At 47.9% G+C, this 59,283-nt stretch overlaps 3 protein-coding genes across 6 annotated transcripts; 2 read left to right on the forward strand and 1 right to left on the reverse strand.

Annotated features, from left to right (window-relative positions):
* Window positions 1-1,047: 1,047 nt before the first annotated feature.
* On the forward strand, window positions 1,048-28,889 carry LOC125699953 (ubiquitin carboxyl-terminal hydrolase 12-like). 3 transcript variants are annotated; one of them, XM_048960034.1, is made up of 9 exons: window positions 1,048-1,213; window positions 11,025-11,105; window positions 15,648-15,861; window positions 16,815-17,041; window positions 18,068-18,144; window positions 19,009-19,092; window positions 19,743-19,940; window positions 21,792-21,870; window positions 26,570-28,889. In XM_048960034.1, the coding sequence occupies exons 1-9, from the start codon at window positions 1,166-1,168 to the stop codon at window positions 26,669-26,671; spliced, it is 1,110 nt and encodes a 369-aa protein (XP_048815991.1). In that variant the 5' UTR covers window positions 1,048-1,165; the 3' UTR covers window positions 26,672-28,889. The 3 variants fall into 3 exon arrangements, with proteins under 3 accessions (XP_048815991.1, XP_048815989.1, XP_048815990.1); XM_048960032.1 differs by having other exon boundaries at window positions 1,079-1,213; window positions 15,788-15,861; XM_048960033.1 differs by lacking the exon at window positions 1,048-1,213 and adding an exon at window positions 2,024-2,205 and having other exon boundaries at window positions 15,788-15,861.
* Window positions 28,890-34,324: 5,435 nt separating this feature from the next.
* Window positions 34,325-36,371, forward strand: LOC125699951 (G-protein coupled receptor 12-like). Its single transcript, XM_048960027.1, has 2 exons — window positions 34,325-34,710; window positions 35,064-36,371. The coding sequence occupies exon 2, from the start codon at window positions 35,066-35,068 to the stop codon at window positions 36,116-36,118; it is 1,053 nt and encodes a 350-aa protein (XP_048815984.1). The 5' UTR covers window positions 34,325-34,710; window positions 35,064-35,065; the 3' UTR covers window positions 36,119-36,371.
* Window positions 36,372-39,519: 3,148 nt separating this feature from the next.
* Window positions 39,520-57,328, reverse strand: LOC125699950 (wiskott-Aldrich syndrome protein family member 3-like). 2 transcript variants are annotated; one of them, XM_048960024.1, is made up of 9 exons: window positions 57,232-57,328; window positions 52,556-52,713; window positions 51,458-51,592; window positions 51,206-51,359; window positions 50,294-50,411; window positions 50,011-50,186; window positions 49,360-49,617; window positions 48,884-49,275; window positions 39,520-47,290 (listed from the first exon to the last, which is right to left on the reverse strand). In XM_048960024.1, exons 2-9 carry the CDS (start codon window positions 52,686-52,688, stop codon window positions 47,133-47,135), a joined length of 1,524 nt encoding a protein of 507 aa, XP_048815981.1. In that variant the 5' UTR covers window positions 52,689-52,713; window positions 57,232-57,328; the 3' UTR covers window positions 39,520-47,132. The 2 variants fall into 2 exon arrangements, with proteins under 2 accessions (XP_048815981.1, XP_048815983.1); XM_048960026.1 differs by lacking the exon at window positions 57,232-57,328 and having other exon boundaries at window positions 50,071-50,186; window positions 52,556-57,085.
* Between the last annotated feature and the right edge of the window lie 1,955 nt (window positions 57,329-59,283).

Raw genomic sequence — 59,283 nt, forward strand, 5'->3', positions numbered from 1 at the left:
TTGCAGTGCGTTCATGGAAACCCTGTAAGTGACATGTGTCGTTTTTCACTTCTAGTGTATTTTTAAGGATTTTTTTTAGGTTGTGGAATACTCTCTCTTGGGATCCTGTAGCAGATGACGTGGGAAGCACAGTGTGTATAAGAGAACATAGCTGCAGGCAAGCAACTCAAATAGAATGGAAACATCTTGGCCTCATAACAAAATGTGCTTTGGAAACTGAACCATCCCTTCCACAAAGGTTTTCCCACAAGGTCAGGGCTGAAGTGAGGGGCAGCGTATGGAAACAGTCCTGCTCACGGGGTGCTTCTTGTGCAACACAGCTGAGGGCTTCCCTGCTCACCACCAGCACTGTTCAACAGCACTTCATTATAGGGAACCCAAAATATCAGTCAGGTTTCTTCCAGGTTCAATACAGAGACAACAAGCACTTCCACCCATCTGTGGGATGCTTTTTCTGATGCATGTTTGCTTTTGGCACGCAGTGTGTAAAGTGTTACATGGCAGCTGGACAGCATTCTTCACTCCTTTCCCTCTGGGTGTACAATAGATACTGTTATCACAGTGCTGTGCTCTGAAAGGCTCCTTTTTGTGTTTGTGCTGCGAGGAGGACACGTGGTGAGAGCAGAAACAATGCCTGACTCCTTCATCACACTGGACAGCTCTGTAAAAGCCACACTTGAATCACAGGAACATTAAGGTTGGGAAAGACCTCCAAGATCATCCAGTTCAGTTGTCTGCCTACCACTGATATTGCCCACTAACCATGTCCCCAAGTACCACATCTCCACGGTTCTTGCACATCTCCAGTCACAGTGACTCCAGCACCTCCCTGGGTGCCAGCACCTCACCGCTCTGTCGTAAAATAAATGTTTCCTAATATCCAGCGTGAACCAGATCCTTCACAGCCCCGCCACTGCGGGCACGGCGCGCCCCGATAGGCCTGCGATGCCTGCAGCCCGCCCAGCTCCCGCGGTGCACCGGAACGAGAGGAGCCGCAGTGCGCGGTGCAGCCCGGCCCCCTTTGGGCTGCGCACCGGCGGTGCTCGGCCCCATTTGGCGGCTGCGCCACCCCGGCCCGGCTGGCGCTGTCAGTCGGGCGGCTGCGTCCCAACATGGCGGCGGCGGCTCTCGGGCCGGCGGCGGGGCGCGGGGCCGCGGCGGGCGGATGGACGTACTGATGACGGTCCGGAGACTCGCCTCCATCTGTACCATGGTGAGCGGCGCGGCGGGGCCGGCCGGCGGCCTGCGGGGGTTGTGGGAGCAGCCTCCGTCCTGATGGAGGCTTTGGCGGGGAAAGGGCCCGAGGCCGAGCGCGCCGCGGGGCGAGGAGGCCTAGATCGCGGCCCGGTGTCGGGGAGAGCGTGTCGGCAGGTGGGCGGCTGCGCTCCTAGCGAGAGAAGCTGAGGGGAGTGAGTGTGAGCTCTCAGCTCCGGCTGAGTTCGCAGTGTTTCTTGCGATAAGTAGCTCAATTTAAGGTTGTTGTGCTGGTTAATGGGAGCGCCCTATCGTTCTGCCGAAACGCACGTAGCAGGGTAACGTTCGTATTGCTGATGAAAACCCTGCGAGAGGGAGACTCGTAATTGCATGATTATGCAGAATTTTTAATGAGGTTTCATTGCTGCATTAGCAGAGGCCAGCGAGGGGTTCGTTTGGCGGCAGGCAGGCTGAGTCATAGCACAGAGCCACCTCTTGTTGGTGATACGCTGCCTGGGGAGCTTAATCAGAGGGAGGTTAATCACTGTAAGTAAGGGTGAATGGTTCAAATTCAGCACAGGACCGGGCTGAGGGCACACAGCTGTAGGATCTTTGGGTTTTACAGTCCCATGCCTCTGTTTCTCCAGGCAGTCAAACTTGAGTTTAACATCTCATGTGATAATGGTAGTGAAGCAGGTCCTGGGCTGCAGCGTCGCAAAGGCTCTGATTCAGCAGTTTGCAAAGAGTGACCTCAGAGCTGTGCAAAGGCCATAGGGCTTCTCTCTTTCTTTTAGAATCATAGGATCAGTAAGTCCAGTCTACAATCACCAAGTCCAGCTCAAGATCCCCACATGCCCACTGTCCATGCCCCTCAGTGCCACATCTTCATGGTTCCTGAACATCTCCGGAGATGGTGATGCTGACCCACAGCTTTGATTAACTTGAGAATGAAGTGAACTGAACACTGTTCAAAGCCCAGTGTTTGGGGAACCACAGTAATACTTCACACAGGTGAAATTAAGGGCATGGGAGGTGGCTGGCTGGATCATGTCTTCGTGTGAAGCTCTGTCCCCCAGAGGCAGGCGTTGACTCAGTCCCATGCAGTATTTGGGATGTGTTTGTGGGATCAGCTGACTGAGCCTTAGGTTAAGATGATGACCATAAAGCAATGCATTTCCTATGAGTGCAGAGCTAAACCTGGATATAATCATTCCAGAATTTGTGATTTGTTTGTAGAGACTTTGACTATACATATTCATTTTTTACCTCATCTCTCTTTCATTTTGGTTGGGTGCTAGATGAAAGCAAAGCAGATACTTGTAGCTTATCAAGGTCCGTTTTGAAGTACTGTTTTTTTTTTTTCTTCTTCTAAAGAAGGTGTTTAACAGTAACATATTAATCCTATTGCAACTCTGGGGAAGCAGCTCCTTTTGTTTCGCCTGCAGAAGTTTCATTTCTGTATAGGAAGCCTTGAACAGAGCTACTGATGCTACGTACTCTCCTTTCTCCTGCAGAGAAATCTACTTCCAACGTTTTGATTGAACCATTTCATCAAATGTTGCAAATGTTTCTAGCATAAGTGCTGTAGGTGCATGCACAGTCTTGGTTGAACTTACTGGCCGTCTCACCATACCTTTTCTTCAGCTAGCACGTGAAATATGAGGTTCTGGGTGCTATATTTTAGAAGAGAACCTCTTTATTTCCATATACTTCAGTTAAAGTCCAGTAAGAAATGCTGTTTGCCTTGTTGTGATGTGAATATAAAAGTCGAAGCTGTCTTTACAAAACCATTTAATTACTTGACAAAGCCCTTCTGGGAAACTGCTTCCTTCAGGATTATGCTGATATGTACAGTACTTTACATGTGTTTAATAACGTACACAGCTTTTTCCAGCAGTCCTACTTGCCTGCCCTTCATTCTGCAGAGCTAAAGCATGGCTTTAGGACATTCTCAGACCCCTTTGTTCTGCAGTCTCCTTAAAACTTAAATTGAATGCCTGAACTCATTACCATACAGTAATGTAGTTACAGCTTTAATTAGATCCCCCTCCCTAAAATAACTTCCAGGTTTTGTAGTGTGGATCATCTCTCTGGCGCCACCTGATTGTTGCATTTCCTGCGTATGAGCACAGTCCCTCTTTCAGCGCTCGCATGACGTTTGCATGGCAGCTATGGCATTGTGAGGATTGGAAAGCCATAGGAAAACAGATGTTAACTTGAATATGGTTCTTTGCTTGGTTAAGATATGACACCACATGGCAAGACACATCTGTAGCCAGGAGCTACCAACTGGAGCTCTGATTCTCTGTGTCGTCCCTTTGGCTTAATTTTGTTTCTTAGCACTTGTCTTTATCATGGACACTAGGAGTTTTCATTGTCTTTTTGCAAGTGATTGGTAGATAAACTGGGAGAAAGCACTGTTGAGGCTTTTTTTCCCCTTACATTCTCACCTTTTGCTTCCTGGAAAATGCAAAGCTCTTATTTCACAGGTATATTTAAGCTGGTGTATCTGTAGTCTAGTAGCATATGTGCAGTCATGGACAGATGCAAATCCTCTCCGGACTAACAGAGGAAAGAGGGCTGGTTTCCTATGGTCTGACTGTGTCACCTGATATGGGATAGGCTGCTGTGCCCCAGGGGCTGTGACAGTCAGCACACAGCTGAGCTTTGAGCTTTGAGTCAGGGGTCAGGTTGTGTTGTTGTATTGACAAAACCTGGTTGTTGTTTTTAGGCTAGTTAAGTAAGCCAGAACACTAGCATGAAGCAAAGCATGAGGCATGGATCTGATCTGTTCCTCCTTACCTCAGACTTCTCACAAAATTAAACTGTTAACAAAAGTATTGGTGTTTCCTGGTAAGTTAATTAAGGATGCTTCCCCTCAATTCACATCTAATTGTTTGCTGAACCAGTAAGACATGCCTGATGAGGAGCTCAAACCCTGTTTACAAATTGGTGGTAGTCCTATTCTGCTTCTCTGAATCAGGACAGCATGGATATGATTATTAACTTCAGTGTTAGAGATGACTGAATCACTTTAAGTTATGCATTTCCATTTGCCATCTGAATAATTATATTATTCAGCCCAAGCAGGGCTTTCATGTCACTGCTGTATAATGCTTACTGCAGTTTCACCCATATTTTTAGAAGTCTGTTTTAGCTTTATCAGAGAAAAAATATTTATGGCTGGGAAGTGGAAAGAAGGGAGGATAAAAGCAGAGCTAGCAAAGCAGACTTCTGATTCCAGCAGTGCTTCTTTATTGACTTGTTAAACAAAAGCTCGTATTTGCGCTCAGCGCTCAGCTTGAGAATGACCTGCTTTATTTTAGGGAAGACAGGATGCGTAACCTTTTGCACAGCAGTTAGTAGGTCGCTTCACGCAAGGTTCTCTGCCAGTGCTCTAGTTCAGTGCTGTGTACAGTGGGCAATCATGGATGTGGTGTCTGGATCCTGGACTTGCAGCCAGGTGGGCACGCAGCCTGTGTCTAACAGCACACCTGGGTTGCGTGCTGGCTTCCCTCAGTGACTTGTAAGGTGTTGTGCAGCAATCCTGAGCTACCACATATATGAGTTTTTCTGAAATGCCTGTTTTCATCTTGGATTGTTTATAAACATAAAGATATCGTGCCTTCACTGTCCATAGGAAATGAGAGAATATAATTCTTGCATCACTGAGTATTGAGGAAACTATGGGCAGAGTATTCCTTGGTGCTAGTTATTATAGTAGAGGACGTGTACTACAAGAGCTATTACAACTTGAAAAGGTGTAACTATCCTGGAAAAGATTCCAAAATAGCAGAGTGTCAGTAGATCAAGAAGCTCTTTATAGAATCTTCATTGTTTTGGTCTTTAACCAGAATTTGGAACAAATGCTTTTAAGACATGGACTACATCTGTGTTTATGTTTACACCAGTTAATATCATGTGCTTCCCTTCCTGTTAACAAGTAGGTGGTTTTCAGGGTTTGCTCTTACAGGTGCCAGTTCAGGAGATTGCTAGTCAGGTGCCCCATTACAAGGGGCTGTGCTGTAGATCATCACGTTTTGATTCTTGGGTTGTACTTTACCTTCTGAGGTCTTTTGCTAGAAATCTCTGAGAGGAGCCCTGTGGAGCTCTTTGCAGGCAGGTGTGTGGCTGTGAGCATTGAGTTGAGCTCGGACATGGTGGCTAAGAAGGGGGAAATGGATTGCTTGCAGTGCCACGTTACAGAAGTCAAGGCTCTAGGCTGTAGATTCTGTACTTCCTACCCTGAATCCAGCATCCTTTCCTTATGCTCTTTTAACTGGTACCTGCTTTATCTGTTTAAATGTAATGAGCATGAAATGACAGAATTTCACCAGTGTGTGACTTGCTGTACTTCAGTAAGTGAGGCACAGATCCTGTGGACCTTGCAAGGCCAGCTCCTGATGGAATAAATGTGTGGAAAACAATTCACAAAGCACTCTGATTTATTTAAAAACACTTTAATTAAAACTGGACATAAGGTTTGGAACACTTGGTAGCAGCAAGTTTGTTCTAAAACACAGCGTTTTGTAATTTTATGATGTTCTCCACAGCCCTGGCTGTAACCAGCATGCATGGTAAGCTTTGCCTCCTTCCTGCCCCCTCCAAAGCCTTTGCTGTGTGCACTGTGTGCAGACTGAGAACACTGTGTAGTCTTTCAGGGTGGAGTTTGGGGAAGTGACACTTGCACCTGCTCCTTTTGAGATTAGCAGTTTGCTTTGCCACACATTAGGGACCTCAGTAAGATTTGTGTTTTGTAGTGTGATCCAGGGTACTGAAATCTCCCCCTTCCCTTTTTTGCCTTTGCTGAAGAGAAATGCCTTTTGCAGGCAGCTGTGTGCTGTGCACCTGGTGGGACCCAGTAGGTTCCAGTCCAAAGGCTGAGTTAGCCTGCTGCAGAGCCCGAGCTGGTGCCCCACAGCAGGCTGCTCTGCCAGCTGCTCCGTGTACCTGTGAGAGTTCAGACGTGTAACCTATGCTGCAGTGCCTTAATTACTTCATCTGAGCCAAACGATACTAATTGCAGTGGGAAAGGGATGAAAGGTTTGTATAAAGAGCATGTAATGTTGGAATTAGGTTTTTTGCACTGAGCTGAAAAAAGTAGTAAGAAATTGGTATTAGAAGGCTGTATGTTCTATAGATAATAGGTAGCAGTGTTTTAAATCAGATGTTTTTCTCTGGCTCACTGAAAGCAATTAATCTTGTGAATCTCTTGTGCCTATCCACTTTATGTTTTTATGCTATTATTTTATTTGTTTTATAGCTCTTCTTCCCAAGCAGCCGGTACAGCAATGACCTGATTATTTTTGACAAGAGCTCTGAATAGCAGCAAGGACAGTGGCCCAGCACTGTGCTAATTTTGATGCTTTTCTTTACCAAAGTTGTGGCAGTGGCTGCTTTGTGCTCAGGAGCTGTGCAGCATGCCTGTCGGGATAGCACAGCACTGCTTTGGTAACCTGTACCATTACCTTCTGAGCTGCAGGAAGCACGTGCTTATGGGTGGAGGCATGAACCTTGTTAGTTCCGAATCAGAAGTTTGACCTGCCACATAGTTTGTTCTTCAGTAATAATTCATTTATTTGTAGCTGAGTTGTGCAGAGGATTTGACTGAATTTTAGTCTTAAAGAGATAAATAGATTCATAGTACTGAAAAGGAGAAAGCTGTAAGTTGAGGCACAAGCTGTGTGGGTGCTGGACATGTGGATTTCCTCCTCATGCTGACCACAGCTAATGTTCTGTGCTACTGTGTTTAATCACTGCCAGCTGTTGGGTGATGGCTGTGGAAGAGCTCCCAAGCTCCAGGCCTCCTTACCAGCTCTGCCTGACACCATTTGTGTCTGTGGCAGCAGAGGGATACAGGAATACAGGGGTCCATCAGGGTTTTTTCCCTTGCATACTGCATTCGACTGGAAATTCTTTGCATTCTTTGCTGAACAAAAAGCAATTTGCAGCTTCAAGCTGGGGGGACTAGATAGATCTCTGTTTTGTGGGGATATTCAGGTAGAACCAGAGCTGTGCTGTAGGATCTCTTCATTTCTGGTAACTTGCACAGCCAGCTATTCCAGGTAAGTGGTTTTGAAGCTGCTCTTTGCGTACCTCTTTTTTGTTGTACCAAATTCAGCAAAACCTCAGACAGCTTCTTTGTGTTCTTTGGGTAAGCACGAGTTCCACTCAATCCTATCGTCCCTGTACCTTCAGCATATCTAATGCTGGTGTGATGTCTTCATTGAGCTGCTATAAAAATTGAAGAAAACTTGAATGTTAACAACTCCCCACACTGTGATCCTAAAACTTGGTTGATGGGATTTTTTTGAATGAACGCTCTTTGTCCTCTCTGCTGGACATCACCAAACAGGGTTCTTGGAAAGCTCCCCCTTTCCTCCCCCCTTTTTTTTTTCTTTTAAGAACCATATGCATATGGATGTCCATATACAAAGTAGAAGTACTGCAGAAACGGGAAAGAATATTTTATTGTCTTCATGCTATGGGGGTTTCTTGGCCATTGTTAGCAGTACTTACTGTTCTGAGCTGCTAAAATGTGATAGCTCCGGGGGCCAGGCAGCTTTCCCTTCTGCTGTTTGACAGATAGTGCCAGAACTGTGCAAACCCACTGGGCTCAGCTTGTTCTGGATTCAGAATCAGTTCTGCTGGTGGTGATGAAAACAGAATAGGGGACACTTGGAGAAGTGCGGCATCATTTTAAGAAACAGTAATTTCTAGAAAACTACAGATCTTGATTACACGTTGCTGAAACTTCAGTTGTCACTTCTACCACCAATATGGAAGTGTTAAATTCCCACATTTCTGAGAGTCTATGAGCTTCAGTAAAGCAGTACTGCCACTTGAGTTAAGCTAGGGGGATGTTCTTCCTGTCAGATGGTTATCTGCTGCCTAAATTTGTGTTTTCCTGCTTACAGAGCTAGTGTGTACCTACAGCTTTATCGTCCCTTCCTGAGCCAGAGTGGCAGAGCAGTTCCTTCCTCCAGAGAGCATTTTGATGGCCTCCTGCACGTCTGGGGATGTAAACCAGGGGGTTTTATAGGAGGCAGTTATTTACCTTATGCTAGCAATGAGAAGTCAATTCTAATCTCATACATTAAACTTTACATTTAGCTGTATTCTGTTGTGCATTATTTGCTTAGCCTTTATATGCCAAGGAAATTTGATTGTTATCTGTTAGTGATTTCTTTGTTGACATTTTTATTGCTCCCACAATGTCTATCATAGCTTGGCAAAGCAGTATTGATTTTTCTATGGCTTAAATGCTTTAAAGGCTGTAAGATGCAGAACAGTTCCTCTGTGGCTGCCAGATGAATTGCATCTCTCTCGATTCTTCAAACAACCAAATGTGAAGCCTCACGCTTCAGATGCTTCCCCCTTTGGTTAGATTTCATTTCTAGATGAGAAATGGGTCTTTTTTATTTCCAAAGTTATGAAGCGTGTATTGTTTCTTATGAGCAGGTGTTTGTGTGATCTGTAGCAGAAGTATTATCCTGATGGAAAAATATTTTAGCGAGGGTGGGAAAATGTGTGTAACACCTTTCAGTTGAAAACAAAGCTGCTTATCTGGCTTCCTTACAGCAGGACATGGCTCATCAAGTCAAGCCACCAGTGGGTTCCCTTGCTATGTAGAAATACAATTGCAGAGACTGCAGGTTGTGAGCTGCTGCACTTTGACAGCACTTCTGCTGCCTTACTCACAGCTGTGCCGTGTGGCTCCATCCTGAAACATGAGCAAGCCCATTCACCTTGCCACTCTACAGTGCTTTTTTCTCCATATTTGTTGCCTTGTTGAGCGTAGTTCTCCTGGGAGTTCACTCCTATTCTACATCACAATTAGTTTGAGTCTTGTCTTGGTTTGCACGAGTTTGGTATGTAATATAAAATGCTCCTCAACAAGAGAGATCAGAAACATTGCAGCTGAATGCTTGGTTACCTTGGATTCTGTGGCTGATTAACTGAGGTATTTAACTATTAACAGTGGATAGCAAGTCTTAGGTTTTGTTTTACAAGTAGTTTGTTTTTTGGAGGGGGACACAGTGGAGGAAGAAAGGTAGGTGGGAGCAGGAGTGGGTGGAGAGAAACAAGTGAGAGGAGTTGCTTGATCTGGCACTGATGCCTCAAAATGCTTTTCTGTAATTGCTGCTTGCAAAGAGCCTTGCCGTAAATCTATCAGCACCTGTCTTTTTGTGGGGATTTACAGTACTTCAATTTGAGTCTTGTTTTTCTTCTTCACATGTGTGTGTGTGTGTGTGTGTGTGTGTGTGTGTGTGTAATTCCCTGTAAATCTGATGCAGGAGGTCTGACTGCAGTGTTTCCATTCCTCCTCTTAAACTGTATTGCTTCTTAGTTTCTTTGATTTTTATTTTTTCTTTAAACTTCCTAGTTCTGTCTGTATTGTCTTCCATGATCTCTACAGACTCTGCTTGCCTGATGCTTGTATTAATAGCAGAATGTTAGTTGAATTGATTGAAATACCAGTTTAAAAATGTTACTAGCTTCAGGGATTGCTATTTTCTGAGGAGTCTGTGTTTAATCTGTAGGACATCTTGCATGTGCAATAGAGTCTGCTGCTGGTTGCAGACAGTTATGGGTGGCATTCAGAGCAGAAGTCAAGAATCCAGTGTGCTTGGATTTCTCTACTCTATGATGGTAACTCCTCAGAGAGCTGTGCAGTGCAGCACAAGGCAGCAGAGGGCTATTGGGAGATGCTCAAGAAATGTTAGAGGATGGCATGGGGTGGTATGAGGAAGGCACCAAACCCCTAGTGGGAGCTCAGCTGGTGGACTAAAAACATGGGGAAATGGGATGAGATCCATCAACTGCTTTGAATTTGAAATGGACAACTTAAAATTCAAACCAGAATATTGGCATGCTTTAGTTCCTGTTCTGTGCAGTAACCAAGACCCTATATGGGTATGTCGTGGTGTTTTTTGGTCCTATACAAAACGGAAAGTTCTGTCCTCATTATACTGATGGAGACTCGAGGATATATCTGGAAATGCCCTATAAGCTCCAGCTTCCTTAATTGAAAGTGAGCCAATCCAAAGCACTGCCGAGTGAGCAGAGTTTGAGGAATGCCTTGTAAAATTCTTCCTTCCATTCCTTTCTCCCAGTTGTGCTCCACCTGTCTGTCCATAGTGCTTCCCAGAAAAGATGATTATAAGTTGGTAGTATTTCTAATGTAAATTGTAAGTGAATGTAAGGTTTATTTCAGAAAGAATTTTTGAGTAGTGATGCAAATAACCAACAGCACGCTTCGCTTCAAAAGCTGCAACAGCATAGAAAGATGTAATGAATTTCTTACAAGTGTTGAAAGCGCACTGAGATGCATCTAGAAAAGGGAATTTGGTGAAAAGTCCCTGTCTGAGTTATCCAGACACACTCATGGAATCTGTAGCCTGCATGTTTCCTGCCCTCTAGGTTTGGGGTTCTGTGTGTGTGTGTTACAAGTTTCTTTCTTTGTATCAGTGTGTATACTTGACTAAATGTAAATTGTCTTTCTAGGTCACTGAATAATCTGAAATCTTAAATGAGAACAATTTTTCTGCTGTTCATTTTCAATTAGAATCAAACACAGGAATCCCTTCTGTTAGATGAGGCAGTGCTCTGTGCAGTCCTGCCTGATGAAGCACAATTTCTAAGTGGAAGTGTGGTGCCTTTTACCATAAATAAGAGACATCACGTTGATTTTGTTTTTGAGAACATGGGAAAGTCAGGATATTATTTCTTGATGGAACAAGCTCATATTCCTAGCTTCATTGCTCCTGTGGTGGTAGTAATGAATTTGGGGAGATTTTTTCCCCCTCTAACATATTGTTTCTTTGCAGGGCGCCAATGCCTCAGCTTTGGAGAAAGAGATTGGTCCTGAACAGTTCCCTGTGAATGAGCATTACTTTGGCTTGGTCAATGTAAGTGTATATTCTATACTTTAAATGCTGTTTTTTTGGTGTTTGTTTGTTTGTTTGTTTTTAAATGCATATTGTAATCTTGGATTTAAAAGGATTCTCTATTAGACATAAGGAGAGACTGCACAGACCCCACATCTTGCAGTGTGAGTGTGCAGTGTTGATAACTAAGGTATGCATTTTTGCCTTACTAAAAATATTTATTTTCTGTGCTTATAAATATTGATTAGTGAGAGAATTCTTCCTATTTGGCTACATTTCTAACTATCAGGCTTCAGTATTTGGCTGGAAAGGACACTGAATAATGAAGTCTGCATGCTGTTTGTATTCTCTTGGTGTAGAGGAGCTACAATGTTACAGTGATACACACTGTAGCTCCATATGGGATCCTTGAGGTTTTTAAATGAGAATGTTACTTTCCTAAAAACACAGTGCTGTGTGGTGTTCAGGGAAACTCTTCTAAGGAAGTAATCAGAAGAGGAATGATAATAACCTGGCCAGTAATTTTACTAAATGTACAAATGCTCTTTTTTCTTTCTCTTTTGCTTGGCAGTCTGGAATGAGTCCTTCTAAAAAGCTTTGCTTTTGTATTGGTCAGCTGGCATTCATCTGACTTGGTTAGGATACGTTAGACTGTAAGGATTGTCTGCCTACATTAACTATGGGGATAACTGGTGTTGGTCTTTCTGGTACTTCCAGAGGAAAAAGACAGCTGTTGTGCCAACGTGTAGGAAGTTCTCTTGTATCACACATGATGTGAAAATGTGGTGTGGTGAAAACACAGCAAGTATGCTTGTGTTTACTGCTCATATAGGTACGTCTCATTGAAAGCTTCAGACGCACCAAGTAAGGTTATGAAGTGTAATTTGTTGCAGCTCATCAGAAACTCATTTAATTGACTTCTGTGTGGGCCTCTAGCAGTTTGGTCTCAGACAACAAGCCATCTAAGCACACTGAGTTATACTTCTTAAGTATGGTGTTAATGGCCATTCCAAAGCTTCTGAGGTTTGCACCATAATGAGAAAAATGGAAGGCATCTCCAATTGTAGCATAAATAGCAGTGTGATGAATAGTGTGAGGAGAGAAAACAGCATTCTAAAAATAACCAGAGTTATTATACCCACATTCATTCTCTTTTCACAAGGACAAAATATGACTAATACTGTTGTGCTTTATTTCTTGCAGCCAGTTTCTTGGGGATCATCGTTTTCATGCTGTTGTTTTGGAGAGCTTTTTCCTAAGCTATTTATAGTTCTTTTATGGCTTGAAATTAAATGCAGCCCTTCAACAAGTGCGGTTTCATAACATCGATATCAGTACTAGTAAATATGTAGTTGCATTGCAAATAGAATCAGATGCTGAATTTATAGACGATGAAGGCTTAAAGAAAAAAACTTGACCAGGTTTCTGTCTGGGTCAGTGAACAGATCCAGCTTGCCTGCAGTCAGGCAGATGCTACCACCACTGCAGTGTGTATGAGGAGAGGTCTGACTGCTGCTTCTGACACTGACAGCCCATTGAGATGCATTTTGTGTAGTGGTGAACTGGAGTGCGAGAGGGGTGGAACGACCTCCATTTTCATTTTTAAAAGCTTATTGTCTTAAAATGAGCCTTCAATTTTTTTGTTTTTGCACTGAAGGTGTAAAATTATGTATGTTCATATAATGTTAGGTAACGTAGACTCTAAATGCAGCCAATTTTAAGAAAAAAGTATTTAAGTATGACAAAAATATTAAAAAAGCAACTGTTGTACCTGCTTTTCGTTTGTGTTTTAGGTCATGTTAGACTTTTTCTTTCCACACAAACCACGTGTTTGATCTGTGCACGTAACTTGACTTCAGGAGTGGAAATGTTCAGCAGCCCACTGAGAGCTGCCATGCCAGCTTGGTCTGTGCCTTTCTGTGGAAGACAAATGGTTACAGCCCTCTTCTTTTTTTTTTTTTTTTTTCCTAAGCAAATCATGGACATGACTGGAAAGATATGACTACATCATTCTAAACACAGACCTATTTAAGTTAGAATTGTAACACTGCTGCACAATTCTGTAATCTATTCTAAAGCATAATTTATTTTTTGAAAGCTGTATTTAATACAGGGAAGGACAGATCAATAATTGAGTTGTTCAGAAGTTTTCCAACACTCTGAATCACTCAAAGGTGGAAGAATTTTGCTCTAGCACTTCAAAAATCAGAATTTCTGAAATAAAATGCATTGGATTTTCTTTTCATGAAGTACTTGGCTTCAGTGAAACCTAAAACACAAGCATACAGAATATACAGGATATTCAGGCTGGATAATAGGAAGAGTTTCTTCTTGGAAAGTGCTGCTGCACTGACACAGGCTGCCCGGGGGGGGGGTGTCACTGTCCCCAGAGGTGATCAAGCAAAGGGTCAGAGTGACACTGAGGGATGTGGTTAGTGGGCATGTGGGGATGGGCTGTTGGTTGGACTTGGTCATCTGAAGAAAAGTGCTTCCATGTTGTGTTGTTATGTAAAAGTGGTGGTAAACAAAGCAGGCTGAAATACTCTTTGCAAGGAGGTTTTTAAAACCTATAGCATACCGTTCAGTGAGTTTTTGCACCACACAGCTTTGGCTGCTGCAAAGCATTAGCGCCTTACTGTCAGGAATTTTTACAGCTGCTTGGATTGAATTTTATCTGTGTAACTCTTCCATGTAGTTTAATAGTTTTTCTCCATGGAGCTGCATCAAAGCAATACGTAAAACAACTTCATGCACTTTGGCAGTCCTGAAATTTCAGTAGCTATGTGCTTTGTGAACTTCTTGACCTAAGGTGCATCATGACCCAGTTATTAAGATAGACAATTTCTAATTTCTTCTGTCTCTTCATTTTCTGGAATTACTGTAGGCCAATTTATTACTGCTTGCAGATGAAGTATCCAGGTGAAGTAGTTAGTAAGACTTTTGGTAGCTCTCATGCCTGTTTTGTATTGTATCCAGATTTAATTTTGTTTTGGTTTAGTTCTTTTAGGTCACTCATTAAGGATTCTATGATTCTAATTCATGTTAGAGTTGAACCCGAGGTTTAAAGGCCATCAGTCCCAACTCCCCTGCAGTGAGCAGGGACACCTGCAGCTCCATCAGGTGCTCAGAGCTCAGTGCAGCCTGAACCATGGGTGTCTCCAGGGATGGGGCACCACCACCTCTCTGAGCAACCTGTGCCAGTGCCTCACCACCCTCACTGTTTGAACAACTTTTTCCTTATGTCCAGTCTAAATCTCCCCTCTTTTAGTTTGAAACCATTTCCCCTTGTCCTACCACAACAGACCCTGCTAAAGAGTCTGTCCCCTTCTTTTCCTGTTGCTCCCCTTTAGATACTGAAAAGAGATACTGAATTAGGGTCTATCCTACCTAATTCACATTTGTTCAGATTGTGTTTTTGTTTTCCTTCTGTCATTGAGAGTTTTAACTGCTGTTCTGTTGTTTGCAGATGGTATAAATTAATATTGATGTATGTATAATGATGGAACCTTGCGAGCAGGATGAATTAAAGCTGTTAGTTTTCTGTTTCATTCAGCAAACTTGTGATCATTTTGGTACATTGATTACACCAAATTCTGGTGGATAGTAATGGTTGTATTTATTCCATAGTTGACTTTGTATGCTTGTTTTTTTTAATCCAAATACTTTCCCCTTGAGCTGCAGAATCTCCCTGCCAGAATATCTGGAGACTGGCAAACATAAAATATTTGCTTCACTTTTATGAAGAGACAGCATTGTAAAATATAGTTGCAAAGAAATAACTCAAAAAATGCTGCATCTCTTCTAGATGATATGCTTCTGTCTCAGTGGTTGGAGCATTTCTCCTTGTTAAGCAATGTGGAACGCTGCCTCTGGAAGTCATTACTGCTGTCCTCCTTTCTCTAAAGTGACACAGCCTTACAGCCTTCAGATGTGGCAGATGTAAACCAGCTGCTCTTTGGATTTGCCTGCATCATGTACTTCTTGTAGTAGTTTATTGTGAACAGGAAATACTTAACATATACCTTAGCTAACTACCTCTGAACAGTAATCTGCGTATTATAAACCTGTGTTTGTGGCACAGGCAAATTGAAAATAGGAATGCATTGAGCTCTAGTTACCGTTGTGCAGTTCAGATGCAGCAATGCTGTCTTATCCTTTTTCCATTTGCTTTGTCCCTCTGTTCTGCTGTACCACTGGTACCTTTTCACATCAGTGAGAGAGGAATCTCCCCTATCCAGGACTGACAACATGTTGTCTCTGCAAGTGTTAATTTTGCAATGAGCCCACAATTGGCTTTTTTCAGTGCCTTCCTTTTATTAAAAAAATGTGTGCCTAGTATCACTGTGACTGTTTTCTTCTTCATTTTATTGCAGCTTCCAGTTGTAATGGAAGGGTGAGTCTCCCAGACGGTGTCTCTTAGTATTACCCCAATAAATGACCCCTGACAGACAACTTTTCCATTTTCAGTATGTGACATTCCTGTTGAGCAACCGTTCTCTTTTATTACCTCTTAACAGACCTAATATGAAAATGTTTGTTTTCCTTTTGTTCTGTTTTAACCAGTTCGGCAATACCTGCTACTGCAACTCAGTCTTGCAGGCACTTTATTTTTGTCGTCCATTTCGGGAAAAAGTTCTGGCATACAAAGTGCAGCCTCGAAAGAAGGAAAGCCTCCTGACATGCCTCTCTGATCTCTTCAACAGTATTGCTACCCAAAAGAAGAAGGTGGGAGTCATCCCACCCAAGAAATTTATTTCCCGATTGAGGAAAGAAAATGGTAAATGAATACATGAAGCCTTTATGTAGATTGAAGCATTGAATTGCTAAGTGTATAAAAATGTAAATACAGTTTCTTTTTTAAATGAGTCCAAACTGTCAGGTCCTAGCAGATTTCTGGAACGCTCGTGAACTCCAGTTTGTGGTATGAATTTCATCATCTCTGTAACACAGGAAGAGAGATTATATCAGAATTAGCTCTGTCATAAAAGGATTAACCTACATATCTTTGTTTCTGTACTTGCATAGACCAAGTGAAGAGGGTGTAGACGAGTCTCAGTACTCCACTTGTATACCTGATGGTGTCGTGGTCTGTAGATGCCTGTCACAAGTGGTTGCTTCAATTTGTAGAACAGCTAAACACACCTCACAGGGCTGGGCAGTCAGTCTGTGGGAGCTCTCAGCCTGCTGCCTTACTTTGGTGGTGGGATAAATTTGTTACAAGGAGAACTACTGATTATTTCCCAGTTCCAATTTGTGAGGGAAAATTCTGTATGTTGATTTATCATCTCTGAGCTTGAAAGGATAAAATTGTAAAGTATTTTTGCCCCTTAATGCTGGACTTAATGAACTAATGGCCCAAGGCAGCCCATCAGTATTTCTTTATTTTCTTCCCCATAGGAAAGCAAAAACAACAACATGACAAATAAACGTGGCTTTTATCTGTTCTAAGAAACACCCAAACTAAGTTTCTTTCCTGTTATTTTTCAGCTTATTTACCAGTTTCTTGCAACCTGGGGAATAGGTGTGGGTAACCTAACCTCCATTGCTAGGATAACAAAGTTCTCTAAAGTTCCTTAAAAACTTTTGGAAGTGTAACCTAAAGTAATTAGTGGGATCCTATAGTAAGGTAGAGAAGGATAGAGGGTACACACTGATCTCTAAAAGCATAGGAGTTTGATATTATGAAGTATCTGCATTGTTCTTCATTCTCCATGTTCTCTTCCTTTTCAGAATTGTTTGATAATTACATGCAGCAGGATGCACATGAATTCCTAAACTACCTACTTAACACTATTGCTGACTTGCTACAAGAAGAGAAAAAGCAGGAGAAGCAGAATGGCAAACTCCAGAATGGCAGCATTGAAAGTGAAGAAGGAGACAAGACTGATCTGACGTGGGTCCATGAAATCTTCCAAGGAACACTAACCAATGAAACCAGATGTCTTAACTGTGAGGCTGTACGTTTAAAACAAAACAAAATCTCCTACATTTTTCACAAGTTCTGGATCATTTTCCCTAATACTAAGCACGCTTTTTCATTTATTAGGATAGATGAAATTGCACTCTCTCTATTAGAATATGGGACATAGCCTATTTTATGCTGTATCACCTCTATGTTCAAACCAAAACTCGTTAAGGTATGTTTCTCAGAAAAAGCGTAGTGTTTTTTTATTCTTCCTCCCTGTTTTCATCAAGGCAGTCTGTACCTGGCTGATATGAACTGCTTTTTTGTCTTCACGTTATTTCTTGTGTCAGTGATTGATAGTTTATGTTGTGTTTTCACATGAGAATTGCTCACTATTCATTTAACTCTGGGATTAACTGAGTGTAATGGTTATGCTTCGTGGTGCTGGTCCATAGCCATTCTGTTTGAGAGTAAAAGAAGTGCCAGGAAGTCTGGAATGAGAAGAACCTCACCACCTTCGGAGCAGGAGTTTGTGCTTAGCAGTGAGCTGTATCTGATTTAGTATTTCAAAACAATGAGAACTCAAATGGGGAGAGGAAAAAAAAAAAAGAGAAGCAATTAAATTTGAAATGCCTTCTCTTGGCATTTTAAATCTAAAATTATGTCTGGACAGTGAATAGAAGTTCTGAATGGCATAAATATGATTTTCTCAAGTATCTTGAAGTGAAATGTGCCTGTGCCACAGATGGAAGGACGGTTTTCCTAACCACTAACGCTTCTTGGGATTTAATTGAAAATCCAGCTGACAGTTCCTGCATTTCCTATAAGTATTTACTGTTATACTCTGAAATGCTGAAGAAAGCTTTATCTCAGTACAAAGGGTGGAGTGTATGGTTAAAGCTTCCCCAGCTCTTCACTTTTAATTTACTTCAAGGGAGAGCCTGAGTATGTGTGTATGTATGTATTTTCTCAAATCAGAATGGTCTGTTTGCATTGAGGACACGGCATCATTACAGAAATGGTTATAAGAAGTCTGCAAGATTCTGAACTGTTATTAAATGTTTCTCTTTTTTTCAAGGTTAGTAGCAAAGATGAGGACTTTCTGGATCTATCGGTTGATGTGGAACAAAATACATCAATTACACACTGTCTGAGGTAAATGAATGGAAAAAGTAACCTGCTTTTGGTCAGAGGGAAAAGTGTGGTGTTATTGTTCTGATGTGCAACAGCTGAAGGCTTTCAGCTTGTGGTATTGCATCTTTATCCTTGGAACTACTGGTTTCTTAGTGGCTAGTGGTAGTAAAGGAGTGTACTGATGTCTTAGTGGTATGTAAGATTGGGTTTCACTTTCTTTTACAGGGATTTTAATTTGTTAAGTAATATGGTCAGAGTTTACAAAACTAAATGTGGTATGTTTGGATTCATAGAATGTTTTCATTTAATATTATTAGCATGTTTTAGTTGCCTGGTCCTATTTTTTGTGATCAGGTGTACTTTTTGCTGATAGCGGTTTCCTGCATGTAGTTGGCTGCCAAATCCATGGCTTATCAGCTGCTAGGATACAGCAAGTTGTGTATAGCAGCTGGCTTTTTAATAGCCAAAAAGGGGGGTTATAATTACTGGGAGCCAAAAGATAACCCACTTTTGCTAGTCAGTAGCTAACGACTATAGGCTTGGACATTTGATGTCTGCCACCAAATAGAATGTGGAGAGGCTGTTTCTGGAATCAGAACACAGCTGCCTTATTGCTGTTTATAACCTGTCTTGTTTGAGTCCTACCTGGAAAGTTAATACCTGAGACCATCCTTTCAGATCTTACCAGCTGAGCATTGGTACTACAACCAAATTCTGGGACAGATACACCTGAGATGTGTTTGGCAGATATGACTGATGTGAATAAGAAGAATTTTTTCCTTTGATTTGTGCTTGGTATTTCCGTATTATTAGTAGTAACTTTTAAATGGTTGCTCTGACTGAATGTCCCTGCCTATCTGATTTTTCTTTCACTTTTGTTTTCAGAGGGTTTAGTAATACTGAAACTCTGTGCAGTGAATATAAGTACTATTGTGAGCAGTGCCGCAGTAAACAGGAAGCACAGAAGAGGTAAGGTTAAAATATTCAGGCTCAAGTAAATGCTCTTTTAAAATGGGCAGCTGTTAGAAAATCTGCCCTGTGGAACTGATAAAAAGAAAGTGTAAGACTGTTTAACTGTGTTTGGTAGGGAAAGGAAAAAGGATGAGTGGAGAGATCTGGTAACTTTGTGGCAACCTTATCAGAGAGAAATGAAGAGATTAATTCTGTGTTCCTCCCAGAAGAGCTTGTATCTGGTATTTCCAGACATTTGTGTTTTCCCCAGTTAGCATTAATCAGCTCAAAGCCACTGAAAGCTATCCAGTCTGCCTCCGCCATGAATACCGTGTGCAAAAATCTTTTCACACTTCATGCTTGGTAGCAGCCAGAGCACCCAGATGGATTTATTCCATCCATTTCTTCTCACTGATATGCTGAAAAAAATGATATTTTCGACACTGACAGTTGTCCTGCATTCAGATGTCAGTTGTGTAGTTAATCTTTTGGAGGAAATGTTGCCTGTTCTCACCAGGATATATATTGAGAAAAGGAGCGTTTTTAAATCTTCGTCAACATTCTAGATGTATTTTAAGAGACCTTTTTGTTACTGAAACTTGTTTAGAATAAAGCTTTATTTTAGATGATCTGCTAATACCTTTGTTTAACTTATCTCTGTGGTTCAGAATGAGAGTGAAAAAGTTGCCCATGATTCTAGCTCTGCACTTAAAAAGGTTCAAATACATGGACCAGCTGCATCGATACACCAAACTCTCCTACCGTGTCGTCTTTCCCTTGGAGCTCCGGCTTTTCAACACGTCAGGAGATGCTACAAATCCTGACAGAATGTATGACCTTGTGGCTGTAGTTGTTCACTGTGGCAGGTATGTCATTTTGGTGCCTTCTGAACTTCAAATGTGTTGTCTTGACATTTAAAACGAGTCTGTCATCCATACGCCATTTTGTAATGGTATTGAAGCAGGTGAAGCAGTTGTCTGAAAGTATGTAGTTATTTACTAAGGGTGATTTATAGGTCATCTTTTACTTTTTTTTTTTCTTCACTGTTTTAAATTTTACTTTCAGAACATGTGCTCTGAACCTTGCTTAGTTATCAGCTCTCAGATATGCTGGCAATTCAGACAAACCACTTCTGTGAGCTTTAGGAAAGTAAAAGAAACAACAAGAATCCACCAGCTTTCCAGGGAAGCTAAAGTGAAATAACAAATACAGGAGAACACTTACTAACATAGCAGTAATGTACAGATCCCGTGTTGCTATTTGCAGGGCTGGAAGGTTTGTGTTTTTTAGAAGCTGGTGCCACCATGTGGAATCAACAGTGTACTGCTGATTTTTTTTTTTTTTTCTTTCTAATTTACTCCGTTCAATTTTTATAGTTGTGGTGTTTTCCTCCTTTTAACAACAGAACTTGGAAAATAATCACTTTTAGGAAAAACAGAGTCATGGAATTGAATAAATAAATGATTAACTTCTGAAAATGTGGGTTCTAAATAAGTTACTACAGCACACAAATGTTTAAAACATCTGTGAGGAGTAAAACAGTACAGATTTAGTACAGTGAAACTATAATTCTAGGGGATTTATCTTGTGGTAGAACTGTGCTTTTTAAAAAATATTTTAAGATCTCTTCCTGTTTCTCATATTCTATAGATTTTTAATTTCTGTGTCTATAATTACCAGTACTAATTAATAGTCATTTATTTATATTGCTAGAACATATTTAGATGGATGAAGTGAATTTGTTTTTTATCAAGCCTGTTGTTTTATGTTGGACTTTTAAGGTGCTCCATAACTCTTCGAGTTTTAATTCTCAAGGAGTTTACTGAAGGCTTAGGACACAATATATTTTTGAAATATTGGAGTTTTCACCACTTGTTTTAAATATTTGGCCTGTTGATTTGATTTTCATGTAATCACTCTAAACAAAAGTTCATTTCTGTGACAGGTATTGTGTTGAAGGTAAACCAGCAATTTTCTTTTGGCTGAAGCCAAAACTGCTTTATGTAGATCCTTAGCAAAAAGTAAAATTGGAAGAAAAAAAAAAAAGTATTTTTGTCTGCTGTGTCCTTGAGTTGTTCTTTCAGAGTTTGAGTTTAGATTGATGGCAGATTCTTACCCCAATCTGACAGGCTTTTAGGACAGTTCGTTTACTCTGTAGATGCTTCTCCCTTTGATTTAGGTCATTTTGTTGTCCCATTCCTTCAAGGTAAGCATTCAGGATATAGGAAATAGAATTGGATTGGGTGGGAAGCTGCCCTGGAAAGCTCTGAGTAGCAGTTGCAGGAAGCCCATCTGCAATCAGCCAGCTGCTAAGCCACACTAGGAAACCAAAAACATCTGTGTAAATTAAGCATTTCAGGCAAAGGCTTATAAGCACTTTTTGAGTGGTCAGAACACCCAGTGGTGGTGAATGTGACAAAACAGTGATCAAAAAAACTACCTTTTGGTTTTCTTTAAACATATCAATGGCTATCTGAAATATTTACAAAATTGTGTATTACAAATAAACTTCATTTGACAGGTGGCAAAGATGGAAATTTTAATTCAAGTAACTTGGGAAGATGTAGAGATTAGTGTTATGGGTACGAGTGGACAACACTGAAAGTTGGAAGATCCACCTGTGCCAGTAATAGCTGGGGTCATGTGGGCAAACAGCAAACCTGCCTTCATAGGCAGAGTGATGAGTGTTTGATCCTTCTCTTTTCTTTCTGTGGCAGTGGTCCAAATCGCGGCCATTATATCACCATTGTGAAGAGCCATGGCTTTTGGTTGCTGTTTGATGATGACATTGTAGAGGTAGGTATGCTTTTACATACTGAAAACAAGTGTAGACAGCATCATTCTTCAGCTCTGTGAAGGGCCTGTTTTTGTGTCTGGGATTAGCTTTTGTACCTGTGAAATGATTTCTGCAAAACCAGTGCACAGAGTAATTCTGGGCACTTCAGAAGTAAACTTCAGTGGTCTTGACCTTAGTGCTCATATTTTGGATTCTTACTCACTGCTAATTTGTTTTCCCATAGTTGCATTTAATTGCTGCATTTAATTACTATCACCTTTCTTTTCTGTAGACATTTCCCCCCAACAAACCTAAGTGTAGAAAGCATTAAGAAAATAGTTTTGGGGAGGCTGAAGTAAGGCCTGAGATGTTTGCACTGCTAGTGATAATGCTTAAAGTCTGATCAAGCAAGTTTTTCCTTATTTTTTTTATTAATATACCTGTTGAATATTCACATCTGTATGTTTCACCTGATATTAATTAAATATTGAATAGCAGAGGTACTGCCATAGAACTGCTTTGTGTAAAGACAGAAGTGTATTGTTTGCTTCTAAGATCTCATGCTCAGGGTTGAGGTGTGACGTTGTTTAGTCTTGGAACAGGTACAGCAAGATCCTTGTTTGGGCTGAAGTGATGATGGTGTACTTGTACTTTTTTTCTGTAGGTAGCTTCAAGCATCAGGGATGACTTACTTCCTGGTGATTTGTAAAGCTTTTATGACTATGAATAATTATCTCTCTTCTATTAGTATATTCTGTGGGTCATTTTATTCAGTCATGGCAGAAGTATGTACCTGTCAGCTCGTGTTAACTTTATTATTTTTAAATGCAAATATTCACTGTCTTTTTCATCCAGGTGATAAACTTGACATTTTAAAAGCAATGTAGAATAACTACCTAGTTATTTTATGTTTGTTTTCTATTAGTCACATCTATGCTGTATTTTAGCTATTAGGTCAGATCAGAATTTCTGTTACCCACAAACATCATTGGCACTTCCACAGATGTGCCAAACAGAGCTTTTAAGTGTATGCTGTCTGTTACTGGATAATAAGCTTGAGGAGCTGTCGCAAGCTAGAAGGTAGTTCTTTCTCCTGGAAAGATGTGGGTTTTTTGTGTGTGTGTTTTGCATGGTTGATTTTTCATAATCTTGATTAGGATTAGGAACGTGGCCCTGTAGCCCTCCACGTGTCCCAGCTGCAGAGCTGGGAGTTTGATTCCTGTTCCTGCTGGAAGGCTGTCCCTGGCTGCAGTTTAAGGTGCTGCTTGTTTTCTGTGATGCTGAGCATTTGCTTTTTGTTCCCATGGAGGGCGTGAAACATTGCATGTGAGTTTTAAATGCAGGCTGTTGGAGGTCATTGAAGCTTTTCTGTTGAGCAGTGCTGCTCCTTGACCTGCTTTGCAGAGTGTAGCACAGGCATTCCTACTGGGTTTGTCTCCCTTCATTATCCATCATGGCTGCTCCTACCTCCTACAAGTACAGTAAAGGTGAAGCTTACCCTGTGTGTATGAAGCACCTCTTTCCTTTTGTAGAAGCTTTCTACAGAGGACACCTAAATTTCTGGACATTTAGCAACCAAGAAGAATGAGGTGATGCAGACTGATGCTACAGGCTTCTGGAAGAAATAGCTGCAGTTTTGCTCATCTGTTCTTGCTCTCCCCAATTAGTCATCAGCTCTTGAGGATTAGTTCCTTACTAGGGCTGTAGGCTATTCACTGAAAAAGCAAAGTAAAGCTGGAACTACTTTTGTCAGTTCCATCTGCTGCCTAAAGAGATTTAAATATGTGCTCCAAGCTTGACCAAGTGCTGTTCTCAAGCTGCTTGTGATCGTCCTTACAGTGACACCATAGAAATGCATTATGCTGTATGACATTAAGAGGTGGTCGTCAGAAATGGAGTGGTGAAATGCCCCTAACGTTCGAATCCTGGAGGGGTTTCTGTTTTCAGAGCTCCCACAGGAGCCTCCTACTCTTCAGAGACTCTCGAAACATGAAAGCAGACTTTTTTTAAGCTTTGGAGACTTAACATTTTTAGTGAGCACTGGCTGCATAACAAGGCGGGTATTCGTCAGCAGGCGCCGGAAGATGAAGTCAAGGTTCTTTGTACCTGTGTGCAAATATTGCAACTGAAAGAGAAGGCAGGAGAGAGCCTTTTGCCCTTTAATCTGATTTAGATGATTTATTGCATTTCTGGTAAGTGAAAGGAATTAATAGCTCCGAAGGATCAATTGGAAGTAGTTTATTCTTATTACCCACCAAATGTCATAAGCGGTGAAGTCGCATTTATTTATCTGTTTGGGTTTAGTTGGAAGGCCAATTCAATTCAGTTGGAGGCAGATGAGAATCACAGATACTGCAGCATATGTGGAAGGAATGGCATGAAATTCAAGAGGCAGGTCAGCCCAAATGAAATCCTGCTCCAAGCAAAATGAATTGAGGAGCCTAAGTAAATGATCTCTGACAAGTTAGGTACGTTGTCATTGGGCGACTAAGTGATACATCACAGTGATGATATTTATTGGAAACAGTGGGAAAAGGGTCCATTCACGAGTTCTCCAAAATCAGAAAAGGACAAGAATGATTGTACATCTCCAAAATATTTGTTCAGAGACTTGCATGATTCACTTGAATGCTGTGAATGATATGCAAGGCAGATTTGGTCTGAGGAACTGAAAGAAGTGTCTGGAAATGAGCAAAGGCTATTGAAGCTGTGCTAATGGAGAAAAAAATGTCTTAAAGCCAGGTGAGGCTACAGAGCCCTTAAGGTAGTTGAGAAATCATCAACCAGCTGTTGCTGTAAAACTCCAACTGGGTAAAACCTTGCGGTCCCCAATGCACGTGGCCAACTAAGGATGAGAAGAAGAAAGTCTATATGATCCTCTTTAATTTCCACTGCTTTCTGTGAATAGTGGGATTATAAAAAGAAGTAGATTTTGTCGTGATAGACTAAAAATACCTGTGGGATGAATTAGTCTGTGTAAATTAATGGAGTTGCATTTAGAAGGAGTAGTAGTAGAAATAGATTTGATTGCATGACAAGCTGGTTGAAAATAGAGTATGTTTGAGTTGTCAGCTAAATATATCACAAGGACTGAAAAAATGTTCTTTTGCTTTTTTAAAAAATTAAAACGTATCGAGCAGTTTGCAGTAGGTATTATGCTGATAAACTGTGTGAAAATGCAAAAGTCCTGTGCTGGATTTCAGCTGCTCTGAAGTCCTCAAAGAGGAGATAAAACATTTTTTTTTCTTTTTCTTTTTTTTTTCCCCCAGCGAATATTTTTGTTCAACAAAACTATGCAAGGGAGAACTTTCTGCGCTCAGTCTTGCAGTTGATACATGCTCTGGAAACTTGCTATGTTTTTCTCATGCGCAATGCTTCAGAAAGGCTGGGAAAAGGATGACCTAAGCTTGTGGGTTTTTGGCAGTGCCATGTAAAGAAACCAACGCTTTTGTGTTTGCTGGTGGTGCAGAAGCCTGTTCAGTGAGCAGCATGGCAGTGCGCTGCCAAATAGATTGTGGGGCTGAGGAGGCTCCTGGGTGCAGTCATGGCGTGGTCCCTTTCTCGTAGGTAAACTAAGTGCAGGTTGGTCTCTGCTGCTCCCTTTCATGATCAAAGCAGACTTGTTCAACCCAGAGACTCGTACTCTGTCTGCTTCCTTGCTTCCCCAGTTTTAGTCCTCAAGGAATAAAGCTGGTTTCCTTGTTTGCTGGTTGGTTTTCTTTTGGTTTGTTTCTTCAAACATTTAGACTGTTCTCACCTTGCCTTCCACAAGTTCAGGCTACTGCAGCCTCTTGTCTTTGAATATGAAGTCCAAAAGCACTGAAACACAGTGGAGTGCTGAGCAACCCATACTGCTGGGGGTGTTTTATTTCAGTGCTTCAGTGTGCACTTGTTCTCCACTGCCTGCAGACCAAGTTTGGTAATATGAAGCCAGTCGTTCTCAGGAGCTGATTCAAGACAGTAGAAATTGCATCTTTGAAAGCCCTTTAAAATGACCCCCCCAGACCTCTAAAGTGTATCACAACTTTGTTTAAATGCAGGCCATTGAATTCTATGAACATAGCAAGTCAGTTATTTCTCCTGAGGCACAAGTCTTGTGATAGCATTGCAGTAGGCTTTGTAGCAGCAAACCCCAAGGAAGGAGAGCTCTCCTAAGACCAGAAAGCAGACGTGATCCACAGGTTTCATGGTGTAGTCAGCCAGCAGCACTTGCAGGACTTCTGCTGCACGTAAGAGAGTCACAAGAATTTAAAAATCTGCAATTGCTTTAGCAGAGTGTTAAGTCTGCTCATGAAGGGCCTTATGTACTCCCAGCTGCACAACGACTTTCTTTGCTGATCAGGGAATTGTTTGTTTTCATTTACGTTACAAGTCTATGGTGAGGAAGGGTAACTCCAGCCTAAATGAAAAGGCAAATAAAAAGTGTTGTGTAACCTTTAAGTATATGGTTTTGTTGTTCCCTTTCTTATAGTCCAGCTTAAGAGTGTATCACTTCAGGGGTTTCTTATCTCATGTTGATTTCCTTCTTTTCAGTCATTGGTAAGTAAGAAAAAGTTGTGTTGTATTCATTTTGTTGTATTCAATAATACAGAAATTCGTTGTATTCACACACTGTGGCTTTCCAGCATCACCCCAAAGAACTGGAAAATAATGCTTTGTGAAGAGGTACTTAAAGTGGCGTTTTGACTGAGACTAACTTTACCTCTCATTAACTTTCAGAAAATTGATGCTCAAGCAATTGAAGAGTTCTATGGGCTGACGTCAGACATCTCCAAGAACTCAGAATCTGGATATATCCTCTTCTACCAGTCAAGAGACTAAAACAAAAGATGTGTGTATAAATAAAAGGGATCAAGACATGTCAAAATGGAACACGTTTGTGACAGCAGAAGCAGTTCCTCATTGTTGCTGAAGGACCAGGACAGATCCAGCAGGGTGAACAGAGGTTTCTCTCTGCTGTTTCTCGGAGGATTAGTGCTGACTGCCATAACAAGAGCTTTTGCTCCAGTTTTCTTTCTGGGCTTTTTTTTATGTGCTATCTTCCAAAATCTGTGTTACCTCTACTTGAAACCTGGCTGCTTATTTGTTCGTGGACTGAAGAAGAGTTTTAAAAGTAGCACTGTAGAATTTTTACCATTTAACATTGGCCCGAGGCTACACCTTGGTTTCTATCATCGTCATTTTTCTGTATTTTAGCAGAATGATTTCAATATTCAGTGTCAGCTGAAGGCATATTTTAGGATATGCACAGCAGCTGGTTGCTGGATATTTTTGGTGACTCAGACTTGAGAAGCAGAACAAAGCTAAGACATATTGGAAATGTCAAGTTTGTAATTTAAAAAAAAAAAAAGAGCAAACAGACAAACTGACTGCAGCAGTGTAAATTCCCATCATGCATTATCTTGGTTTTAGGTAACACTAACACCACTGCTTCTTTTTATTTTATTTTTATTTTTACTGTTCTGTTTCTTCTTTGAAGGCATGGGACATTATCCACATTCAGCCCAATGTTGGTTTTTGTTTCTAAGCAGATCTTTTGACTCAGATCCACATTGCTGCACGTTTAGGGGAGCAGCAAATCAGTTACACTTTGAAGAATGTCTGGCGACCAGTTGCTGTAGAAAGCATTTCTTGGAATTACTGCATAAACCAAAAGTGCCCTCTTTTTGAAACAGGGATCTGTTCAACATTTCATTCAATACGTAGTAAACTGATGCAACTAGCATTTTGAATCTATGCTAATACTCTGAAATAGTGCTAATTGGGAAGGGTTAACCAAGGGAAACACTATTTACTAAACGAATCCAGTTGTTCTTAGTCTTCAAGACAATGAACGTGTAAGAAGGAGAACAAACCAACCAACCCAGACATTACCTTGCTAAGTGCTCCTCATCTGTTGGTAAGGTTTGTACCAAGCTGGGAATCATAACCCACCCCCACTCCCCCCAAAAAAAGCTTCTGATTGTCTTACCTCTATAGGCCTTGCTTAACAGGGGAAATTGTTAGTCTTCTGAAGACTGAAATTAAGTAATTATTCATGACATGTGTGTATATATATTATAATCTCAAGGATAACAAGAAAGAAAAGACTTATGGGAGTTTGTAAGAAATATCTGAAAATGAGAAGTAGTTTTATTTTTCAAAAGTCCTGTTACTGTGCCAAAGCTTATTGCAGCTGGCTCTGAGCTACCAGTGGAAATGGGTGTTTCTTCATCTTGGTAGATAACACAGGAGCTGTTGTCCGTGTGGCCGTTCCCTGCACCGCCGCTCTTTGTGTGTTCCACTGCTGTTGTTCCTGAGGACGTGTAACTTATGCAATTGTGTGGTTTGTACAGGATCTGAGATACGTACCAAAATCTTGTCCTCAGGAAAACGGCATCTCACAAACACTGTCTTGTGTCGGGTGCATGTTTTTGTTTCCCTTACTGTGACCAGAATCATACCATTAATTGTTAATTTCCCTTCCGAATGCAAATTACTCGTAACCGTTGTATTCCAGCTGAGTACAGGTTCCATTCTCATGGCACATCTCCTTCTTCAGAGGATAAGTGTGGACATCTTTTAAATTATTTTTTACTCTACAGAGTACATGTTCAGTAACAATGAACCTCCTTATCATCTTGTCCTGTTGTGTGAAAATTGTTCCTGGCTAAGAGTGCCGTCCCCTTCTTCTCACACGAGCTGTGAGTCCTCTCCTGGTGGCACTACCAGAAGCCTGTCATCAGTAAGTCTTGCAAAAAACAGTAAAAAAACAAAAACAGCACTGAGTTTAAAGTAATCTAAACAGTAAATACAAAAATCAGTGTAGTACACTAGACATGTATTTTGTATATCTGGTGGTACATTTTTACAAATACTTGATCGAGAGATAATATTGAAAGATATATACTATAGATTAAAAGCTGTTAAAAGTGCACTTTTGCTACAGATTTATAAGGAAACTAAAAGGAATTAAATTGGAAGAGAACAGTGTGATGTTACTTCTGTATAATAAATGACCCCACCTGTCTCCAATAAAGGTCATGTATGATCAAACACACATGACACAAATGCTTTTCCTTGAATTGCAACCCAAGGCAGAAACAAAAGTAATTGCTTAGTCACTCTCTCCTTAGCTTCTCTCTCTGCTGGCAGGCTGGCTTATCCTGGCCGCTGTGTTTTCATGCATGAAACCTCTGTGGAAGCAGTTTCAAGTAAGAGAAAGGAATAATTCAGCGTTTTAGGTTACAACTGCTGTGCTGGTAAACCAAAGAGAGGTTACCCAGAGCCGCCATCCTGCTGCTATTTCCTACTGTGTTTTTCATCACCTGTAGTAACTCTGCCGTTGCCTTTCCCTCTGATTTCCCTTTTCCTTCTCCGTCTTCCATCCCTTGCTATTGGACTCCATAAGACTTTGTTCCAGATCAGTCAGATAGTATTTGCAGCAGAGACATTTTCAAAGCAAAAATAGTACTGCATGCTCAGAGCTGCTCCGGTTCATCGCAGGACAGGTCTTTCTGTGTCATTCACTTCTACGTGGGGAAAACTTGATTAAAGGTTGCTGCTTTGAGTGGGAATTTGTGGCACTGAGAGTTCAGTAGAGGCAGGTGAGATTTGAAAGTGACACTGCTCAGCAAAAGCACACTTCAGGATTCTGTCTGGTCCTTGTCCTGCTGGGTCACACATTAGAAATAAATAAACAGGGCTATTTTTTTTACTCTTGTGAATGTGAGCTTGATTTCCAGTGACTTGAGAAAGCTTTGCCCAGAACTGGTTTTATTTGAGGATAGCCAGCCCAAACCTGAGAGTGATGTGAGTTTAGCTCTGAGCAGTAAAGGCAGGATTGATATTGGAGCGCTGGTTCTTGCCCATCACTGATGAATAGTTAGGTTTGTCCTCTGGCTGCAGGCCTCCCCCAGAACATCGCCTTGGAGTGCAGGCAGAACCATCCCATGCCTGTTGCCACCACTGATAAGCAGCAGCAGAACAAATTGTGCCTGGCTTTGCTGCTTCCAGGTCAGCATATCCAGCTGTGTGCTTGGGGAGAGGTTCTGCCCTTAAAGACTTCAGGAGCAGAGACTGTCTGTGTATTGGTGCTTGTGCTTGGCATGTTCGAGTTACCGGCAGGAGCTTTTGAAGTCACCATGCCAGCTCTGTTTAGGATATGTTTAAAACAAATCGTATTTGATTGGTACAAGAAAGAAAATAGACTAACAAAAGCCCCGAGACAAATAAAACCTTCCCATTGTAGTCCTCAGCATTCATCAAAAGGAAACAATCCCCTGAAACGTAATTAATTTGCAGTATGTAGAGTCCTGCTAGCATTTGCTGTTGTTGCACTCATTAACCTTCCTGCATCCCTCCCCCCGGTGCCATCAGGCCTCGCTGCAGCCAGCCTGCATTGCCTGTCCTGAAAGCAGAGGCCGAATCATAGAATTGTTTGGGTTGAAAGGGACCTTTAAAAGCCATCCCTCTGACTCCTCTGCAACGAACAGGGATGTGTACAACTCGATCAGTTGGCTCAGAGTCCGGCCCAAAAGGAGGTCAGATGCCTACAAGTGATAAATCAGAGTACAAAACATTAACAGTGAAGCAGTGTTGGAGGGAATAACCCTTAAGTCCTCTATTTTTCTTCTGAAGAAAAGAAGAACGCGCTTCGCAGAGGGAGACAATTCCGTCCTTTCTGCCATCTGGCTGTTGGCTTTAACCAAGTTGTCTTTGTGTGTTTGGAGGGGATGTGCTTGAGGTCTGTCACACGTGGAACTGCTCTTGTGTCAAAGCAGATGCAAACGGCCCCAGTCTCAGGTGAGCATTGCACTGCCAGCAGCTGTGTGAGTTGGGTTTGTAGCAGCAGTAGGTTTATCTTCCAGCACCAACCATTCAGCTCCTGCACAAACAGGCAGCAGCCCGCAAGCAGTGCCTGCTTGCCCTGGCACACAAATGCAATTCTTTCTGCATTACAGGAAGCCATCTGTGCACCCCAGTGAGGCGATAGAGCTCCTGGGTGCCCCATGCTGTGCTGGTGGTTGGTGTCACCTCAGTGCTGGTGCAGGGACAGACTGCACTGTAGGTCCCACTTGGCTGATGTCTCCTTTTGCCTGTACCAAGATTAGTCAAAGCCTTAAAATATCAGATCCCAACAGGTATTACTCCAGATACATTGGCCCAAATTAATTGAGGGCAGAGTCTGTTGATGCCACACTACTGAGAAGTGTCCTCTCCACGTGAATCCAGCTGTAGGCAGCAGGGGCATGGATTGCACCAAGATTTGTGTATGAGCTCAGTCCCTGCTGGTGTTCCTTAGGGATTCCCAAGGCTTCAGGGCCTGCAGGGGAAGGAGGAGCTCCTGGACTTCAGCCTGCAGCCAGCGCAGACCTCGTGGTGCTCCTGAGCACCGGAGCGTGGCCAGGATGAGAGCAAGGTCATGGCTGGAGATATTGCTTCTCTCTGACACAAAGGCAAGTAGCAAGCAGTCTTCAGTAGGAGCTGAGTAACTTTATCAGTAATTAAGTGTCCTAATTACTACACTATTAGTGCGTTTGTTTCCTTCAGCATAAAGCAGCCTGCATGTACTGCAACAAGGCAGCAGAGCCAGCAGCTCTGGAAAGCAGAGAGCAGGGGCTGCGTCGTGCTGAGCATCCTGCAGCCTGGGAACATGGGATGGGATGGGATGGGATGGGATGGGATGGGATGGGATGCACAGGAAAGCCACCTCTGGAAGTTCTGCACCAGGAAACAGCTGTGTCAGAGCAGCTCAGCACAGAGCTGTGCTCTTGGAATTAAAATCCCAAGGTGAAATGTGCCATTGCTCAAATGCTGCTCTGCTACCCTGCTCCTCCAGGCCCCATTGCTTACAGCTTCGCACCAGTGAACCCTCAGCTCCTCCTCACCACCTCCTCAGCAGAGCTATGGGGGTGGCAGGGTGGTGTTATTCTTGGCAACACTCCGCACTCCCCTTCTCTTTTTGATGTTGAACTGCTCATTTCAGATTTTGAGTCACAATATTTCTCCAAGCAAAAAAAGAGTACAAGTTTGGAAAAAATCCAGCTTAGTCCTTCAAACTTCTTTGTGGTCTCTCCAGTTCACAGCAGAAGAAGCTCCGACCCCTGCTGGCACTGGGGCACACAGTGACACCAATTCACAGGGTCCCACCCTGACCATGGAGTGTGTGTGGAGCAGGAGGGAGTGAAGGGCTTGCGAGAAGCAAGCAGCGGGAGCAGAGCAGAAACCCCATCCCTACACTGTGGGTGTGTGGGGTTCATAGAGCTGTTAAGGTTGGAAATGACCTCTTAGGTCATTAAGTCCAACTGCCGAGCCCTGCCCATGTGCCCACCAGCCATGTCTCTCAGTGCCACATATCCACATTTCTTGGACACCTCCGGGGATGGACGGCTTGTCATGGATGGAATGAAAGGGAATATAAATGTAATTTAGACTCTTTGAGTGTTTTGTTTCCATACACAGCAGGAAGCAGAGCTCCACATCACTCTCAGCTTGGGGAATTCCTATTTGCCCCCGACTGGATGTGGCCAGGTGCTGGACCTGGGCAGCGCCTTGCTGGGTGCTGTATCTCTGCAGCCCAAACCGTGCTCCGAGCAGCTGAACAGGGGACAGGAGAATTCCTGCAAGAGCTGTGAACTGCACTACCTTTTTTTTTTCCCGACTAAAAATACTTCCAACAAAGCATCAAAGCTCCTTGAAATAGTCCATCTCCAGCAGCAGGATCCAACTTTGGGCTCCCAGCAGCCACGTGTTCCCCTTAAAGGGCAGCAGTTAGAGTGAGGCGGCTCTGGGAGCCAGAGGGAGGAGGGGTGGGCCTGAAGGACCCCGCTGTGCTCAAAGGAACGCTGCCCCAGGGGAGGTCCAGCAGTGCCCAGTGCCCCCAGCGCCTGCTCTGAGCATCCTCATAGGCAGCGCTGTGGGTGCCTGAGCTCCTCCTGCTCTCTGAGGCTGCACAGAGCATCCTGAAAGCTTTCTTTTCTCTTCGTATTCACTCCCCCCCCCCCCCCCCCACCTTTCCCCAAGCGCGTTTAATCATTCACAGGTTAGTCATATTCCTAAGAAAAGAAAACGCAGTATGACGGTGAGCGACAGCTCCTGGAGAACTGCTGCTAATTATAGCCTGGCCCCAAAAGAATACCACAGGGTTTGGGGGGGTCCACATTTGGTTGGGATCCCCGCATCCTTCATTGGTGAGCAGAGCCCTTCTGCTCATAGGAGACCCCTTAAAAACTCAGAAATCCTCCCTCACTGCTGTGCTGCGTGCGCTCATTGGGTTGGTGCTAATCATCAGTTATCACTATTAATTTCCTTAATGGTTTGCCTCTCTCCCTGCACGGCCCCAGAGCTCCCTATCACTTGGTGCACCATGGTGAAGTTGCAGCAGTTGCTGATGGGATGGCACAAAACAAGAGGAGGAGGAAAATCGTGCAAAAGCCTTTTTTTCCTAGGAAAACAGTTTTGCCCCTTGTGCATGGCTGTCCCTGTGCAGGTACCACAGGCAGAGCGCTCTGGGGGCTGCAGGTGGCCACCAAGCACCATCCCAAAGGCAGAGGGGTTTTCCCATCTCCTCGGACTGACAGCACTATAGGGTGAGGAGCTTTCTGCAGCGCTGCCAATGGGAACTCATCTGCTGCGGAGGACAGCAAACGCCCGTGGGACACAAAGGCTGCATGGCTGGGATCCCAGAGGTGCCATCAGATGGATCGTGCCCTCCTATGGCTGGGGCGGCTGCATCCTCCCTTGGGAGCACAGCTGGCGTCCCCAGATAGGACCATATATGTAAGCACAGGATGTGTCCCCACACAGGACCATGTATGCGATGCATCCCCATGTAGGGCCACAAGGGCTGCGTCCCCAGGTAGGAGTGCACATGTGATGCGCTCCTAAGCAGGACCGCGTGTGGGATGTGACACCGTGCATGCGGGGTGTCCCCGGATAGGGCCGCACACAGGCTGTGTCCCCAAGTAGAACCACGCACGTGATGTGCCCCCAGGGAAGCTTCGGGCTGGCTCAGGACCCGAAGGACACCGCGGGGCTGGTGCCTGCCCAGAGACCCACCTGCACGGGGTGATCTCTGCAGGTGAGAGCGCAGGAGGAGCTGACAGAGGGACCTGGAGGCCGCGTCCGAGCGCTGCGGGGTTTGGGGTGAGATTCCTGCCTGCTGCGGGGCTGCTCGAGGCCCCCCACCTGGCCCTCCCCACTGCCAGACCCGCACCGCGTGCTCCCCGCGGAGTCCCCCAGCCCCGGCCTCGCCCCGCACCCCGCGGATCCGGTCCGGTCTGCAGCTGAGTTTGCGGGCCGGGGGCTTTACGAAACCGGCACGGAGTGCTTGGCTGGGGGGCAGAGGCCTCCGAGACTCCCCCGCATGCGGGAGAGCGGAGTCCGCGTTCGAGAGATCCGCATCCCTTTGTGAATGACGGAGCCGGAACAACCGCGGTGCCTTTGGGATTTCTGTCCCTGCGGGGGGGCACGGACCGCACCGCGCCGGCTCAGCCCCCACCCCCAAAAGCTCCGGCGGCACAAAAGGCGGCGGCGGCCCCGACCTTGTGCCGGGGGAGGGGGTCGGGGGGGGGCGGATGCGGAGCCCCCGCGCCGCGTGCTCTGCGGAGCGGCCCGGCCTCGTTGTTATTCCGAGCACAGCGGCTCTGATTCACAGCGCTGGATCATGAATATAAGTGAAGACTTTGACGTCAGAGTTGAGATTTATCAGCAGATCCAATGGGGCAGGAATATTAAGTGCCGGTGGATGCCAGCGAGCCGCCACCGCCGCTATTGGCGACGTTCGCCGAGGAATGAGGCGTAGCACCGCGGGCTGCGGGCACCGGGAGGGGAAAACCTGAAAACGGGGGCGAGCGGCCGCTCCCCGGGCACGGAGAGAGGTACGGGCGGGGGGCGCGGGCGGGGGGGGAGGGGGGAGCAGCGGGCATCGCCCTGCGGCAGTGCGGGGAGGAGAGGGAAAAGTTGGGGCGGCCGTACCCGGCGTTGCCACGCCGCATCCCCGCGGGGGCGACCGAAAATAACGACCCGAGGGCTGCGGGGAGCGGGGGGGGGGGGGCAGGGGCGGTTCTGTGCTCGGAACGGGCGGCAGAAGGTGGCCGTGCCGCAGGGGGGGCTGCGGGGCGGCGGCGGGTGCGGGGCCGAGGGGCTGCAGCGAAGGGGGAGGGGGAAGGGTTCGGCTCTGCGCCCCGTCCCGCACCGCTGGCTCAGCGCTCCCCTCTCGCTCTCTCCCCAGCGATGCTGCACGGCCCCGCCGCCATGGGAGAGCCCTGGCAGCCGCAGTCCCAGCAGCAGCGGCTCCCGGCTCTCGGCAACGCCTCGGCCCCCAGCGCCCGGCCCTCGGCGGCGGCGGAGGAGGGGGGGGGCCCCGCGGGCACGGCGGCCCCGGGAGGCGGGGGCCCGGCGGCGGCGGTCAGCCCTTGGGACATCGCTCTGTGCGCCACGGGGACGGCGGTGGCCGGCGAGAACGCGCTGGTGCTGGCGGTGCTGTTCTACACGCCCAGCCTGCGGGCGCCCAGCTTCGTGCTGATCGGCAGCCTGGCGCTGGCCGACCTGCTGGCCGGACTGGGGCTGGTGGGCAACTTCGCCGTGCGCTACCTGCTGCGGCCGCCCAGCGAGGCGGCGGAGCTGGGGGCGGCGGGGCTGCTGCTGGCCGCCTTCTCGGCTTCGGTGTGCAGCCTGCTGGCCATCACGGTGGACCGCTACCTGTCGCTGTACAACGCGCTGACGTACCACAGCGAGCGCACGCTGGGCTTCACGTGCGGCGCGGTGCTGCTGATGTGGCTGCTGTGCCTGGGCGTGGGGCTGCTGCCTCCGCTGGGCTGGCATTGCCTGCGGGACCAGAGCGCCTGCAGCGTGCTGCGGCCCGTCACCAAGGACAACGCGGCCGTGCTGGCCGTCACCTTCCTGCTGCTCTTCGCCCTCATGATGCAGCTCTACCTGCAGATCTGCAAGATCGCCTTCCGGCACGCGCAGCAGATCGCCGTGCAGCACCAGTTCATCGCCACGGCGCAGGCCACCTCCACCCGCAAAGGGCTCTCCACGCTGTCCCTCATCCTCGGCACCTTCGCTCTCTGCTGGATCCCCTTCGCCATCTACTCGCTGGTGGCCGACTCCAGCTACCCCGCCGTGTACACGTACTCCCTGGCGCTGCCCGCCGCCTGCAACTCCCTCATCAACCCCATCATCTACGCCTTCCGCAACCCCGACATCCAGAAGTCGCTTTGGTTGGCGTGCTGCGGTTGCGGCCCCGCGCTCTCCTCCCGCCCGCGGACATCCAGCGACGTGTGAGAGCCTCCTCCTCTCTCCTCTTCCTCGTCCACCTCCCCGCGCTCCTCTCCCCTCCGCCGTCCGCGTTTCCCACCTGGAGGATCCCCCCGCCCCGGGAGAGCCAATGGGCAAAGGCGAAAATAGGGAAAAAAATAGAAAAAATAAGGGGGTGGGGGGACTTGGGGGGAGGAGAAAGAGAGAGAAAGGAATGCCGATGGTTTCCTTAGAAATGTTATTTTCGTACACATTTTATTTTTTATTTAAAAACACAAAACGCCAAAAAAAAAAAAAAAAAAAGGGGGGGGGGGGGGGGGGGGAGGGGAGTGGGAGAAGGAAAGGACGGGAGGTCGGGCACTGCGATTGTCCCATCCCGGTGTAAGGGAGGCTGACCCCGAGTACGGGGTCTCGGGGCGGGGGCCCACGGTCAGGTGATGCTCTGCTATGCAATAACGGGGGCGACTCCGGAGAAGCACAGGGAGCCGGGGGAGTGGGGCAGATTGGGCGGGGTGGGACAAAAGAACTTTAGGGAACGGCCGTTCGTTTCATAGGGGTGCTGACTGGGGAATCGTCCACTCCTTCCCCCGCCCCCGCCCCAAAAAAAGGTGGGCTGCAGGGAGGGGCTGCCCTTTCCCCGTACACGGGGAGTATCGCACCCCGATGGGATCCGGGCTGTCTGAGACCCCGCAGGGCGGCCCGCACCGCCTCCGCACAGCTCCGGCCGCTCCCGACGGCGCTGCGGTGCCCGCACGCAATGCCGCATCGCGCGGCGGCGGCGCGGAGCCGTGACCGGGCGTCCCTCGGCAGCTTCGGGCCGGGGGGGGGCACGGCGCACCGCTCCGCCGCCGCCACGGATCCGCGCCGCTCCGCTGAGTGCGGAGCCCCGGGGCTGTGCGTGGGGCTCCGTTCTCAGGGCCGCGTGCGCGAAAGCTGCGGGGGTGCGGGGTGGGGAAAGCTGCGGACGCTTGAGCTCGTTTGCTGCCTTTTGAAAGTGGCCGATCTCCGTTCTTCGTTTCCTTTTTTCAAAACCTCTGGCAACGGGCAGTCGGCACAACGTTGAATCAGCGTACACAGAGAAGTGAATATATATATTTATATAGAGATATATCGAAGTCATCTATACATGTGGACACCTTTCCCTGCTCATTGTCCCCTCCCCCAGTTGCTGTGACGGCAGCCGGGTCCCTGCAGTGTCACACCTCCCGGCACAGTCAGGTTCGGCCATTTTTGAAGCATCGTGAACACTTTTGGGATGTTTTTATACAGCCGGACCCAGAGGGCAGTGTTGGTGTCTCTGGGCGACCCATCGCTTGTTTTGTACTTTGAATGAAACGTAGCCCTGACTTACTGGCTCTGGGTACACCTCGGTGTGACAGAAATGGCATTTTCTTGGATTTCCTGCACGCATCAGTGGTGACAGGGGATGGTGAGCACAAAGCTGCAAGCAATGCAGCAGGGGACTGGCCACTGCTTTCAGCGTGCTGGCACTGAACACAGAGCCAAAGCCCCTCCAGTAGTGCCACAAATCCCCAGAAATGCTGATGGTCATAGAAGCCACTGGTGTAATTCTTGTGCTTTTCAGAGGAGTTGCCACGGGCTTTGCAGAGCACAAAGGCTTCAGCTGGCAGAGGTCAGTGTGTGTCCTCCAGACCCCTGTCCCTGCCTCATGCTGCCGCTGCACCTCTGCAAATATTTGCAAAGAGCTTCTGCTGGAGGATGCATGGCCAGGGCCTCACTTAGACTCGCATTGTTTTTGGGCTTTGTGGGACCTAGCTGGGATTGACAGCAGCAGAAGCAAGCAGAACATTGGTCTTTTCCAATGGAAGATTGGTGAGAAGTAGCCAGCAGGTTGGGTCTTTTTGGCCAGGTTCTTTCAGTGGCCAGCAGAAGTTCCTAAGGTTTCGGTCCAATTTATTCATTGTGAACTTTGCGTAATAAGAAATCATTCCTGTTCTCAGTAGGTGAAGAAGTACCTCTTTCTTGTAGAAACATCAGATGTGGGGGGGCTGGAGGGGCGTTGATCTTGATAATCATTTGTATTGACGTGTATTGACCAGCATCAGGTGTTCACATAATTGTTAACAACTAATCACACTACTTAAAATTAAGAGGAATAACTGTTTGATGCACATGGGATTTCCTTGCAACTCCTCTCTTTCGTGCTCGGCTCTTTTTTGGGGTGAGGTGGTCATGCTCACAGCTCCATCTCTACCACTTGTACCATTTCTGTTAAAAGTGCCGTTGGTTTTTGCAGCATCACCCAACAACTGCTCTTCTCCTGTTCCTGCCACCCCCAGAATGGAGTTTTCCCACCCCCATTGGGAACTTTTGCAATGCTGAGCATTGCAGAGATAAAGCAGGTTCCAGTAGAGATGACCCACACCAGAACTCTTCTGCCCTCGCCTTTGAGGGATGCAAACAAGTAGACTCCAGCTCTGAGCCCACCAATGGATTTGCCCATTGGCCAACCTATCAGTGTAGGGTACAATGACTGCGATACAGAAAATGGTCCTGAGATGAACAGAAAAATGTTGTCATGAAACTGCGTAGGACAGGATGCTGTGAAGGCTGAGGATGATGGTAGTTGCCTTTATAAGTTCTGCTTGATGTCAAGCATAACTGTCCAAATCAAGGTTGCTCCTTCCCTCTTCCTCCCTCTCTCATCATACCTGCTTCCCCAGGAAAGAGGACATTCTAGAGCAATCAGAACAGCTGATCATTCTGATGTAATTGTTCTCATTAGCCTTTTAGCTTGACCGAGAAAGGTGATCTCAAAGGAAAATGTCCAGTTACCATTCGGTCATGGTAAAACCAAGCCCCTACGATGCACTTTATGAGCGAGTGAAAACAAATCAATGCTGTTATTGCACTGTATCTCTATTGTGTATAATATTATACATTCATCTGTAAGAGTAATTTATTTTTATTACTGTAAATAAAACTGTTTAAGTGGTTTGTCAAGAGGCTATCCAAAAATGGAGGGTAAAATTAAAACGTTTGAAGACCTGGGCTCCTGCCCCAGGCATGTGCCATGCTGGTGTCTGTGTCTTCATTCAGCTGAACTGAGCCTGGTACAGGCCCACACTTTCCCCAGCAAGGGTAACTTGGGGCAAACTCGGAGGGCTTGAGGCAAACTGAGTGCCTCTGGGTCAATTATCCCTTCGGGGCTTGGGCAATGCCTCCAGGATGGCAGCTTCTCCCACAGAAAGCACTTCTTGGCCGTCTAATTACCCAGCGGGTCAGGGATTACATCGCCATGGGAATTAATTGATCTTTGAGAGCTGCTTTCTCTACAGTAAGGGTTACAGCGCTATCAGCTTTGCGCTGCTCCTTCTGCCCCCGGCTCTAATAGAGATCTGCACATCACGGGGCTGCCAACGGCGAGGGCGAGCTGACAAAAAGCCGAAATGAGATATACTCGAACCTCTTAAAATCTTTATTGGACTCTATTTTTTATTAGCACATGCATAAAGTGTCAACAGTTGGGGATTATGTCGGACGACGGTTTTCACAGACCAGTCACAAGCGGTGCTCCGGCTCTTGGCGGGCTCCATCCTTCCCCCCATCCCTCCTGGTGCCGGGCAGAGCACCCAGCACTGCGATACACGTGGTCACACGTAGCGACTGGGGACGTAGATAGGTACAAGCAGCAACATCTACTCACCTACTGACTAAGTGCACGTGGTTAAAAGACCCCGTTAGACAGCAAACACCTCTTTCTTCTTTAAAGTTAACTATATAATAATAGAAATTGGGTTATATCCTGCACTGCGTGACCCTCCTGACAGAGAGGTGCCCATCTCCTGTCGGCTGCTTCCACCAAGTGGAAAATTGAAGGGAACGTGGGTATTAAGTCTGCTAGTAGTAAAACCCGAGCCTTTTGCAGGAGCCACTGCTCCTTCCCCAAGGGCACGCTGCCCTGAGCCTGTCCAGCAGGTTGGGAGGAGGAGGAGAAAGAGGAAAAGGAGGAGGAGGAGGAAGAAGAAGAGGAAAAGAATGACTCCACCTGTACACAACCTGAAATAAACCCATCAGCAAAAGCACGTCCTGCAGCAAGGACAAACAAGGATGGGGTTTTGCCCTTCCTGCAGCCCCACTGTGCCCTTCTGGAGACTGTTCCCTGCCAAAGGTGCAAGGTGTGCACCCGTGTGCCTGCCAGAGTGGGTTTCCCTTAGGTTGGCCAAGATCAGAGTGACAACTGGTGCCAATGCTACCCTGGGGTAAAACTCCACATGCAGGGAAGGAGGAATCCTGGTGCACAGCTCGTGGCTTGGGCAGGTCCAGTTTGTCACCTGAGGAAGGCTGAGCATCAGAAACACTTAGAAATGCTTAGAAATGCCCTGTCCCTCCCCTTGGCTGGGGATGGGCGCTCTGATTACTGGATGTCCATAGCTGCTGCTCCAAGCTCTGGATGCTCCATGGAAACACATGGGAGATCCCCAGAGAAGGCACTTGTGTCAGTGGTAACACTGCAGCAACTGCCTAAAGCCACACAGGAGACATTCTTCTTCACCCTTGACAAGAAACCAGAGTGAAGGAAAATGGGGCCACCAGCCCCAAAACACTCCTAACATCACATTTCAGAGCAAAGGTTTTCTCTTCAGTGTGAGTTTTCCTTTCCTTGTTCTAATCTGCTCCAATCTGAGATGAAAGGCACCACAAAGAGAGAGTCTATGAGTGGGAAACCGGCCACAGCTGGATGTAGACCTGAAACCCCTCAGCACAAACCAACTCTGGTGGTGGATCCACAACCAATGCTCATACTGGGCTGGGATTTGGGAACCAGCAGTAACACCTCTCCTCCAGCCTCAGAGCAGCCCTAACGGAGCCAGCACTTGCCAGTGTGCATCACAGTGACATCACTGGGCTCTAAATCCACCTCACTTCCATCTCAAGAGTGCTATATATTTTCCATGACAACTGACTTTTTGTCAGGTAACTGTTCCCAGCAGAGGCATCAGGCACTAGCAAGCACTGATAGTGGGTGAAATCTGTGGGATTTGAGGCACCTGAGCTGAGGTGGAGCCTTCAGGGATAAAAACACTTCCTACCATAGTGGAGACCTACCTCCTTGCTGAGCTGTGGTTTGCTGGGCTGTTTCTTTTGCTCTTCTGAATGTGTTTCATATAAACCAATTTTTGGAGGTTTTTTGGTGACAGCAGATGGGCAGCTAGCTGATGGACAGCACTGGTCTCATATATATATATATATATATATATACACATATATATACATATATATATATATATATATATATATATATATATATGTTTTTCTTGGCAGCCATGTAAGTTTTTTTCTTTGCTTTGTTTTTCTGGGGTTTAAATTTGTTTATTTTTAGATTACTTTATTATTTTGCAGTGGGTTTTGTCTATCTTTGTATTCTTGTACAGAGTGGTAGGATTGTGACCAAGCTAAGATGACAGTGCTTGCTTTCTACTCTGTTTCCTCTGACTTCTTAATACTTCTTGTATGTTCAGTGCTGGAATTGCCATCAAGCTGGAGGTCCCTGGGACCACTCCAATCCCTTGAACTTCTCACCACAGGAGTGTGGGGGAAGGCTTGCTTCACCAACACCTGGGTTCACAACCCAAACAGAATGCCAGCAACAGCTTTAAGCATGTTCTCACTAAATGGGAAAGACTATAGAGGGACATCTGGGTGCTGGTCTGAAGGATGGCACTTGTGAGACAATATTTGGCAGGAGAGAGGTGGGAAGGGGAAGGTGAAAGATCTGTAACCTGCTATAATGTAGTGTTATGCAGCAGTCAGTGGCCTCAGGACCCTGTATCAGCATGGGCAGAGACTAATACTGATGTTACACTAACACTGCTTGCAGGGGATGCCACAGCCAACATGTCCCACCTGCAAGCAATGCTCCACCAAGGGAAACCCTGCTTTGGGCCCATTCCATTTCATGTCCTAACCCGTCTGTGAGTGGTACCGAGGGCTTTGGGATGAGCATCCACTGAATCCCATGACACTTCTCCCCCTTCTCAGCAAAATCCATGTGTGATTCTCACCTGGAGAAAGTAAAGCCTGCATGAGTGGGTCTAGAAAAGTTGAGGTTTGTTAAAAGGTTGGATTCACACGTGTACACGCACACACATACAAAGGACACAAGGGGAAACCCCTTCTGGCTCTCAAAGATTGAAATATTTTAAAGACTAAGGTTAAGTAAAAATGCCTGGAGGAGGACATCTATGAGCTTGGGGGCATCACATGAATTGCATGGGCAGCTCTAAGTGCCAACATGTAGCCATGCCAGCGCTGCTGGGTGCGTTCCCTACCATGTGCATGGTCATCCCAGAGCGGAATAGAGGCCTGGGATGGCTGCCCATACGAAGGCAAGATCAGCATGTCTCACTGCTCCCATGCTTTGCTCAGGCACTTCTGCGTGGGGATGGTGGAAGGACAGAGAGCCCTGCCATCAGCAGGGGGATGTGGTTGTGGTGTTGGTTACGGGATCAGTTGGGGAAAGGGACGGTGGTCCTCGAGGTGCTGCTGCCCAGTCGGGAGGGTAAATTCATGGGTATGCGAGTGAATGAGCATTTGTGGCTTCTAAAGTGCAGTGCAGGTCATATGGTCTTTACTGTAAACTGTAAGCTCCTCAGGACGGAGCCCTTGTCCTTACTTTTATTTTTTTCTGTGAAATGATGTGCCAGCCTAGAAACTCTTAACCCTAAATAACAACAACTACTACAGGACAACAGGGGGTGGTGAGAAGGACAGTCTGTGCTCCCTGTGCCAGTATGGTGGGAGCAGATGGGGAGAGCTTCCCGTGGCCCTCCATGCTCCATCCTCAGGGCTGTGGCTTCTTTGAAGAAGCACCCTCCAAACAAGGATCTCCAACCTGTCTTCCTCTGCGTGGGGCTTCCCTTGGTCATTACAAGGAAGGTGTTGACTCAGGTTCTGTTCCCAGGGTGGTCTCCCAAGCTTGTGTCTTGAAAAGGAGATACAGATGACAAAGTTGCAAGGAGGGAATTTGAAGCCTCTTATATGTAGGGAGCTCCTTGGAGAAGCTGTGCTCAGCCTTACGCTTCCCACCAGACCATAGCCTTCCTGGGATGAAATGACCGCCAGTGCAGGAGCCCTCGCAGGGTGTGATGCTCACTCCCCCTACGTGTCTGTCTAGGGTGGAGAACCACCCAATGCCTTTTTATTCTTTCAGGACACTGATCCTCTAAAAGCTGCCAGCATCACTTACTGGGTCCAAGGCTCCTCCAAGACTGAGGAGAAGCTGGGTGCAAGATCAGATTGTGAACCCTACCTGACTTCCATAACCTTCATCAGACGTCAGCCAGATCAGCCTGCACAGCCCATGGGCACAGTGCTCTCCTAATGTCCCCTTCCACGTCAACTGGAGATACCCAAGAGGCTCCTGAAGGACCACAGGCACTAGAGCCTCCTGTTACATCTCTGAGCAGAACCAAACCAGCTTATTTTCTCTTTGGATGACTCAAGCCTGGTTCATTCATATGCACACAGAATATGCTTCCCCCTGCTGGCAATATTTTGCTTATTATTTTTAATCTATGCCCATAAATTGGCAAGGAGGAGAAGGCAGATAAAATGGCAAGGGGAACCTCAGGAGACAGGTTGGGCTCATTAAATGTTTGGCACTCTGTGATTATTTGTTGGCAATGAAATGTCACTAGTATGTTTTAACATGGAACACAATACCTAAATATGCAGGGGAATCTCCCCTATCCACTTTTGGTACACTTGAGAGACAGGAGGAATTCAATCATCTGTGACCTGGATTGTATTTTTAATGGCTGCCAAGCTAGATAAAATATTTAAATATTCACTTTTATATCAGCCCACGTGGGGACTTGAGCATTTCAGGTTGTATAATGCAGGGTGGCCTACTTTTGGTGTATACAGAAATAGGCACATATGTACAAAATACTGAGTGTGCAGCATATGGGTCAGCCAGCCAGCATTAATTAGCTCGGCACAACCAACTCCTGCAGCGCTAGCCTGGCCCAGACCCACCAAAGAGCTTGTGCTGGATTTCAGAGGTGACCAGGTCAAAAAATATTGGTGTACGCCTGGAATAAAGACAGTCATCCTCAGAGGTGGCTGAGACCCTCAAGCAAAGGCATTGAGGACACTGCTCTGCCAGCAGAGCTGACCTTGCAGGAGCGACTGCTGAATGATACTGGGGCTCCTGGTGCCATCAGGTGCTGCCCATCTGCCTTGTGATGCTGCCAGGAGAGAGCTGGGGAGCGTGAGGGACACTGCAATCAGACCAGAAATAGGTGCCCACAGCTTGCACTGACTATACAGGCTACTTGTTTACTGACTGCATAAGAAACCTGAGCAGAGGGCTCTAACACAGCACCTCACTGGGAGGCTACCTGTGGATCAGCCCATCTGTCCTATCAAGACAGCTCCAGCACAGCCAAGGCAGACTCAGCCCTTACAAGAGCTGGGCTGTGTTGGCTTCTAGCAACAGCGATGCTGGGAGGCTTATGGTCCTACTGCCTTGCTTTGGAGTTGGGGATGTGGAAGGGACTGGAATCCCTTGGGGTGATGTGGCAATGGTGAGGATGGCATAGGAACATGAAGGTGCAGGGAAATGGGGGCAAGCCCTGCTCCCTGCCACCATGAGGCCCTTGGGTCCTCTGCCAATGTGACCCACGTGCAGGGTAAGCAAGGTTGCGTGTGTGATTGTCAAGTGCTTTGCCATGCAATGGCATCGACCCTGATAACAGCACGGGCTGATGGCTGCCAACCTGAAGTCACTATGGGGTCACCATGAGATGATGAGAACATGAGCCTGCTGGGGTCACCCTCACCCATCATGTGCAACCACAGCAAGTCCTACCAGAGTCATCACATGCTTTCATGTAGCAAAGCACAACCAGAGCACAAAAAGAGACACAGCCTTGCAGGGGCACTGAGCCCCACTTCCCACCATGGAGGCAGCCACTGACCCAAAGGCTGAGCCATCCCCATGTATCTCTGAGCCCCTTCCCCATGCACTGGTAGGGTGCCCTGGCTCTACCCCAGAACAGGTCAGCACTGCAGCTGACCCTACAGCCCCATGAACACCCTGACAGGAATGGCAGCCTCTCATGTGAGGCCGTGACTCTTCCTAAATTACCAAATAACCAAATTTTTTCACATATGAACAGTATCACAAGTGCATCTATGTTCACAATGTTCCGCAATAAGTACTGACAGGTGACTGTCTAAATGTTACTCTGATTTTTTTTTTAAATACAAGATCTACTTCTGAATTGTTAAATGTCACATCCCAACCTTCCTGACAAGGAAATCCCATTGTGGGCACGAGGGTGGCTCCCCACCCAATGGGGACACCAGGATGGGTCCAAAAGCCCAAGGACCTTCTGTGCAGCTCCTTCAGTGGTGTTAAAGCCAAGGAGAGCTGCCTTGAAGGAGAGGAGGGACCAAACAAGGGGCTGTGGACCACAGCAGGGCAGAGAAGGGTGCAGAATTATCATCAGCACCAACAGATTTCACTTCCCACCTGAAATCCTTCCCCAGCCACTCTGGTCTTCTCCTGAACCCAGTCCAAACCCTGCTCAGCACCACAGTGATGCTCGCGGGGCAATGGTGGGAGGAAAGGGATGCTTCAATCCCACTGGAAGGAGTCAATGGGATGCAGAGAAATGGGGTATGTCACATCCAAGGGACAGAGGCAATTTTGTGTTACTCAGCACCAGCAAGAGCTTATGATGACACTTCTTAGCAGATAGGTTGGGGCTTGTGGTCATCATGTTCCACCATGAGGTGTTTCTCTTCAGGGGGAAATAAGCAGATGCTCAGGGAGATTTAAGCTTTGAGATAAGCAGTTCTCAGGGTGGATTTAAGCATCAGCCCTCATGAGCTTTTGGGGTCACAGCCAGCCCTCTCACCAGCTTTACAGGTCTCTTTGCTTCTAGAACCTCAGAGTACTCCCTGTGCAGCTCTGGGGAAAGTGGGCATCAAGTCTGACTTCTCCCCAGAAGAGCTGTCATGAGTGGATCTCAGTTTTTTCCCTCATTTGGGGCTTGTGGTGTATGGGAATACAAGAGAGGGCCATGTGGCCATGTCAGATGGGTCCACATTAGTTCTGGCCCATACACTGCTGGTTGGAAGCCTCTTGCAGCTCTGCAGAGCCGTACCTCTGACTGGGATGTTTTCAGTATTTCACACCCATTTGCTCTGCCCTCCCGCAAATCCTCCTTTAATAGCTGCATGAAAAGGCTGCTATGAATCATGCTCTATTTTGGTGAGCAAACTAGTATTTTTGGCACAGTGGTGGGGGCCCCGTTCCTGCACTCCCCACCCGTACCGTGCTTTGGGGACAAGGGACAAGGCAGCACCAGGACGGTGCCCTGGGATGGGGTTGATCTCAACTGTACCAGTGGGGTTCATGGGGATACAAAGTGCAAATCAAGAGAGTGAGCCCAAACCTCACCCTCAGTTTCAGTGGTTTGGGTTTATCTAAGAGCAGCATTTTTTTTCTTTTTTTTTTTCTTCAAATAATACTTTAATAGTTCAGCACTATGGCCAAGGATAGCGGGGCTTTGGGACACTGCTCTCCATCCCTTGCCCTCAGGATACATTGCACTACATATGCTGGTTCCCTGCCAGCTGCATGAGCCTTGTCTTCATGCTTTTCTCCCAGAAATCTGTCCCAAGGATGGGAGTGGGCTCAAGGGTCACAAACACTTCGGTTTCCTCCCAGAGCTCCCCATTACATGTTTTAACATCTAGCTGCAAAAGTTCTCCTGCCTCCTGGTTTCATTCCTCTACCAAAGCCAGCCTCTGGTTGTGGAGCACTCCCATTCACCCAGCCAGAGAATTTTCAGCATCGTTAAGCGTGGAGGTGCTGCTAATTCCTGGCCTCGCTGCCTCAAAGTTGCCTCCTACCCGTGCACAGCCTCCAGCGCTGCCCGAATGGTTTTCAACACGGTGTGAAAGCAAAGCTCCTGAATTAGCGGGGCTGATTGCGGTTGTCGGCATCCAGGTTTGGGGGAAGTGCCGTACGCACCTGCTGCAGGGGAGCCCCCGGCACGGCCCCTCAGTCCGACCACTCGTTATCATCCAGCTCGGAGTCGTCGTCTGACTCGCTGTACTCCACCGCGATCCGGCGGGACAGGATGGTCGCCACATCATTGCCCACGGGCTCTTTCTTGGCCTCTTGCTCCCACTGCTCCTGGACTTTCCGAAGTTGAATGCCTGTGTTAGGAAAGGTGGGAGAGCTGTAGGGGCACTGTCACCTACCAGCTGCCATCCCCAGTTAAATGCATGGGCTGGAATGGGGTGGCTGCACCTGATTACAAAGATACAACCTTCCTCCTTGGCACACACACAGCCTGCAGAGGTTGAAGCTTCTTGGAGGCCAAATCTTGCATTCATCCTTAACATCTGCATGAAGCAGGAAAGGTAAATGAAGGAGACCCCAGCAAGCAGCATCAGCTGCAGTCTGGCGGGAGGCTGGGTGCCCAGGAGTGTTGTCATAGAGCCCAAGGCACTTCCACCCATGCACTGTCACCTCCCCAGCAGTGACACCTTAAGTCATACAATCATCATAAGCTCAGAAGAGTTGGAAAGGACCTCAGAGCCCATCCAGCTACAGCTCCCTGTCATGGGCTGTCTGTCTGTATGGGAACTGTTGATCATGGCCTGAACCTCTGATTGACCACTTGAGGCAAGCAATGAATCAGCCACGGGAGCACAGGTGAAGGCAATTCTACTTGGAAGGAGCGTAGCCTGGCTCCACCTCTCCTAGATCCCATTTAAGGACTGACTGCCACTAAGAAAGGATCTTTCTCTGGGGATTGCTCCTTGTGGAGTTTACTGCAAGCCTACAACACTGGTGAACGTTTTATTATTATTATTACTATTATCTTTCCACCGTGATAATCTTACTAAGCCTAACATCTGTATACTTATTGATGGTACAACTATACACTTTCCCCCTCCAGAACAGGCTGCCCAGGCTCCACTCAGCCTGACCTTGAGCACCTCCAGGGATGGGGAACCCACATTCTCTGGGCAGCAGTGCTAGGGCATCACCACTCTCATCATAAGGAATTTCTTCTTTGTATTTGATCTACGCCTTTACTCTTCTAGTTTAAAGCTGTTTATCCCTTGTCCTTTCACTATTCCCTCTGACAAATAATTCCTCCCCACCAATCCTGTATCCCCTTTTAGCCATAAGAAGGTTTCTATCAGGTCTCCTTTTCCAGGCTGAACAACCCCAGCTCTCCCATCTCATAGCAGAGATGCTCCATCCCTCTGAAAACCTCCCCTCCGTGTCCCCTGGGATATGGATTGTATGGGAACTGCTGAGTCCCAGCCTGAACCTCTGATTGATCACCTGAGGTGAGCCATGAGTCAGCCAGAGGAGCACAGGTGAAGGCAATTCTCCTGTGCTGCCAGAAGGGGTGGAGCCTGGCTGCACCCCTCCTAGACCTATTTAAGAGCTGGCTACCAGTGGGGAAGGATCTCTTCTGGAGATTGCCTTTGCTGGTGTTTTGTGAGTGAGCCCAGGATAAGGGTAAGCCTTCTATTTATTCTTTTGTTGTCATAGTCTGCTTTGCCTAACTCTCTTGTTTATTTCGTGATTATAACATCCTAAAATTCTTTGATTATACAGGATCCTTCTCCGCAGGTCTCGTTTGGGTTCCACCACCTTTGTACATCACCTGGACACCCAGGGCTTGCCTGCATCTCCAACAAGCCAACACCACCCAACTCTGGACCACAGCATTTTGCCTGGGCCGTCCTCTCCCTATAGGGGAGGCAGACCCCCCTGCCACATCTCACCTCTGCGGATGGCTGCGAGCAGGTCGCTCCGGGCATCGCTCATAGGCATCAGCGGGATCGGCGGCTTCCGGGACTCGGCGGCGGGGGCCGGCGGTGAGGCTGAGTGCGCTGGCGAGGTGGTGAGAGCGGGTGGCCCCGGTGGCGGTGGCGGCGGGGCCACGGGCGGCCCCATGGGGCCGGCCTGAGGCGGGGAAGCGGAGTAGGGGCCGGGCGGTGCAGGGGGCGGCGAGGGCGCGTAGGAGGGGTGGGCGGCGGGGGCGGCCGCGCCAGGCGGCAGCGCTGCGGGAGCCGCCATGGGGCTGTCGAAGGCAGTCTGCGCGGAGGGGATGACGGGCGGCGGGGGCGGAGGGGCCGGCGGCACGAAGTACTCCGTCATCGGTACGGGCTGTGGTCTGCAAGGGGAGAAACCCCATCAGCAACGTAGGGCGCGGCAGCAAGCCTCCCCGAGTCTCCCGAGACGTGAATGGAAGCCCTACCCGAAATCCTTGACCAAGTGCGGTCTGGGTCCGTTCAGCACGGCCTCGGGGGGCTGCGGCGCGTGGGGCTGCTGGGCGCGGTTGAGGCTGTTCTGCCGGCTGCTCGCTGGTGGTCGGTAGCCGTGTTCTGGAGGGGGGACAGTCGGCAGCACCCCCTCCTTGTGTTCTGCGGGCACGTGGGCTGTGGGGGCCAGCAGCTGTGCCGGGTGGTTGGGGCTTGCCGGGTATGAGTGCTCAGCAGCATCTGAGGTGTAGGATCTACGGCGACGGAAAACCAAAGGGTCGCATGCCTGGGAGGGGAAGGGCTGGGCGAGGGACTCGTTTGGGGTACTTGAGGTCAGGGCAACGAAACACAAGGGAAACCACAAAATAGAGGCAGACAAGAGAGCACAGAGAGAACACCAATGGAGCTGGACCAGACTCTTCCCTCAGCTCCTAAACCGCTTGGACTTTATCCCACCACCAACATCCAGGATGTGACCCTGGTGGGCATCACTGTGCTGCGCATGAAGCTACATGGGTCTATGGCTCATTGGCTCGCCTTCCCGAACACCCTTGGCCTGCTAGCCCAGGGATGGCAAAGAGAAAAACCAGAAGTGCCAAAAAGCAAAGGAAGCCCGGTGAGCTGAACGCGTAATAGGTAAAACCTGCCTATTATCTGGGGACAGTGATCCTTCCGATGATGCCATGTGATATGGGGATGGTGAGAACCTGTTATCGGGTCGGAACTCTTTATCGTATGCCATCATGTTCCACTCCAGGCGCCGGTTGCGGGCTTTCCGCACTTTCTTCACCTCCCGAGTGGAGTCCTCCACCAGCCGCTGCTCCTGAGGACACACAGCTGCAGCTCTGCCTCTGTCCCGTGGCCCCTGTGGGTGATGCCCGTAGAGCATCTCCCTGAGCCCACCTCCAGAGCCATCCCTGCGCCTGCTACCTTCTGCCTGCGTTTCTCCTTCCTTTTGTCCTCTGTTGCCTGCAGCATCTTCTCCTTCCACAAGTTGAAGAAATAGGAGGGGTCGGTGTAGAATTTGAGGCCATCTTTCTTGTCATCCCTGAAGGGAGAAAAGGGGGATGTAAGCTACAGGGAGGGAGAATCCCCAAAATATTTCAGTGCTAGCAATGGCAGTGCACGGATAGGGAACCTTCAGCCCTTCCCATGACTACCACCTTCCACCAGCATCCATCTCTTTCCCATCTTGAGCCCTGCATTGGCACATTCCGCAGAATTATGTGAGGGCAGTAATGCTGCTGCCTTGGGCACTTGTTCCCAGAAAAGAGACCGCTTCCCCTGCATATGAAGGCTCGGTATAGTCAAAGAATAAGCTGTTGGGGCCCCATAAACATGACCAGTGTGGAGACATCATTACGTGCAGTACCACATTATGATCTTATGGACATGGCACAAAGGGATATGATTTAGTGGTGGGACTCAGTAGGTCAGGGTCACAGAATCATGGAGTGGCTGAGGTTGGACACAACCTTTGGGCCCATCTGGTCCTGCTCCAGCAGGGCCACCAGAGCATGGTGCCCAGGTCCACATCCAGAGTCCTTTGAAAATCCCCAGGAGGAGGCACCAGAACCTCTCTGAGCACCGTCATCACACATTAGCACCAGTGCTATAGTATCTCCAAGGCTGATGGTTGGAGTTGCTGATCTTCTCCAACCTAGATGATTCTGTGGTGCAAGGTCACCTGTTTCAGTTGTCCCATGCAATTATGGTGGTACGGCCATGGGGAAGACAGCCCTCACCAAGAAACAATGGGGTCACACCCCCCTGGCACCTCTCCTGCCAGAGGCCCCAGACATCCCCCCAGCACTCTGAAGAGCAAGGGGACAGCTGCCCCACCTGTATGGCGTGAGGATGTTGAGCGGTGGAGGCTTGTCGCAGCGCTGGTACATCTCCATCACCGGGTTGGGGATAGAGTTGCGGGACACAACCTGTTGGTTCTGCACTGTGGAGCTCTTGAAAGCCTTCCTCATGTTGATGTCCTGCAGCGAAACTGGGGACACGGTGGGGAGAGGGGAATTATCCCTTTGCCTCACCTTGCAGTCCCCAAACAACCACAGGCACCACGCTATCCACCTGCCAGCCCCTCACCTTCCTCAACAGTGGAGTCCAGCTGCGTCACCTTGATGACCAGCAGGTCCACCCTCTCCTGCAGTGAGTTCATCCTCATGTAGAAGCTGTTGGCCTCATTGAACAGCTCCCCAAAGATGTCCTCAGCGTGCCGACCTGCCGGGGGAAAACATGCTCCCATCATATGCTGCTTTATTTGCAGTGTCAGAACTGTACACTGTGTTCTGGGGACCTGAGCTGAGTCCCCTCCAGGCCTGGCAATGCACATTCCATCCTTGCTAGGTACAGGTTGGGGTTTGCCCCACAAACCCCAACCAAGTGGCTTCCACGTCAAGGCTGCTTTTGGCAGCTCTCTGAACAGATCTTCTCTTCCTGGGAGTATTTTGGAAAATTATCTAGTTTTGGAGGGGGGAAAAAGGCACTAGGTGGAGAGCCCTGGGGAGCCTACACTGCTCTTTCTATTTTAAGGCAATATTCAGCGGTGAAATAGGTTTCCCCTATTAACTGTTCCTGCTCACATGCACTGGGCTCTTGTCCTTCCCTTTGCTGCTGGAATCAGTCCTGAAACAGGAAGGACTGAGGACTGTTATACTGAACTATCTTTCACCTAGGGCATTCACATGGCTCTCAGTGTTCTGCATTAACAAGAATCTAAATACCTTTTCATTTCCAGCCAAGTCAAGAAATGAAAGATCATTTGACCAAAAAGTCAAAAAGACTGGCAATGGGAGGACAACAAGTCTTAAAATATCCGTGCGTCCCCCTTTCCAACACAACTCTTCTGAGCTTGTGATGCTTGTATCACTTGAGATGTCACTGCTGGGAAGGTGGCAGTCCATGGAGGGAAGTGCCATGGGCTCTATGACAGCACTCCTGGGCACGCAGCCTCCCGCCAGACTGCAGCTGATGCTGCTTGCTGGGGTCTCTTTCATTTACCTTTCCTGCTTCATGCAAGTGTTCCCCCCAAGAGCATCCCTTCTTAATATCTTGATAAACCTCACCCTACTGGGAACTCTCAGAACCAAACCAGGGTCAGTGACCACAGCATCACACCACTTCAACCATTCCCAGTGCTGGCACAGGGTCACAGCATCCCCATCCCCATCCCTTGTGACTCACTGAGGCTGCCCAGCTGCTTGATGATGGCAGCCAGCGTGCTGTTGGTGACACATTCCAGCTCACTCGTCACCCCGTCAGGCAGGGCCCCCCGGCACAGGTGCCGGGGCTCAATGTTCCTCTTCACCAGTGGCATACTGCTGGTGGGCACTCACACTCTCCTGGGAAAGGAAGAAAAAAGGAGAAACAACCCAAAACAGCCTTTTCCATTTGCATTTCCGCTCTTCTCTCTCTCTGGGGACCCACCTAGGAAATGGCGATGACAGAGTGTGGCTCAAACCAGCAGCAAACCCTGTGTGATGCAGCCCTTCAGCTGGCCCCAAAACACCTCCCCTGACCCAAACGGGAGCAAGCGAGTGCCTGTAATTCCATTATTTCCAGCTGACTGCAGAGCTCTCTGGGATTTATTTGTGCACACACACAGCTCTGATGCGGGCGGCCATGTCCTGCCCTGCTCTCCACAACATCCCCCAGGGCCGGGGCGGCTCACTGTCTGCAGGATTGGGAAGCCACGAGGAGGGAGGAGGAGGATGGATGGGATGCTAAGAGCTGGGCATACCCATAAGGCAGCAGGAACGCCGACTACGGCAAGGGCCAGAAATGTGCACAGCTCGCTTTTTTTGGCCCTAACAGTACTTGGCAGAACAGATTCCCATTGATAGCACCCACCATGCTCCCCAGCCCCCCACCCGCACCCCAGCTTGGTGGGAGTTTTCTAATGCAAATGCAAACTCTTGACAAAACAGCGCAAAACTTGTATCTAAATCATTAGTGCTGAGCTCCCAAAAAGGCTGATTGTGCTCCCAGCAGCACAAAGCAGATGCTATTCTGCCTTCTGAGTCCATCCCCTCCAGCACTTCCCAAACTGAGAGGAAGCACTTAATGAGCTGCTTGTGCCGTCTGTCCGTTGGGATAGGGGAGGTGCAGAACAGTTCTCAGCACAGGATGCTGCCCCGGGGGTGCTGGCTGCATTTCCTGACCCATGAGGTCCAGGAGCACTGACAGTAGTCACTGATGGCACCCACATAAGGCTGAACTTGGGCAGCTGCAGGCCTTAAAGCACCAGACTGCCATGTTTAGGCAGGCTCTGACAGATCATCGTGACCCCCAGCAGCATCACCTAGGGCCCATCCTGGGATGGGAGCTTAGTGAAGCTTGGTATTGCCCTCTGGGCTCGGTGTGCCAAAGGGACTTGGGCTGGTGGCTCCTTGGTGTCCCCTGTGAGCCACCCCTATGGGACTGTACAGGTGGTCCAACAGGGCTGGATGAAGGCATGCTCTAGGTGATGGTCAGTGCCTTCCAGGTGGCATTGAGACAGTTTGGTGAGCTCCTGACTTCATATTGTGTGAGATGAGAGCACAGATTTAGGAAGCGATGGGGTGTGTGCCATGACCCTACCTATGCCAAGCTCTCACAGAGCTCAGTGCTGTGCCCCTGTGCTGAGCTTGGATTGGGGTCTGTCTGTGTTTCTGTCTGTCTGTTTAGCCCCTGTTGTCAGATCTCACCCAACTGCACTGCCTAGGCACTGCCAGCAGTGGGACTGTGTAGCCCAGCAGGAGCCTTGGCCAGGCACCAACAGCAGAGCAAGGAGAAAAGCAAAGGGAGCAGTGTATGGCAAATCCACAGTGCTTGTACAGAGACAAGGAGGTCTGCAAACACACATCGAGAGAGTGAGATCAGGAAGGTGATGAGATGGCTGCTTGGTTGGGATGTAGCACAGAGAACCTGCTTGCTGGAGCCAGCCCTGCAGCCACTGCCGTGCTGCACACAAAATGGAGTGCTCCTTCACCACCAAGACACATTGCTCGTGTTTAGGAAATGCATCTGTGACCGCCTGTTACTCTGCTGATCGCTGGAGTGACTGCGATTGCTACCAGCCCGACAGGCATCACCGCTTCACATGGAGCTGATAGCACAGCTGAACTCTTCCAAAGGCTCACTGAATACTCTGCAACTGGCTGGGTCTCCAGCATCCACATTCCTCAAAACATACCGGAGGGCAAATCCCAGGAGGCTGCTCCCGGGTCACCAATCCATCAGCGCAGGGAGGTTGGAGGCTCACAGCACAGCGAGCTGCGATGTCTCAGCAGTGAGGAACTGAACAGCAGCCATCCCAATCTGCTGGAAGGAGCTCACTCCATGCACATGGCTGAGGTCCTGCTGGACAGCCAGGGGAAGGGTCAGCACCCACAGCCAAGAGGAGTGCAAGCTGAGGCCGCCTGCCTGGGCTGCACTGCTGGGCTGGAGCTGGAGCTGGTGCTGCCTGTGCTCAGGGCCAGCACCTCCATCCCAACAGGAGCGCTGCCCGCACCTTCCCCACGGCCCATCTGCAGCCTCCGCCTGCGCTGCGCCAACTGCAGCGGCTCTGCCTCCACCGAGCTGCAGGAGAGAGGCTCCGCCACCGCACTGAGCTGTGAAGTGCAACACAACATGGCTAAAAATATTCCCTAAGAGTTGTGTTAGTAAATGCCACGCTAATTTTTTTTTTTTTTTTTTTTTTACCTTCTGCTGCAAAGCTCTCAGCTCCAGAAACAGCAGTGGGCTCAATTGCCTCTAACTTGCAAGCACCTCTCCGAGCTGGGCTTTGCAGTGGTCAAAAAGCTCTTTAGGGGGGATGCTGAATATGCAGTGCCTGCTGCCTTGGGATTAGGGGAAAGCTAGCCCTGTTGCTCGACAGCAAACAGGCTCCTACATGGCTTGACCTGAACTATACATACAGCTACATCAACTGGCAGGTGGGTTTTCATGCAGCTATTTTCCTTAGGGATTAGGTGGTGTGGATTTTCTGGATCCAATCCAAAATAATGCGTGGATACCCTTGCAGTAAAGGGAGAGGGGAGAGCCAGAGATGGGGCAGGGAGCAGCAGCAATCCCGTGCATGCTTTGGCTGAAAGAAGCCTGCTGGAAAGGAACCACGTGCTGTTCTTAATGACTCTCTATCACCAAAAGAAGCCTTCAATGCCATCCCCTCTCTATGCCAGGCTCATTACCAGCAGGCCGGCCGTGTCCCGCCAGCAGTGCAGCAGGACGCAGCTGAACAAACCCCCATTCTGTGCACCACAGAAGCGCTTTGATCAGCATGGGGCAGCCTGGGAGAGCAGCAGGGCTCTTCCTGGGCACTCGCAGCTTGGGAACAGCCGGCAGAGACGCGTTTCCCTGCAACAGTGACAGGCAGCTCTGCAAAAGCATGCTGGCCTCTTTGTTTTTTGTTTTTCTTTTCTCTCTTTTCCTTTTGGCTTGAGGGCTGTTGCTCAGAACTTGTCAAGATCTTGGCGTGCACAGCTGATTTGTCATCTACCAGAAAATGGAGGACGAGCATCCTTGGTTCAGCATGGGGCTGAAGCAGACAGCAGCTCTGAGCAAGTCCGCTTCACCTCAGGGTTTCTCCGCGGGCTGCAGATCCCAAGGAAGGCAGTGGGCATTTGGGGACTTGGTTGCATCACCGCATAAGAGCCCTTGGCATGCACTGTGCTCGTAGCTGAGCAGCACAGCACATTAACCTCCTGCCCGCCATGCAGAGCTGCTTCTGCCTGCCACTGAGCTGCTCCCTGCCGCTGGGGATGCTCAAGAAATGCAGGAATGCCAAATGCCATCTAAGCACCTTTTTTTTCTTTTTTTTTCCTTAGCTATCCCCTCTAAAGCCCAGGCAATGAAACATAGAAACGAGGGCTGTGCTTAGACACACTGAAGTTTGGAGGATGAATGATGAATTCATCCTACTGCTGACCCATCCATCCAGGTGCTGCACTCCCCTGCTTGGGTTGCCAGGCACCAGGCAGCCATAGACAAGCAATCCTGAACTGCACCGAAAGCGGCCGTGGCTCCGCACCCATTGGGATTTCAGCACGGCGGCAGTGAGACCTCGAGCATTCAGCTGCTATGAAAGCTCTGCAAGTCGCTGAATCACGAAGCACAAGGCCCAGCTCTGCACATGCATGCCTGCGTGCTGGAGGGGCTCTGAGCTGCAGAGGGACACGTGCAGGCAGCCACCGGCCCCAGCAATCCTGCCAAGCAGTGCCCCCTCCCCCCCATGTGCAAATGGAAAGCACTGGTAGAGCCTTGCAGCAGGGATGTAAAGTGATGGCCCCTCCCTGCCATGCAAGGGTGCAAAGCGCACAGGTTCCCTCTCCATGCAGGAATGCAAAGTGACAGCACCCCCGCGGCCGTGCGGTGTGCAAAGAGACTGAGACACCCCCCCACACACACACACACACATACTCCATGTGTGGACACAGAGAGACCTCGACCCCCCCACACTGACTGCTCTAGGACTCCTTCCCGATGGGAGGTGCAGGCAGCCTTACACCCCCGCCCCATGCATGGGCAAAAACCTCCATGAAGAGCTGGGAAGTGAGGCTCTCCCTCCATCATGAAAATCGGCGAAGTGACAGGGGACCCCTCCCCACGCAAGGATGCACAGCGTCCAGCCCCCCTACGCATGGATATGGTTGGGGGGGAGCACAGGGATCCAAAGTGAAGGCGATACTCCCCCTCCCCAAGGATGCAAAGCTGTATCCTCCCCGACTCAAGGATGCAAAGCACTGTGTTCTCCCCTTCTCCCCCCGCCACCACCACCCCCCCCAAAAAAAAAAAACCGCAAAGCGTGGGAGACCCCAAAAGCCTTATAAAGCCACAGGGCTCCCCCCCCACTCCTTCCCCCCCCGCAGCCACCCGCTCACCTCCGCCGGCTCCGAGGGGGGGCTCCGGGCGAGCTGCGCGGCGCCGGCGGCCCCGGGCCGGTGCGGGGCTGCGGCTGCCGCCGTGCCGGGAGCCCCGCTCCGCTCCGCAGTGCGCGCACAGCGCATGTCCCCCCCCGCCCCGCTCCGCCCCGCGCCGCCCCGCTCAGCTTCTCTCCGCTCCGGGCGGGCGGCCCCGGCTCCGCCGCCCCCGGTGCTGAGGGAGCTCCGCGCTCCCGCGAGGTGCGGGGCCGGCGCGTTCCCTTCTCCCCTTCCCTGTGACGGCCACTTTTCTGCTGGCCCCACAGCGGGATGATCAGCGTAGGGATGATCCCGAATGACGAGCCGGGATGATGCTGAGCAGGTGGTGCACCATCTTCTCGGCCTGGTCACCTCCTACGGTCTTTCCTATGGTCCTTTCCAAGGGAATAAACTCCTTCCATTCCACCCCGGGGGACATTTGATCCTTTCCATGGTCATGTGCCAGAGCTGCCCATGCTGCGATACTGATTCACACAACCTCCTCGTGTCACCCACTGAGCTAGAGCCTCAATGCCGCTGTCCCCAGGGAGCCCCCAAGGGGCTGGGGATTGTTGTGCCATTGAGCCTCACTTCTGTGGCTGGGAACATCATGGAACAGATCCTCCTGGAAGGGATTTTAAGGCACACAAGGGACAAGCAGGTATCTAAGACAGCCAACAGGGCTTCACCAAAGGCAGATCATGCCAGACTCATCTGGTGGCCTTCTATGATGGTGTGATGGAATCGATGGACAGAGCAAGGGCAACTTATATCACCTACCTGGACTTGTGCAAGGTGTTTGACGTGGTCCCATGCCACATCCTTATCTCTAGACTGGAGAGATGTGGATTTGAAGGCTGCTCTATTGAGTGGAGGAAGAATTGGTTGAACAGTCATAGCCAGATGGTTGTAGTCATTGATTCTGTGTCCAGGTGGAGGGCGGTCACAGGTGGCATGCATCTTGGGACCAGTGTTCTTCAGCAAGTTTGCTGATGACACCAAGCTGAGTAGTGCAGTTGACACAGTAAAAGGGAGGGACACCGTCCAGAGGGACTTGGACAGGCTCGAAAAAGGGACATACGAAAATCTAATGAGGTTCAACAAGGCCAAGAACAAGGTGCTGTGCTTGGGTAAGGGCAATCCCAGATACAGTACAGACTGGGAGAAGAACTCTTTGAGAGCAGCCTTGCCGATAAGGACTTGGGGATTCTGGTGGATGAAAATCACACACACACAGAATGGCCCGGGTTGGAAGGGACCTCAAGGATCATGAATCTCCAATCCCCCTGCCACAGGCAGGGCCACCAACCTCCCCATTTAATACCAGACCAGGCTGCCCAGGGCCCCATCCAATCTGGCCTTGAACGCTTCCAGAGATGGGGCATCCACAACCTCTCCGGGCAGCTGTTCCAGTATCTCACCACTCTCATAGTAAGGAACTTCCTCCTGACATCCAACCTAAATCTTCCCTCCTTCAAACCATTTCCCCTAGTCCTGCAGTTATGAACCCTTTCAAGAGTTGACTCCCCTCCTGTTTGTAGGCTCCCTTTAGGTACTGGCAGGCTGCAATGAGGTTACCCCCCAGCCTTCTTTTCTCCAGGCTGAACAAGCCCAGCTCCCTGAGCCTATCTTCGTAGGGAAAGTGCTTCAGTGCCTCGATCATCTTTGTGGCTCTCCTCTGGACTCTCTCCAACAGCTCTCTGTCTTTCCTGTACTGGGGGCTCCAGACCTGGACGCAGTATTCCACATGGGGCATCACATGAGCAGAGCAGAGAGGGACAATCACCTCCCTGTCCTTGCTGGCCACCCCTCTTCTGATGGAGCCCAGGATACCATTTGCTTTCCGAGCTGCAAGAGCACACTGCTGGCTCATGGTAAGCTTTTCATTCACCCAGGTTCTTCTCTGCAGGGCTGCTCTCAAGGACTGCTCCTTCCAGTCTGTATGAATGCCTGGAATTCCTCCGGCCCAAGTGCAAAACCTTGCACTTTGCTGTGCTGAACCTCATTTGATTCACCCAGGCCCACCTTTCAAGT

This window comes from Lagopus muta, chromosome 13 (genome assembly GCF_023343835.1).
Source record: "Lagopus muta isolate bLagMut1 chromosome 13, bLagMut1 primary, whole genome shotgun sequence".
In the NCBI taxonomy this organism is placed as follows: domain Eukaryota; kingdom Metazoa; phylum Chordata; class Aves; order Galliformes; family Phasianidae; genus Lagopus; species Lagopus muta.

Excerpts from the sequence above, each read along its gene's own strand:
- LOC125699953 (XM_048960034.1), top strand. The coding sequence starts at position 1,166 with ATGGACGTACTGATGACGGTCCGGAGACTCGCCTCCATCTGTACCATG. Across the intron at positions 18,145-19,008 it reads TCAATTACACACTGTCTGAG|AGGGTTTAGTAATACTGAAA; the intron begins GTAAATGAATGG and ends TTTTGTTTTCAG. Across the intron at positions 19,093-19,742 it reads AAACAGGAAGCACAGAAGAG|AATGAGAGTGAAAAAGTTGC; the intron begins GTAAGGTTAAAA and ends TCTGTGGTTCAG.
- LOC125699951 (XM_048960027.1), top strand. The coding sequence starts at position 35,066 with ATGCTGCACGGCCCCGCCGCCATGGGAGAGCCCTGGCAGCCGCAGTCC.
- LOC125699950 (XM_048960024.1), bottom strand. The coding sequence starts at position 52,688 with ATGCCACTGGTGAAGAGGAACATTGAGCCCCGGCACCTGTGCCGGGGG. Across the intron at positions 51,360-51,457 it reads GGACTCCACTGTTGAGGAAG|TTTCGCTGCAGGACATCAAC; the intron begins GTGAGGGGCTGG and ends CCGTGTCCCCAG. Across the intron at positions 50,412-51,205 it reads AACATCCTCACGCCATACAG|GGATGACAAGAAAGATGGCC; the intron begins GTGGGGCAGCTG and ends TTCTCCCTTCAG.